This window comes from Pollicipes pollicipes, unplaced genomic scaffold, assembly GCF_011947565.3.
Source record: "Pollicipes pollicipes isolate AB1234 unplaced genomic scaffold, Ppol_2.1 Scaffold_7261;HRSCAF=8764_pilon_pilon_pilon, whole genome shotgun sequence".
In the NCBI taxonomy this organism is placed as follows: domain Eukaryota; kingdom Metazoa; phylum Arthropoda; class Thecostraca; order Pollicipedomorpha; family Pollicipedidae; genus Pollicipes; species Pollicipes pollicipes.
In genome coordinates, this window is record NW_023597054.1 from 33,606,010 (window position 1) to 33,678,098 (window position 72,089).

The 72,089-nt window shown below is 48.8% G+C and overlaps 1 protein-coding gene across 1 annotated transcript; it reads right to left on the reverse strand.

The window, feature by feature from the left end:
* Positions 1-5,075: 5,075 nt before the first annotated feature.
* Positions 5,076-45,042, reverse strand: LOC119113013 (putative ammonium transporter 3). Its single transcript, XM_037237328.1, has 11 exons — positions 45,018-45,042; positions 24,760-24,897; positions 16,493-16,680; positions 15,685-15,773; positions 12,388-12,545; positions 10,770-10,911; positions 9,711-9,886; positions 8,902-9,129; positions 7,790-8,068; positions 7,260-7,382; positions 5,076-5,375 (listed from the first exon to the last, which is right to left on the reverse strand). The coding sequence occupies exons 1-11, from the start codon at positions 45,028-45,030 to the stop codon at positions 5,263-5,265; spliced, it is 1,647 nt and encodes a 548-aa protein (XP_037093223.1). The 5' UTR covers positions 45,031-45,042; the 3' UTR covers positions 5,076-5,262.
* Positions 45,043-72,089: the final 27,047 nt, after the last annotated feature.

Below are 72,089 nucleotides of genomic sequence, written 5' to 3' on the forward strand. Positions count from 1 at the left end.
CAATGTCTGTACCCAGATAAAAATTTGACTAGCATCTGAATTATATAGATTAAGAAAGAGTCAAATAACCATTGTAAATTAAGCGCCGGTGATTTCTTCCACGCAGTCGTTCAACGCCTGATTTCTATAGGTTATTGACCTCAAAATACAGAGTTGAGCTCACGGCAGCTCCTGGTTCTGTTATGGTTACAAGGTAAACATAACAATAAGCCGAAGGAAACCGTGCTACTTGTTAACAAGTAAGCTATATCCTAGGATCTTGGGGGGGTGGGGGGGGGGGGGGGGGGGGGGGATCACCGTAAGATGGGCTTTTGTCAACCTTGTGTTCCCCCTTGGCAAGGTTCTGGCTACGCTCCTGCCTACACAAAAGCAGATCAAGTCGTATATGTTGCATGATGGGCAATGAAGCATCCGTTGGGCCAATTCACATCTAAGACGGATAGCTTCCCGGGGCTATTTTCTGCGATGGTGTGGTGTGAGGGAAGATAATTCTGAAAAAAAATACCGTTGCAGGTGTCCAACACATGTTTCATACCCATGTAGTAGTAACGCTGATCCAAAGTATGCAAATAAGTAGCCATACGATCAGTTCGCAGTCAGTCATGCGGGAGGCACCCGGGCCCGGGCAGTGACCACAGACGGCGGACAGGAGCAGGGCCAGATAGGGAAACATGACAGATGAGCCTTATTATGTGGCTGGATTCTTAAAAGAGAATCCCCAGTTTTATGGCTTTTGTCACATTGTTTCTAGCAGTTTCAAGCAACCGAATTTGTTTCCGCTCTTAAATGCTGCGACAAATCTTATCTCTTGAAAGCAGCCAGCGAAATGAAGGCGCATGAAAAATTTGTCGCACTGTGAACCATCGATCCACTTTCAAAATTCTCACCAGCCTATATCCAGGCCGTTTGGCATCTACGCTGTGGAGGCAGATTTCTCAATGACCCAAAACGCCTACCTGCTCGTGGAATTTCGCCTCCTCAGGCAAGACAATGTTAAAATAGACGAATAATCTAAGGAAGCTGGATAGCCTTATTTGCCAATGACAGATGAGTCGAATAGGCAAGATTGTGCACGAGTGAGAAACAGCTAGCATATCTAGCATAGCAGCCATTACATTTGAAAAAAGCGATAACAACCTCCATCCCTATCCCACCCTCCCCCGGTCATCGGGCTCGCTTTACAGAAAGCGTTTCTGAAGTACACCCTGAGTTTGCCCCCCCCATACTTTTTGAAACGTTCCTACGCCTATAAGTTATCAGCTACACCCAGACCAATCAAATCTAACAAGTTCATTATGTGGCATGGACAACTGAGAGATAATCACGTTTCCCCCAAAACCCCTCAGAGGATTCGTCGTTATCGGAAGCGGCTTGACCCAAGATGGACGATCCTAGGATAGAAATACAGATCCCATTTGCCATTGGATAACACCCGCGCGATGTCACGGTCGCCATGCTCGGAATTGTGCATTTGTGTTGGCTCACCAGCTGGATTCGCTACATTTTTACGCGATCTGTCTTATCTTGGTTGCCTCCGATTCTGTTCAGGAATTGACACATGCATGAATAGCATCTGCTGTTCATGTTCTTGTCCAAATTTAGGCACACATCCACGCCAATCAAGTCGCAGCTGACAAATATAGACACTTAAAAAAGATCAAACTCATACCAAGTTACTTTACGGGACGAATTTCTTTTTTACAAACCTAACGGCCTGTTTGGCCTCACCTCTCTGACCTTTCTGATGTTTTAAAAGCGGCTTTTCGCTCATTTTTGGTTTCTTTTTCCCATCTAAGAACGGTTGCCGCCCCTTAGCATGCTTGGCCCTATACAGAATGCATGCATTCGCCGCGGCCCCGATCTCTGCCTGAGGCGTTTCATAGGACGCTTGTCGGGCGTCAGCTGCCGGCAAATCAAGTTTTCACTGGGGAGAAGGGGGGGGGGGATTTGATGGTCACACTGGTGGGGGTCACTTCACTCTCCCCCAGTGAATCTGTTGAGATTGTCCCTAGCAAGGTACCAGACATTACCATGGTGTGGTTTGCAGCGGCTTCATTAAGTCGCGCCCCAAAAGGGGTCGATGCGCCTCCTAGGGTAACCTGAGGATATCTCGCCGGCTTGTCTCAAATGTTTGGGAGCCTATCAGACACTCATTGTTCACATTTTAATAGGAAAAACACGTCTCTGGCCTTCGTGATTCCGAGCAGTGACGGCTGTTTTAAAAACACTGCAATGCGATTCACGGCCGACCGGAGCGGGCGGCGGGCAGCAACCGACGAATCAGCTGATCACGCACGGTGGGCCGACGTTGTCACATTAACGGACTCCTTTATCATGCATATAGGCTTTAAACACACAAAATTACAAACTGATGTGCTCCAAAACAAACATGAAACACACCTGCGTGAGTTGTATGTCGATGCGTAGCACGGGTATGCAGGTGTGGATATGTGAATCTGAAAAGTGCGAAAAGTTTCGGAAAAGTCGTTTTGTCTGACATAATTGGGCATATCATTGATCTTAAAGTCCGACATATTGTTAAATTTGGAGATTTCGCGAATACCAATCCACTGTTTGTTTTCACGAGGCTTTATCGCTCTTAGTTTGGAAACGGCAGTAAGGCGAGAGGGCATCAACCTCCACCCCAGCCCCATCAGACTACGTAGTGAAAAACGATGAGGCAGGACGAGGGTTAAAAAACAATATTTTTACTACCACGCACTACCATGATTCGTATTTTCAGTGACCAATAACCTGATAACTAACGACGTGTTACACGCTCAGTAAGCCCCTTTCACTACAAAACAGTCAATTGTTCCGAAATGCTGGCCTCGGGCGACATGAGGGCTGGGTGACATCATTAATATGGGGCCATCGGCCGGGCGCTGCTCCGCTTCACAGCATGCCGCCGTACAAAGCCGGGCTGAGCGGCTGTTGACCTCGGTCGCCCCGAGTGGTGCGGCGCGGCGCTGAGAGGCGACCGGCAAGCCTTTCAACCGTCCGCTGACGGACAACGTGGCGCGTTCTTAAACCAACTAAGTCAATACTTTACACCCAGGCGTCACCGGCTCCCGCAGAGCCGACTGGCCGGGGCCACACCGTCGTTAATGTGATGGAACTAGGAACCTGTGGTGCGCGTTTTTCGGCGATCACTGTCAAGGTCCGGCGCTAGTCGGTCGGTTCGCTCGCCACCGCGGCTGCCACGTGGGTCAGTGAGAGCTCAGGCACCATCAACACGCTGCAATAAACAGCCACAAACGCGTAAATAAATGCAAAAAGCAGAAATGCATACCAGTTTCAGATAGCATAAGGAACTTACCTGCATTATATTGTTTCTTAGCTGCTTGGCGGAGCTATGTCGACCTGTGTGATTCTTGGTCGATGAATTTGGTATTTCGAGGCCAGGACGTGAGATAACTTTTCTAAATCGACATTTTTCAACACCGGTATCTCCACGTGTGGCTGGCGTCCAGCTCCCCTTGACTTCAGCCGCATTACGCACGGTGGAGTGGCAGATAAGGCATGGCTTCTCTAGTGATGTTGATGCGGGAATTGGCTCATTGCCTCAGAATAATGGATTTAGACATCATTTCAACTTGGCAGCGAACAGGAAATAAAATCGTGTTCGGCATTTATTTTATCCGTTGCAGAACACAGGTTGCCACGATGACTTAACAGGCTGACGGAAACGCAAAACAATGCCTCATCATCAACGTAAAAGAAGTTGCATGCTACATAATATGTTGTTGCTCTGATCTGAACTCGGAAGCCATTCCAGTCAGATATAAGGGGCTCTTCTGTCCAAGGCCAGCGGTGACTAGGCATACCGCATGCGCCTTCCTGGCGTCTTGGAATGATCATGCCGTAGGACTGTGACGTGATGGATTGTATTGCATCTGTGGCGAAAACATACCTTTAAAAAGAAGAGCACGAACATGCACATTTGCATTCGCTCTTGATAATACATTGCTTGCTAAGCAAAACGAGTCACACCTATTGCTGATATGTACTTCTGGCGACTTGAGCTGCCGCGGGTGTCCGACTAATCAAGATAAAATAAGATCATCTGAAAGCTTGTCAAGACAAGTACAAGTTTTGTACTTCGCGCCAAACGTGTGCAACGTCGAAAACGTACTCTCTAAAACAGGGCAACGGAGAGGGGGCCATCATGGCTCACTCACTTTTCGTGAATGTTTAACATTAATCGTGGGGTACAGAACAATCTACCTCAAACTTCGGGCAGACGCGTTACTTTTTAAAACGTCCTACCCTCACGGTCGTAACAAACGAACACCCATGAACAACAAAACGAGTACCTAATAAACAGCACCTATCGACATGTAAAGTTGTAGCCATTAAAGCGTGACAGCTACCCAACACGAACGCATTTCAGCACGCTACCAAAGGCGTGATTGTCGGCGGACAGAAGGCTTAGAAGACGCCGGCCATTTTATAGATATACATTATCTCGGCATAGTCTTACCATGGGATTCGCTTTGTGAAACCCGCATCAGCGTTACACACTGCAGGCAAAAACAAGAGAATGCGAAATTTACAATACGATAATCTCCAGCACTACAAGTTCAAATGAGCTTGTGCTTAGGACAGATGGAAAACCTGCAAAACGACATCGCGCAATCATGGTTTATAGCAATGCCGAGATCGGATTGGAAAATCGTAGGCACACAGAACAAATAATGCAAGCAAATGACCGAACTGGTGGTGGATGCTGCTCGCAAACGGTCACGTATGCCACAAAAAGCTGCTTGAAAAACATAATGCTAACATATGTGACTACACACTGTTTACGTTGCCAACTGCCGGACACATTTACCTCGAGCAATTATATCGAGACGTACGAGTTTTTCGGACGCAAAAAGTTTATTAAAACTAGACATAACACGCTGAGATCCCTTGAACGATGAACGTGTTATACATGCATGCTTTTTACTATACGCGGCAAGATATCTTAAGGAGTTCAAAAACTACATCCGCGTGGCGAGCTGCGACGCTGGGCAGCCATGGGTCGCTATTTGTGGGGGGTTCAACGCTAGCTTTTTGGTGAATGAGCGCAAACAAGGTTTCAAGGGACTTTGATCAACTAATTTTCGTGGACCCTCCTCACCGCCAGAGTAAAAATCCGATGCTAACCGTCGTTACATGAGCTAAAGCCACCAAGAGATAAGTTCCCCGTAACGGATAAAATTCTGGGACGATGTCGCAAGTCGGACAACATCGGAGGAGGGGTGGGGGAGGGGGGATTTAGGGATGCATGTTATCCAGGTGTTCGTCGAAGTTGATCCATGCTACATGACTGGTGTTTTTCTTCGGGGGCTTCGAAGTTTTGTTGGAATCTTCAGTAACCGTAACTGGGACTGAAAGTGCAATGCAAGGATGTTAGACATGTGTATAAGCTCATGGTACACGGTGCGATATGGTAACTAAAATATACACTTATCTAAGCTTGTTGGTTACCGCTACACCCCTGCCATTCGATCGCTTTGGCTACCTATCTCATATAACCATAGCCACACGGTGGGTGAGAAGCCATTTGGAGCTCAACGCAAATTGGATTCTCGGCGCGCGTTGTTACTTAACAATTGTGTTCAAAATGTTCGCACTTTTGCATTCACCCGCTTTCTCCAAAAGCTAAGGGTAAACAATGAGATTTCCGAAGCCGAAAGCAAAAAGCACATTGATGCACCGACATCGGACAAAACCAGCTATCAAACGATGGATTTGGCACGAAAATGTTGCGAATGGAATGACTGTGTTACGTTTCAGGTCCGAGGAGTCTACTTGAATAATGAAAGCATTTCTTCCGGATACTTTTCCGCACCTGGAACTCTTGACCAAAATGTGTTGTCTGGGAAGAGAGTTACCAGCATATTCAGATCTATTCCAAGACTTTTCGTAGAGATAGGCGTTCGACGATAAAAGCAGGCAGAAGGCTGCCAGGCGCCCCGCCAGCTGGTGTCGCTATTGCAAGGCTCTGCACTCTCACCCGGACCGGTCGATCCGGCTCCAAATGAAGGCCATTTAAGCTAACGGGAGTGTCCACCTTTGAGGAATATCTCAAAAACGTGCTGTGGTGAAACCTCAGAACCAGTTTGTCTGATAATGACGCTGGGTAGTGCTACCGAAGTACCATCAAAATATGATGAAGAGATATATTTCTAATTATTTTTGGGTCCAAGTTATGTTGCCAACATTTGGTAACAGCGCCACGCTTCTCCCTTTCTTGGTTCCCCAGAGTGCACCCGGAGTCCGGAATAACTGCAGCTATTGCGACCGCCGTAGTTATGACGACGGCAAAATCTGTTGAGGGCCGTTGTCACCTGTTACGGTTTAGATATGTCACTTTTGAGTTACTTTAACCAGCACCTTGCGAGTTTGCGGGCTTAAACGTGGCGCCTCTACTGGTTTGAATGAAACCAGTACAAATGGACGCTTGCGATTGGCACAGCGGGCGGCAAGGACCAATTGCGGAGAAGCTCATTGGTTGGAGTCTGAACTAGCTTGCCACTATAGGCCATATAATATCCCGTTTTCCAAAGTTAAAAAGCATTTCGAAAAGAGCAATTGCACCAAACGATATAACAGAGAAATCAAAGCCATGCTATAAAGTTTCGTTGAAGTCGCGGAATAATAGCCCTACATTTGTATCTCTTGTAAAAATGCTTTAATCTTTCCCAGCATTTACCACGCACACATCTTTACAAAGTAGCATGTTGCAAACAGTGTAGAACCCATGCGTTAAAAAGCAAGGTAAGTTAAATGTATTGCTTTCAAATTAGTCAGCAAGAAGTCCAATAAGACTTCTTCCGCGGAGCGACTACTTCAAACCAAAATTCTGACATGTTCAGAAACATTGCGAGAAAACTGGTACAATCAATCCAATTGACGCGTCTCAGGTAGTAAGTGACAAGTACAAAACAGGTTGGATGCTCCGTTTAAGGTGGATGGCAAACCCATTTTCGAAGCATTCGAGTGCACTTCTTGTTGATGCAACTGCACGGGAGCTACTCTCATCGACATCAATACGAAATTTAAGCGTCTCTCAAAGTTCAGTGCCCTGGAACATTTGGTGAAAGGGTTTTGATCGGCAGTCGTCGGTAGACGTTAAGAAGACAAGATTGCCGTTGATCCCACGGCCAATAACGTATCAGCCATTTGCAGTGAATAGCGACCAGTGCTCCTCAACTGTCCGCATCTGTTCAGGGCAGTGACCACCGCTGGCTTCTGCAGAGCTGGCATACCAATGGGCTCGGTGCGTGATCCGAACGCGCTCCGCCGTGCCGATGACACAAAGGACGCCTCCGCCACTGAGCCACGCGGGTGGCTTATCCTCTGCCGCAGTTTTTGTAGGAGCGTCATGTGCCCTGGAAGTTAGACAGACCCGTCAGGCCGATGCTGGTGCTGATTGACAGCGTTGATTTTTGATGGCTCTCAGTCGTAAAGCGGCGTGATAGAGAATAAGACAATTACGCTATAGCGTAGGCCACAGTCCACTCGATGTGCAGAAGCCTAAATGAAGCCATGGTCACTTATTTAACGACTTTGATATCGATTCATTGAAAAATTAAGTGAAGCGGATTCGGAGAAACTGAGAATTATAGCTCTCATTTCTGAACGCTACACGAGGCTCATAAAGCGCAGTGGCTCCAATCACCATCGACCACTGGATAACACCGTAGGAACCCACCATTTACTGGTAACACAGCCAGACAACTGCCGGCGAAAGGTCGGCCCGCTGGGCTGACACCTCGACGGCACCGGGGCCACCTACCGAGGTTGGAGCCGACCTCCGGCGGCAGGTCGAGCTCCTTGAGCCGCTCGTCAACCTCCGAGTGACGCCGGAGCGCCGACACGGTGCGCGAGAGACCCAAGCCCGGGTGTCGGATGCCGTGCTCAACGAGGTCGGCGCCCAGCAGCTCCTCGTGCGTCGTCATTCGGATCGGCTTCAGCTTGTTGATGCAGAAGAGCAAGACGAACGTGACGATGGCTGACCAGGAGATGATGCACGCGCAGGTCAGGGCCTGCACGCCGAGCAAGTGCCAGCCGCCGCCTGTGGACGCCCAGCATGGCTGATGACGGCGTCGCGCGCGCGGCACAGGGGACGGAACGCCGTCTCAGCAGATGACACAGCACCCCGAGAATGTGGCAACGCGGCCACTGTTCTGGCAATGCTACGAGGAAAACATACAGGAGATTCACCCGTCTCCGCGTTTTTTTTTTCAGCGAGACCTCACCAAATTGTTGCGGCTACAACTGAAACTTTGGTTACCTCTTGCCATTCCATCTGACGTACTCCAGCAAAATGTTGGCACCCTGCGTTGCCAAGGGCGTCTGCTAACTGATTTGTCGGAAAATGGTTCGAACAAATACCATTTTAGTACGAGACATGCATTAACAAATTATTTCCAACAGAAAGGGTATATTTGACAAAGCAATTGTTTCATATGACATAGCTAAAAACAAAGCATTTGCCACGTAAGCTGGATCATTTAGATTGCTATTGACGCACGCAGAGGGTATGCAAAAGGGTAATACCATGCTGGATCGATGTTAGTTTCATTGCCGAAATCAATGCACGTTTTCTCAATGCACGTATGTTAGTTCTTAGTCTATTGCCGGCCCAATGCTCGATGATAAATGCGTTATGTATTGCGAAGCGGATGAGGGAGCTAATGCAAAAGTGCCGATACCATCACGGCATACTTAAGCCGTACAGATGGCCGCGTCAAGTAGCAGAGCTGGTGCACTAGATACATGTTTGGTGTTTTAATGAAGAGATTGCCTCTGACGTGGCCGGTCCGCGGTCTGCCGCGTGGTTGCCGTCAGGAGTGGACAGCTGGACCTCGCGCGGCCGCTGCGGCCCGAGCACCGCTGGCTGCCCACCTTTGAAGAGGCCCGCGCGCCCGTTGGTGATCTTCTCCAGGCTGTCGGCGTCGACAAACAGGCCGATGGCCAGCACGCCCCAGAGACCGCTGACGCCGTGCACGGAGACGGCGCCCACCGGGTCGTCGATGTGCAGCCGGTCGACGAGCGGCATGGTGATCACGGCCAGCATGCCGCCGATTATGCCGACCACCACCGCCTCCCAGGAGCGGTAGAGCGCGCAGCCGGCTGCAGCGGCCGCGGCGCGCGGGGTCACGGGCAAGACGCCGCGGCGTTCGGAGGTCACAGGATGGTTGCCGCAACGCGCGGAGGTCGCAGGTTACCGCGACCCCGCAGTACGCGGGGTTGCGGGCCAGACGCCGCGGTGCGCGGGGTCACAGGCCAAACGCCACGACGCGCGGGGTCACAGGGCGGCCGCCGGGCGGGGGCCAAGGGATGACTGAGCGGGCTTCATCCGTTCACCACCGCACAACGTCGGCAGGGCGACACGGTCGCGCAGTGTTTTTGTGACGTGGTCGAGCCAATAGCCAAATTTGCTTTCGGGGTTGTATAAGGACACTGGTTACAGCAAAACGAAGACATTCTTCCAGCTATACACCGACCTATACGTTGGATACAGGGAAATATATTACTAAGTCATGCCGTTGCTTTCGATGCAGGAAGATACCGTGTCTGACCATCTGGCTCACGAAGGATATTATGCATATGAAAACGTCGATTGGGCTATGTTTTACGCTCGTGATAGGAAACAAAAATGATCTCGATGCATTTCAAAAGGTGTTGAATGGGATGTGAGCATTTCAGGGTACCTGTGACGGCCACCAGTCCTCCCAGAATGCTGTTGATGAGGTCCCCGACCATCAGCTTCTTGGTGGTGGCCAGGCTGTACGTCATGCCAAAGAGGCCGCCGCCCAGTGAGGCATTGATGGTGGTGACGGCGGAACGAGCGGCGTACTTCCACTTGTGTCCGCGTACTCCGAAGGAGCTGCCGGGTTCGCCGGTGACTGTCACGTAACCTCACACCACGTACACCAAAGACACTACATGCCATCTCACTGCATTTACAACCTCAGATCGCTTCGAGATGAAGCGGATGCACATGCACACATAACTGTCGTTTGCTGAAGGTGTGGAGAATATAAACGATCTCACAAAAATGCCTCGGCTGTATTCACATGACCCGACAGCCCGCTGGTGTGTCTGGACGTTTCCGCCCTGATGTCGATGGGTCTGCCCCGCTCCCGAGGCCGGTGAGTTTGCCCCGCTCCCGCAGCCGATGGGTCTGCCCCGCTCCCGCAGCCGATGGGTCTGCCCCGCTCCCGCGGATGGTGGGTCTGCCCCACTCCCGAAGCCGGTGGGTCTGCCCCACTCCCGCAGCCGATGGGTCTGCCCCGCTCCCGAGGCCGGTGGGTCTGCCCCGCTCCCGCGGCCAGTGGGTTTGCCCCGCTCCCGAGGCCGGTGGGTCTGCCCCGCTCCCGCGGCCGGTGGGTCTGCCCCGCTCCCGAGGCCGGTGGGTGTGCCCCGCTCCCGAGGCCGGTGGGTGTGCCCCGCTCCCGAGGCCGGTGGGTGTGCCCCGCTTCCGCGGCCGGTGGGTGTGCCCCGCTCCCGCGGCCGGTGGGTGTGCCCCGCTCCCGCGGCCGGTGGGTCTGCCCCGCTCCCGAGGCCGGTGGGTGTGCCCCGCTCCCGAGGCCGGTGGGTCTGCCCCGCTCCCGAGGCCGGTGGGTCTGCCCTGCTCCCGCGGCCGGTGGGTCTGCCCCGCTCCCGCGGCCGATGGGTCTGCCCCGCTCCCGAGGCCGGTGGGTCTGCCCCGCTCCCGCAGCGCTCTCGCCGTCTCTTCAGCCGTCTCGCAGCGCTCCGCAGCTTCTCACCTGCCGCAGTTGAAGCCCAGCCAGCCCCACCAGAGCATGAACATGCCAAGCATGGCGTTGGTAGGGCTGCCCATGGGGAACTGCTCGTGGCCTTGGTCGTAGCGGCCCAGGCGTGGCCCTACCATGATGCACGCCACCAGACCTGCGGCGGTCACAGCTGCTGAACACCGGACACCTCTTCACCGCACTCACTACACACTTTCAAATACGTTTAGCATGGTCGAAGTTGAGGCCTTCGATGTCAATAGCAATGAATCAGACATGAGGCGTTTTTATGCAAGGGGGGAATTTACAGGGATACCCCTTCGGTCTGCATATGTGTGCTGCCTTTGGTCCCAATGTGGAGTCAAGCACATGGCCTTTGCGTTCAGCTACTGGTTTGTCTTTTAATCTGCTTATTTATTTGAAACTATATTTGTATTCGAATGTGTTTGCCATTTTTGGGGTCTACGTGAAATGCAAATGCACAGTAGAGAAAATGCAAAACGCTCCTATCTAATTAAGGCGTGGAAAACAATTTTAACGGATGCCATTCTGGGACCAAGCGTTGTTTGCCTTACGGCCGGAAAACATTTAATCAGTGAAATCGGACCAGAACCGAGAGGCACCATCTGGTGACACTTTGGGTGGCCGTCGCCAACCCAGCACCATGCCTGGACCTCGGAATGTGCTGCTGTGTCGAAAGAAACTCGACCCTCCATCCGAACACGTAAGCACGCGTCCGAGGACGCTGAAGCCGCCGTGTGGGTATGTAGGGGCAGAAGGAGGGGGACGGGTTCATTAACTTAAACGTTTTGTGCGCTTTAAGGGAATGTTTCATGTTTGAAAATATTGAAGCAAGCATCACATATGATGAAATAAGCTCACTTATATCCATAAGTATACGTTTGAGTAGAAAAGGCTGCTCTCGGCAACCCAATTTCGCTATTTAGTCAATATGCTCACCAACACGTCAGTGCTTGATTACGTAAATCACTTTGCACAACATTGATTGAGAGCCAATTGGCGGCCGTTCTATCTGGAAATCGCGCTCACGAACGCCAGATAAGAACAACTCGAGCCATTTTTCTTTGCCTGGATCGCCGCATGGCCAATGGAATTACGTGATTTGAATAAGGTTATTATGTCGCCCTGGATGTCTGGGTGACCTTGAAATAGTCTCCCCGAAATAAGCTGGACGTCTTCGCGGGCGTGTAGCTTAGAAACAAGGCTAATATCTCAAGAATGGCAGGGGCAGGACAGGGCTCAGATGTTAAGAAGGGCAGGGCTTGAACTTCACCGAATTATCTTCAAAATGACCATTTCAGATAAAAAACATGCTAGAAATGTGGAACACTCCCTTTAGGCATCAACCCAACAGCCTTGCATGCAGATGATTACTTTTGAACAGCTGTATGCTTCCGTTTTCGAGAAATTCTCATTCGTTAAATGTCGATTTGAAGCCGAAAGCGTAGCTTGATACATCATGTATAATAACAATTTAACTCTGTAAAATTGCCATCAGTTCCGAGATGACCGCGGATACGAGCGCTGCACTCGCGGGAGGGGTACCGCGATGGAGCACGTGGCAGTGTCTAGTCCCCCTCCCCCTCAACCTCCAACCGAAGCTGAGACTGACCGGAGACGCCGCCGACGAGATGCACTCCTGCAGAGCCGGCTATGTCGATGGCACCCATCTTATACAGGAAGCCGTGCTGTCCCCACAGCCAGCCAGCCGGCACGCAGTACACGATCGTGTTGATAAAGGAGAACATGCAGTAGGCCATGAAGTTGAATCTGCAGCACACACGAGCACAGGTGACCAGTGGTCGGAGTTGGAGATATGGCCTAAACACAGAAGGTGTAAAACATCATCTCATCTAAACAAATTCCAGGGGTCCCGCCAAAAAAAATATGTTTTTCTCTCTTTCTGGAGGCGAGCAAATGCCGCAAAATAGAACAGCGTTATGTCCAGATGAGTAGCTTTAGCGCTTCTGCCTATTAATGCGCAGTGCAGTATAGTTGCAGAACGAAATTTCCGGCGATGCTTCTAAGCCCGAAAGCACCATCGATAAACGTAATTTTGAAAATAGTGCCTGGTTGTATGCTTTCGGGCAGAACCAAAGATCTACCATAGTGAAAAAGTCGGGGAAACGTGCAAAACGAGCCTTTGATAATGTAGAAACAGCAATTTTCCTGCGCAGAACCAACAAACTCTTGCGGCGGTTGCAGCAGGAGCTCGCTTGTACCCAAAGCACGGCCCAGAGATGGGCAAGAACTGATAAGACGACTGCTCCTTTATGAATTAATAGCCGACAGGGCGCGGACCATAGCTGACAAAACCTGCGCGTCACAAACGTTATTTGTTTGACATTAGACAGTGTGTGACTGACGCCGCCCACTCATTTGAGCCGTCTGGTTTCAGGCTCTGAGTTTGAATGCCACTTCTAACACGCACGCTTAGAGGCGTTTTAAAAGTAAAATCGTAACAGGAAGACGGTGGTGGCAGCACGGTTTGAGGCGTGAGAAATGCATTCCCAGTAACTTTCAAAAGGTAGCGAACTACCCCCCCCCCCCCCCCAAAACCTCAGAAACCCGGCATTGTCAAAAGCATGCACCCGTGTAGCTAGAAGGCACAACACATTACACAGAACGTTTCACGTACTTGACATGACTCTTACAATTTTATGGAAATAGCAGACCGAACACACTATACGCGGGTACTCTCGATGGGAAGCTCCACCCACGGCCAACAAGCCAGCGCGCGCTCGTCACGTCCGCTTTTTAATATCTCTCCCGCGCTGCCCCGTTTCTCGGCAGCTGTTCCGCGGGGCAGAACTTTGCGTTTCTTTGCTGGGCTATGAGCCTATGACCCTCAGTGTTGAGTGCCCCCCCCCCCCCCACACACACACCACCCTTCCCCCAGTGGTGGGTTTGGCCTCGGAAACAGGACAATGATGCAATGCTTAACAATACTAAGCCCCCGATCGCTTTCACCTCGCTGAAAAAATAACTAAAAAAACTGCAAAAGCAAAACAAAAAAACTATGTGCGCATGTGCAGGCGCTTACAAGTTTTTGAAACAATGGTCTGCTAAAATAGTTATTTCCAAGGATTGGTGTACTTTGTGGTGACTATGTGTGTAATGCTCTTCGCAAATGCACTCCACGACTTACGTAATTTTGTCACTCATATGCCATCACAGTTTAACTGTGCGCCAAATCAACTTGTCATTGTTGCGTATACCGTGGGTTATCTTTCAGCTGGGGCACCCTCTACCTTATACGTTTCTTACCGAATGGTCTCAGTCCGCCAGTGTTTTCTCTTCATCTCAAAATGCATTAGTGGAATATATTGTTGACTTATGTGACTTGTTCTTCCTTTACTTTTTAAATGTCAGTGACCATAACATTGTTGCCAGTATTAATTAGAAAATTATCTTTCAGATCCAAAAAAGTTAAGATGCGTATAGGCCATGCCATTGAGCGGAGAACCCCGTGGTCAGCGCCATGGAGTGAATGACGCGTCAGATCGATTCTGCACATGTGGCCGTGGAGCGGATGGCACGCCAGATCGACTCTGGACATCTGGCCGTGGAGCGGATGACGCGCCAGATCGACTCCGGACATCTGGCCGTGGAGTGGATGACACGCCAGATCGACTCCGGACATGGCCGCCGTCACCTCCATAGACCTAAGTCGAGCTTTCGACGGCGTTGATCATGGCGTCCTGCTGACCAAGCTGCAATGGCACGGCAACGGTCCTCGATCGTTCAAAAGCTACCTTGACGGACGGCGGCAGGTGGTGAGAAGTGGTTCACTAGGCCTACCCTAGTCGACACGCCCCAGGCCATCAAACAACTCATCATTTTATCTTAATATTAACTCCCTCGCTGTCCGTCAAGATGATGAGAGTGAACATCGGCCATACCCTATCCTGGGATGAGCACATATCCAAATTAGCCAAAAAGCCCAACTTGCTAAGCCCCGCGACCACATCGGCGTCTTCAGGGCCCTAAATGCGCCCCCCCCCCTTTCCTGCCCCGATGGCAGTCCACTCGCTGTTAACGCCTCGGACCGCTGTGAGCGAGCACACCTCTCGGTCGGCGGTGACCGGCGCTTTAGAGCTCTCCCCTTTCCGGCTGCCCATGTCGCGTAGGACGCTTTCATATCGGGCGGCCTCGTCCTGGAACCACACGCCGTCGCCGCCGTTGTGACATCCCGGAGACGTACTGCGCTCATATCTCAGCTTGACCAATGTGAAAAGAGGGCTTTGTTTGAATTTGTAGGTCTTTCTCAAGCCTTTGACATGTTTTCATCATCGCCTCATCTTTGCTTTTATCTTGTAACTCGTAATCCGTCGACTCCAATGAAACATTAAGCCATACATATGGAACGATTCGTGGTAAATGCATGACATGACTTGCCAATTATTTTCCGCTAAGAAATCAACATGTCCGAAAACAACGAAAAACCCTTTAGCTCCTGGCACTTAGCAAGCGGAGATGCGGTAAGGGCCGGAGGCCGAAAACATGTCAGCATTTGGCTTGGCAGTTTTAGTCAAGAAATATAATCACGGGGTTGTTAGACACCACTCTTTGACATAAATCCCAGTTGCCTATCATTCAAACTATGTTGATGGGAGATGAAGTACTTTCCTTACTCAGGTAACCACTGAACTCGGTATCTGAACAGTCAGCAAGCGGTCTTTTTAGTTTTAGTGATCCTTAATCCTTACGATCCGTTTGGGCTGAAAAACTGTAAAATCCCTTTGCAGTGGTTTTTGTCCTTGCAAACCATGTGGGCTGAGAAATTCCGACATCCTATCCAGTCCTAATCCGTGTTTTTGACGTTCATTCACAATCCGTTCCAATCCAGCGCATGGGTAAGCCCGCAGTTCGCGGACGCACTCGATTCGTGAGGTGCCGTGGTACCCACCTCTCGGCGATGGCCCCCGACACGATGGTTGTCGCTGTAGTCGCGAAGGACAGCTGGAATATATACGTGGCGAACAACGGTCCCATGTCCTGTGGACAACCAACAGTCACCAAACGTCAAAACGTGCGCGGGATGCGGTGGTTCATCTCGGTGCTATTTCACCCACTCGCCTTCTGGTTATGTAACATATCATTATGTAGGAGACGCGATATCTCATGCAGCACAAACCACAACAAGGTAACGCATTTCCATTGGCGTGGCATTAAGCCATCCCACACGCTGAGGGTTGGAACAGATTCCAGGTCCCCAGCGGCTACCACATGGATTGTACATCGCTTCTAATGTTTGGCATTCAGGTCCCAGTGTGTTCCATCTCTTTTCAATGAGCCTTGTCGTTCCCGTGAGCTGTGTGATGCTTTCTAGTGCGCTGCACTCAGGCCCGACGGTCTACGTCCCGTGTTCCGGTGACCTATGCGTTGTGTCCCAGCGAGTTTTAGCTACAGTTCGGCGAGCTTTTTCACTGTCGTGTCCCAGTGGCTGTATGCTGTGTCCAAGTGGCTGGATTCTGTGTCACAGTGTATTGTGTCCCTGATTCCATGATGAGCTATGTCCCAGGTTACAGTGGCTGCATGTCAATGCCCACGGTGGACTTGCTTCAATGATATGTGTTCCAATTCCTGGTGCTGTGTTCCGGATCCCAGTGGCAGTGAGCTAAATCCTGGGTCCTGATGACCCATAGCCTGGGGGTCCGTGCGCTCATTCTCCTTGATCTACCAGTGACTAGCTGCAGGACGAAGAGATGCAATACCTGCTCTGGTGCGGAGACGGCAAAGTCTCCTGCCGCGAACAGTATGTTGGAGTAGGCGGTGCCGAAGCTGAGGCCGTAGCCGAACACCCAGTAGGATAGACCCCCGAGGATGACGTCCACCGCGTTCTTCACCATGATGTTGACCTCGTTCTTCAGTGATACGCACCCCGACTCTAGGAGACCAAAACCTGCGACACCCGAGCTTCGGTTCTATAGGCGCTCGTAGCTCCATCCAGATCACGCGGGACGACAGAACGAAAACTTAGTGACATAGCCAACAAACGTAGCAACTGGGGCAAGGTATAAAGACTGGGACGATTAATGAGCTTTAGCTAAGAGAGCAAAGTTATCAAAGATTGTGTCGTTATTATAGTTATGTACATTTCTGCTCCCAACAGATATGGTTTTGCAGGGGCTGATTGCGGATTCATGGCAGCGAAGATATTATGTCACCTCATCAGCCAAGGTAAACACCTACGAGGTTAAAATTAGAGGACTGCTTCAATCAGCTGTAACTGAAAAGTTCATTATCTTAATGCTGAGTCCGGTTAAAGCACGAGCATGCTCATCTCCGTGCTATCAAGCTAATGATTGCAGAGTCCTGATGCGTCATATATACATATATATATATATATATATATATATATATATATATATATATATATATGTGCTTAAAGATTTTGCGCGAAAACCTATGCTCATTTCGTCACAGTATGTGAGTATTGGACGACCCCTGAAGACGAAGAGCTGGAATATTGTCCAACAAGGCGCCTCTATGTCCGAAAAGACCAGAATGAGTCAGGCACTGCCGCCAGAAGCATAGCTGAGAGATAATTGTATTACGTCACTCGACCCCTCGACATGCCTTAAAGCATTTGTTACCAGCTATCAACTACCAGTTCTGTACTGGGACGTATGACGCTATTTAGCTGAACGGAGCACCCATCAAAACACTGATAATAAGTAGTAGTTGAACTAGTAGTGAAGCTACATGGTAAAACATTTCCTGTTACCAATAACACCAGCCCTTCCATCGCGAAGCAGTGGAAGCCCTTCCAGCCCTTCAAGCTCCTTGGATGCAGCACATTTCGAAGGAAAGAGTGCGCAATGCAAACAAAAAAGCGCTGTCTTTAAATCCCGTTGGTGACCTGCCAGCACCCATTGTACTTGTCATCTCTTTCGCTGGTAATGGTTGTGTTGCAATATTCAACTCCTCAGTGCAGAGTGCCAGTAGCCACAAAGTGTACGCATAAAAACCCCCAGCGATTGTCAAGTCATTTTCATTTTCATTTGCTATCCTCACAAGTTTCATCCCATGTTCTAACATCATGCCCAGTAAGAAATCCAGAGCTCAGTGATCACATGACTATACCATATTTTGGCTCTGACTGGATTCCTTCATGACACGAACCGCTACAAAATATCATCAGAATGGATTGCTACCTACCGAATTGCATGTGCTCTTCTCGCACATTCAAAAAGACGTACCCAAGCATGAAATCACGATGGTGTTTGCACGGGCGAAAAATCGCTAACTTTAGATGCCCCTAAATACCGTCAGCAATGGTCTCAAAACTTTTGTTACGTTTATTACCATGCGTTGGCCAAGCGTTCGAAATTAATTTGACCGGATATGCCAAAAAAGGCAGGTATAGGTGTCTAGTTAGGCATACATATGAATGCAACGCATTTAACTCACATACAATGCATATGTAGATAAGTATACAACGATGTATGCGGCATTTCTTTTAATAATGTGATCGTGTGAGCTTCAAATAATTTGATGTGTTATAAATCTGACATTTAGCTCCCAAACAGGAGAACATAGGTCAAACAGAAAATAAGGAAACCATCAGAACGACTTATCGGTCAAAGCCCGCTGAGAATACAATTATCTGATATTTGCTTACGCGCTAAATGGGATATTTCTGGCAAGTGGCACAAACATGAGTCATGAGTGGCTCCACACGACACGCCTGCTGTCACGCGTATCGAGATTGCCTCCTCTCGGGCCGGATATTGAACGCACTGTCAGGAACTACAGGGAAATCGACCGGGGCGAGCATGACATGCGGCGCAGTCTCCTGATAGGTCCGGTAATTTCCTTTCATCTTCAGCGTAAGCGGATGCACGATAACCATCTCAAATATTACACTGAAAATTGGAGCGCGCATAAGTGTGGGATGGTAAGAGTATCACCCAATATGTGAATACATTATTGGGCGGAAATGAGATCAATATGGCGACTCAAATTTTTTGGACGTCTGACAGCTCAGATTTTCTTGCGGCTAAGAGCATGGGACGCAATTAATTCTGAAAAACCTTCTGTCATGCTTTGGATGCGTTAAACATTTCGATGATTAAATCGTATTTTTATTTCCCTGTGCTTTCCCACCATCTCAGCCGTGAAACTACTAGTGATTTGATGGAAATACCATTTCCTAAAACAACATATCGGCAAATATGGTGTTTGATACAGACAAACTTAACGCCCAAATGCCTTAAGGCTTCTAAATCAATACATTGGGCTGAAAAATGATTGCGGTGGTTTAATATTCGGCACCTCGCATTACATGCTTCAAAAACCACAAACGATTTCATCGAGACGGGAACTGTCCAAGCTCCATTTACAACGACGTTACATATTCGGGTAACATTCGGAAGTATCTGGTTCTCGATCCGGTTTGGTACATGTCGTTTTATGCAACGAAATGGAAGGCTTGGGACAGGTGTTTCAGGCGTATGCCTCTACAATTACTTCCCAAGTTGAATGTAAGTTCAATATCTTGGTCCTGGGCTCGTTTCACGCCCGTGAAAACTGTGACAAAATCTATTGGATGGGAGCAAAGCTGGCCGATGAACCATAATTCGTCACGCACGTATGTATGTATTTATGTACATTTTTATGGCATACCTTACGTTCTGTTGGTACACCAGGACTATTATACGGCTAGATACGACTACTGGCTGGTCTGGGCTGTTACTGGCCAGCTGGTAGGACAATATGCATTATTCCGCTGCACATAATGCATATTTTAAAATCTGCAGGCTCACCGTTCTCATATTTCCTTTTCTCCATGTCAGGCTAGTTCGGAGACTCCTTTCCAAACACTGGTCCGTAATCAACATCTCCGTCGTGTTCCGTGAGTCCTTTTTAGATAATGGTAACTTCCTCGTAGCACCGGATCATACGTTTTCCGCCCCCCCCCCCCCGGCTCTTTTTGCTCAAGGAAGCCTCTTTGGGGACTCGGAGCCCCATTTTTCTCGGAATCTTTTAAGAGGTCATGGTTTTTCGCAAGGTCGTCAGCTCCACTACGAGCGGAAATGAGAGGTCCCGCAGTATCGTCAGCACGATCAGCCGTGGAACGGTCTGTGGATCAGTCCGGATAAGGGCCGCAGGATAACGGGCCGCAGCGTCCATCGTCATCGGCAGTCGTCAATAGCCGTAGTTGTAGACAATTTGGATATTCTGCAGACTGATGGAGCTATGGGGCTGATGAAGCAGTTATGTTGGCAGAATCTGGCACGTAGGTTTTTGATTCAAGATTTACCTTCGCTTTCTTTGCATCATTAAGCGCGTTTGTTTTGGCCTGTAGGATATGACCGTAGATGGACTGTGTTGCACATTGTCACATAATTATTTCAGAAAAATTATTCGCAAAAAATTCACACTTTTGTTTGACGGACAAAAATACAAGGCAGTGACTACCTCTCGAAGATTTTGCAACTAAACTGGAACTGAACAACGTTTTATCTGAATATGCACGATTACTGCCCAGCCCAGTGACGTTAATTGAACTCTTAGTACGCAACAATGTGATATTTTTCAGAGGCGATTGTCCTTCCTTATTATATGGCATCTATGCTTATTAGCATTAAATATTACTTAAAGTTTCTCTGGGCCAGGCATAAAGATGAAGTCAGCTTCTGCTTCGTCTTCAGCTTTGCGGAATCGCAGTTTGTTTCAGTTAGCTCTTGGTTTGCTTTCGGCTTTGAACCATTTTCTATCGCTGGCATTGGCTTTGGTCTCGTCTTAACTTTATTACAACGATTGGCTTCAGCTTCGGCCTCGGGTCTGTGTCTTGTCGGACGGCCGGCTTTGGCGTCGGTTTCGGTCTCAAACATTTCATAATTGTGGCTCCGTCTCCGGCTGCGCGCGAACTTAAACTGCTGACTTCAACTTCCTCATTGTGTTTTTTCATTGGATTCAACGCTGTAAGTGGCGAAAACAGCTTTCCTCGCCCTATCCTTAACAAACCACACGAGTTTTCGATGTTTTTTTAGAGCACTTCGCGGATTGGATGCATCGACGGATTGAGGATCAATCTAAGGAGCGAACCTGGCTTTCAAACTTATCAACTCACATGGTTTAAACGGACTGAGAGCGAATCAAACGGAAATTTTCACCAAACAGTTCCCCAAATGTTCAATAAAGATACTAACCAAGAAAAAATTATTTAAACCAATAAAATGTATCGTTTTCAATAACAGGCAATGCACGCGCCGGCAATATAGAACACGACTCACAGTCCACAAGCAAGTCATTTGATGAAAGGATTATTTTGACAACTTGATATGCATGAGTTACACTTAGATATGCTGCTATGGAAGACAAGCGCCCCCGTTCCTTAAAAGGTAATTAAATTATCCAATTATCTAACACCCTATCATATCATAACATAGATAATATTCCTCCTGATCTTGTCATCAATCATATTTAACCCTTGTGGATGACACCGCATCTTTGAGTTCAAAAGCAGGACAGGATAATGTTTTGTTGGTTGAAAGCCCACTATGGAGTTTTGAAATACAAGGTTCGGTCTGAAAAGGTCAGAAAAGCGAGCTTCCTGGTAACATTATAATTTCTGTTCACCTAGTCAGTCAGCAAAATTAATGAGCTTAACATCAGCTTAAAATTAAGCGTGCTGCCTCAACTGATCCATTTTCAGGCCCCTGCTAGAACAAAGATTGTTGCATTCTCATAATTATTTATCTACCCACACCACTCCCCAGTTCTTATATATATATATATATATATATATATATATATATATATATATATATATATACATATATATATATATATATATATATATATATATATATCAAAGAAGCATTTTGGAGCATGCATGTCCTGTACAACCATGGACCACATGTAACTTTCTCACCAAAAGTGAGTTAGGTACTCTTTACATCCAGCAAAAAACTTTGGTATTTGGTAGATACTTTTTTATTTGTGTCACGTCTATTCTACTCCCAATCGCATAAATGTGCCCAATTGGACGGTTGCAATGCATTTTCATACCTGTGGTTCTTCTGCAATGGTTTAGGAGGTCCAACACACTTTACACGAAGTCAGGAAATTAACATAAATAAACATACCACCCATTCCTTTATTCCGCAGGTGAGTACCATCCAATAATACTACAAATAAAGATTTCGTAATGTTTGGAAGAGCTTGTGGGACCATCCGAGCTCATGGAAAGTAGCTGGCGTGTATATGAGATACTAAAGCACCAGCGGTCATGATAGATGTTGGATGATGGGCGACAAGTATGTGCCAAACTCTCTTAGCACGATTTGTTTATAAATATGGGAGGATTCTATATTCGTATCTAAAGCACTCACGGCGGACAAGATACGTTACATACTTTGATTGAAACGCTGCCCATTCGGTTCAAAATTACATAAGCTGTGTAGTGCGTTTGCGAAGAACATTATTTACCTAGATAAGAGAGAAGTAATAGCCTTATTCCTCGGAAAAAGACCAGAACAATGGATATATATGTATACCCATATATATATATATATATATATATATATATATATATATATATATATATATATATGAGTTTATATTTCGGCAGCATGCCTTTATCGAAACAATAGCAGAAGTCATTGCACCACTTCTGTACATTCAATTTAATCTTAAGTGACCCATTCCACTTACATCCAATTCGCATCACTTCTGCTATTGTTTCGATAAAGGCACGTTGCCGAAACATCAATCCATCTGTATCTTCATTCTTCTGGTTTTTCTCCGAGGAATAAGGCTATTACTACTGTCTTATCTGTGAATAGCTGCTCCTTTTCCTAAAACGTTCATAGCCGCTCTATTAGCGCGTTGAAAACAAAATAATGCATGCAAAGCTGAGTACTTTTGTCCAAATACACGGACCAAATTTATTTTTGACTGCGTAAATGGCACTTCATCTAACTGCGTAATGTATGATTACAAGTACAAATAGCTTTGGCATTTTACCAGTATGAGCAGAAAAGGGTGATTTGGTAGACTCTTACATTTTTGCGACATAGTTCAAAAATGACGCAACTGTTTCATTCCTCTGAATAAAAGAGCAGTTACCGCGGGCAGTGGACAGTCGCACAAGTGAATTATGACGTTAACGCAGCTGCTAATCTAACAGGAAATAATGGTTGCAATGATGCACACATGAAATAATGTATATGCAATGAGATATGCGTTCTTGTGGTTCACAAGGCACACTAGATGAGCGTCGTCCTGCGCTTGTAAACTTGGCGCTGCTGAAACTGTGAAGTAGCATTTGTAGGTATTCTGTACCTAACCTCGAGTCTGGAAATGTTAGATAATGCTCTCGTGCCTTTGGCGTATTGAAACCAGGAGTGACTTTGGGTCCTTGGATGTGGTGGTAGTTTTAAGCTGTTACCAAATATGTGTGACATGATAAATAATACGGTGAGCCTTGGTTGTTCTGATCTCCAAGCAAAAGTGCATTCCCAACAGGCGGCAAGGTGGGTTAAGTATCTCAGCACCCACTGGCTTACGACAACTTAGCGTGCATTTTTTCCAATGAAAATCCACAAATTTCTTGAACATAAGGTAATGGGGAAACAGGAATCGTCATCTAATTTTAACAATGCTTAAGGTGGAAGCGGATTAGCACGGATCTATCTCATACATTTGTCTGGTAAGGCGAACTGGAACGGATTGGAATGAGAAATCTTGAGAAAAGCAGATTGACAGGGGGATTGGATCTGGACTAACCAGACTGGACTGGACCGGACCCTGAAAATTCAATCCATCAAGTGCTCGAACGGGTAGGGCACAGTTTTTCCATGGCGTAACAAGAAGCAAGTCATTCTCTCATGACCAATTAACACCTGATGTCAGCCAAAGACCTAATTTCCCCAAAGTTCCGTACATGCTAACGCGCACGGAGAGGACGATTCTCCGAGATATCTTCCATCCGTGGCGCCATGACCTCCTCACATTCTCTCGGAAACCCAACGCGATGTTTTCTTATTCTACAGTTTTGGCAGATGCATAAATAATTTCGATGCCGCAAAAGAACATTGCACGAAGATTAAGCCCTGGCTTGCCTTCGCCGTCGGGGTTCGGGTTCGTGACTGACGGGCTCATCCCTGGTTTTGTGTTTTCTAGGTTCCAAACCCCTGACTTCGGCAACCGCTCTGCGTGTACAAAGTTCAGGGCCACTCGCATTCGTCTTGAAATACGTAGCAAATGGTTTCGGACTTGGCTTCCCAGATGTAAACTTCAAAGCCACCAGGTTCGGCTTCGACTTTGGTTTCATGTTAGTGTCTTAACTTGTTAGTGCTTGTTGTAAGTGTCTTAGCTTGTCATGCTAGCTTACATGCCGCCTTGAAATCAGAAACTTGGATTCTCCCCCTGTCTGCTATCAGTGCTTCATGGTCTCTTTCAAGTTTTGACCTCATTGTCAAGAGCAATATATTACTGTGAAGTAATGCGATCCCTGCTACAAGCCAATGACACCATTTGCAACCACGCAGCCAAAGATTGGATTATACTGTCATGCTCCAAGGGCCGCTATGAGATTCTGGTTGCCATTTCTAAGCGGCATAGAGCAGTGTTACCGAAACTTCCCAAGAGATGGAGGCGAGGACACTCCCACTTTCCAGGTAAATTTTGTCCATGTATCACAATAATGCTAATGTTTGGTTCTGAGAACCGGGACCAGCGCCTCCAAGCCCCCCCCCCCCCCCCCCCCCCTGCTATTTGCACTCCCATGGCTCCGGTGGCATCGGCATTTACACGGGATCCCTTTTCACACCCAAGAAGCGAGTGTTTCAGCTCAAAATTCTTTGTTTTTGACCAGCGTGTCTGTCTTACACAAAGCGAGGCGTTGTAAAGTTTATGGTTGCAAGGGCTGGCGACCTCCAGGGCAGGTTGACCCCTTGAGGCTCATCTGGACTGTCCCTGCGAGCGTCACACGGGTCGGAGTGCGTGGTAACTGCTGCTTGATGCTGACCGGACTGCATGGTGAAGACGATGAATGAGGCTGTCATGACCCAGGTGGCGTCATCCCAGCTCATGTTCTGGTCTTCCTCGCTGCGCGGCATGTAGGTCGTGTTGGTCATGTTCGCCATGTCCATCTCCGTCACCACTTCTGTCGGCAAATAGGACAGCATGCCATTAGACTAACTGATTAGAGAGGTCAGAAGTGGCAGGGGGATGTCGTTTAGCTCTGGTGAAATTTCACACTGGCGCTACGATGCTGCTTGCAGAAAGAACTTAAACGGGAACAGCGATTGCCCTGCCGTCCCAATGAGATGGCTCGCATGAGCCTTGCCGCTTGCCTTACCATGAAGCCGAGCTTTCACAAGCTTCGTACAGAATGGTGACGTCACGGGTGCCGAGACGTCAATGCAACGCGGTCGCTAGCCGTGGGGCGTCAGGCCGCAGGGCAGCCAAAACATCGGAAATCCTCGTACAGATAATGAGCAAACTGTTGGCCTGTTGGGAGATGGATATGACTAGCAACCTGATCACGTAGAATTTAATGGCGCATACCATGATACGCTTTGCAGGCCTACACCCCTAGCCATTAGGCAAAATGCAAAGGCATGAAAAGTGTAAACAGAGACACGGTAATTAGACAAGATGGGACGGCCGGAGCATCGGACTTTCTTCACATCGATCATGAACGAGATGTTAGCGGCAAGCGCATATGACCAGCGAGCCAATCGAATAAACTCTAACGCCGAACATTATGATGTGTTTTGCAAACTTATGCGGCCAACTATTACTATCAAATCGGCGTGAAAATTGAAAACTCTTACGCGAGAACTGCTGCGGAGATGAATGGCTGGGATATCGGGATGCCTTCGTACCAAAAATAAACAAGCTGTTAAGGGAAGGTGCACATATCCAGTGGACTGAATGCGCGGAAGTCAATAGGGAATATGATGCGTCAACTTTAAGTGCACACGCCGCGCTATAAAACGGAATCAGCGTTTAAAGCGAAAACGTGCGCGTGCGGGCTATTGGAGATATGCGGCCAGGAATTCGGTCTGTCCTCTTACCTTAAGTAAACTATCACTGGTGTGTGCGTGTATCCGCAAACTGCTCAGGTGAAATTAAATGGCAAGCAAGATCATATGCTTTGCGAGCTTACATTCAGCAAAGCCTTAGGATTCAACTGGCGTGGGAAGTGAATACGCCTAGGCAGGGACGCTGGTATTAGGGTTGAGTTTAAGTCCCCAAGTTTCTTAAAATTTAGCATTTACCCCATGGTACTCGACTCGGAAAAAACAACCAAAACGGCTATCTCCCCAAATTAGGAGAGCTTCCGCCTGCCCCTACACGGGGCCGGCTGACATCCTCGCTGAACGCTGATGGGAAATTTTGAGGTTAAGTAGCGCGTTGTCACGGGAAGCTGTATTAAACAGGAAAAGTCCGTCTTGTGTTACGAAGCACAAATGCTCCCGCGAAAGGCCGAGCAGGCATCGGCCGGCGTTAAGAGACGGCAAGCCATGAACCATGTTCACACAAACACGCGCGCTGCCCATTGTTTGGACCTGCTGCCCAATTGTTTTACCCATTTTACCCCTTTACTCTTGCTTGTTGTCCAAACAAACTATAATCACGAGTTGAGTAAATACACTTATTGGAGTCCACTGCTACTTACATTAAACATACAAATATCCATCATTTGTGCCATTTATACTCTTCTGCCTGATAAGAAAGTTACCACAGATGCATATCCTGCTCTGCACCTCCGGTCTGGCTATCCATAATTCTACTCGCGTACCACTTTCACACACATACACACACACACACACACACTCATACGTATATATATATATATATATATATATATATATACACATGTATGTATATATGTGTATATATATATATATATATATATATATACACATGTGTATATATATATATATATATATACATATATACATAATATAAGCAGGCACATAGGGACCGAGCACTGTCGGCCCCGCACACAGATGCCGACCGAGCACGTCGGAATGTAGGTAGGCATGGACCTAGCACGACCAGCCCCGTAGGCAGGAACAGGCCAAGCACAGCGGAATGTAAATAGGTACGGACCGAGCAAGACGCATCTGGTACATCCAAGCAAAAATTAGCTGTAGCGGACAACAGACTCGCCACGCTCATCACTCGTTTGCATCACCAGAGACGGCAAGACCACGAGTGCAAAGCTGTGTAAGATCGAAGTGCATTGTTATGGCTTGCGCTGAATGCCGTTGTCCCATATTTGCGACGTGTACCAAAAACTTACTCTGCTGAAAGCTCAGGACCAGCCACGGCTAACAACAAAACTGGGTAGTACCACTGCAGCGCCACCAAGCTATAGCAGTTATGTACATTTTATTTATTTTCGAGTCAGATTCAGCCGTCGTCATGACGACGGCAGATTCTGATGGGTGGCCGCTGTCAGCTGTTACCATATGACCAGGGCTACTGTGTGTGACCACAGTACAAACGAACATTTGTGATGACCACAACGGGCGGCAAGGACCAGCTAGCAAGAAGAGCATTGGTTGAAGTTCGAAACAGTGCGTCACTATAGAATATATAGAACGTGATGCTTCGTTTCACAAAGCCAAAGGCGCTTCGAAAAGAGCCACCGTAGTAAACGCTATAGGGAAGATATTATAGCTATAGCATAACGTTCGTCAAATGCCCGGGGATAAAAACTTCCCATTCGCATATATTCTTTTCTTAACAGACTGCTTCAAGCTTTCGCAGCATTTATTACACAGACTTTGTGACAAATTAGTGCATTACAAACATTACAGAATACACGCGTTTAAACAAGCAAAACAAATGAAATCTATTACGTTCATGGTAGTGAGCAAGGTGCCCGATGAGACATTTCCCGCAGGAATGGCTACTTCAAAAAAAAATTTTAGGCTATCCAGAAGGATTTTGAGAAAACTGGCATTCCTGACCAAATCTGCGCGTCTGATCTAACAATAAGCGAAATGTACAAAAGGGTGGCACACTCCCGTTAAGGTTGCTACGTACATCATACTCCGTTCTAAGTTTTACGCAATTCGCCCGCTGGTTATAGGCATCTGCCACAAACAATTTGTTCGGTATCGGCACAAAGACAGACCGATGTTCCTTCTACCGTATGGCAAATAAGTACAGTGCATACGTCTTCACTTCAGCTGATTGCATTTAAATGGTTTGCCGCGTAGGCTTGCAAACCAAAACATCATTTTCTTTCATACAATTCTACGTAAGCGGCTCGCTGGTCTTATGCATCTCCTGCTAACGTTTACGCCCGACGCCTAGAAGCCCGCCGCACTCTGAAGTCTCGACACTAGTGACATCACGTTAACGTTAAGTGAAGATGAAGCGAAAATTACCGGATGGTTTTATTCCTCTTATTCGGTTTTGCTACTGCCCCGTTTGTCACTGCACTCAATGTGGAAGCTTTGGATTTCATTAAGCGCGGCGTAAGCCGTACACGGTCCGCACAGTTATCGTTTGCCCCATTCACCCGACGAAGGTGTGCTCTTCGCATTTGACGTACAGGATGAACGCGCGGTTCCTTTCAGAAGAAAGGTAGCAAGATCAATTTTTACAGAACATTCTGATGTTTCCTGGTTTTGCCCGTTCATTTTTCATCCACTCGTTTGACAAGCTGAAATCTAACAGATCGTGCTGCACTTGTTAGAAAGTGGTCGTTGATAATCATGAATTCATCTATCTGTTATCAGCCTGCAAAAAAGGCATTACTTTGGTCAGCTGCTTGTGTACTTTGACGTGAAAATGCTTAACTTCTTTACCTCGAACTGAATAATGAATAGATAATCCTAAACCCTTTCTTTTGTCATATTAGTGAAAAATGTAACACTTGTACCCAATAATTTAAAGCCACCAATTTCAGCAGAATTCGTATGTTTCATTCGGAATCAGCTCCGTGTTATATCTGCACCGGGAATTCACGCTGTCAACACCTTTCCATCGTGACACGATAGATGGAAGATAAAAGGTAGGACAAAATCCTGCATCTATTTTGAATTAAAGCTGAATGTTTCCAATGACTTCAAAGCTAATTCTTTCAAGAGTTAGACGAATAAACGTGCAACGTCAGAAATGGACGTCGTCCCATCTAAATCGGAGTGGCAGAACAATTTCTTATTCGACCCAGGTCAAGATCCAACTTTGGGAGTGTCTTTTCACAACAGCTCGTGCTGGTGTCTCTCCACACATATTCGGCGCGGCGATGATACCCGATGTCACGCAGTAATCATACCGTAGTCATGCCGACAGACATACCTCTCAGTTTCCGAAGGTACAATATTATTCGTGTGTGCTATTTTTTTTTTGCCGTGGGCGAAAACAAAAATAGGGAAGGCCCAGTAAACGCTGAGGGGCTAGCGCGTCGGCCTCCCACGCGGGGCCTGGGTTCCAATCCCGGTTACGCCATGGCCTCGTGCGTTGATATCCTCACTCAAGTCGCTAGTGCTGCATAAAAGGGACGCGGCAACGTACGTCGCGTTCTTTTTTTAAAGAAATTCGGTTAGCGAGTCGCGCTGACGCATCATCTCCTGACGAGTGTAGACAATGTGGCCGCACAACCAAACAAAGCTGCACGACTGGGCGCCAGGCTAATGCAAAATTACGAAGCAGCAATCTACAAGAATCGCCACCTGAAAATACCTGCATGTGCCAAGCGCTGTCGTAGAGTGAACAGAAAGTACAGGACTTGGATTTCGCACATCATTAGGAACACACTCCGCAAGTAGTTATGAAATGCAACAAAAGGAATCGACTTTGCAATGATGGAGATACATACGGCAGATAATCTGAACATTTCGCGCATGCATACACATTGCACCACAGCTATGGTTCAGGTATATCTCATTATTTTGTAGTATGTTATCACTATTTATTATTTTTCATTATATTATCATATGTTTATGACTATTTATTATTTCATAACTACTTATTTTTTCATAACTCACCTATTGTATTTGATTAAGATGTCTTATTTTATCATTATATTATTATATTTCACTATTATTTATTATTTCATTGTCACATATACAGTTCTGCATTGTCAGCTGCTGGATGACGGGGAGTGCAGCACCTACCATGACCAAATGACAAATATAGTTTGATCTCAGCCCCCCTCACATCAAAGAAAATAATTCTCAAAGGATCGGACTCTTGACGGATGATAGAAGCACACTCTCGTCAACGAAATCGATCTCCATTCATACACGCAGAGACAAGAGCTTTCCGGTGAGGACGATCCACCAAGCGGAGAGTCCGCCGCCTACCTTCTCCGGCGCTGGGCCGGAAGAAGCGCGGCATGACTGCTGTTGGTGCGGCGGTGGCGGCGGCGACGGCGGCCCCTGACCCGGTCCACCCCGCAACTGCGCGCCGCTGGCCGCTCCGGCCTGTCGTGCTTCGGCAGCGCGCGGCCGCCGGCGCGGTCGGCTCCTAACCGGCGCGAGCACGACACGCAGCGCGGGAATAACCACCGCGGCCGGCACGCGCCGCGACCAACTGGCCATGGCGCGGCTGCAAGCGGCTCGCTGTGTGGCCCAGGCCTCTGTCTCTCTCCAGCCGTTCGTAACGGTGTGCAGCTGCAATCGATGCGTTTGCCGCCTGCACCAAGCAGCCGTTCGTCTTCAGGTGGCCGATATCTGTAAAGGCATGCTTGCTGGCGGGAAATTAATCGACCAGAATATCGCCCCTGTCAGTACTTTAAGTCCGCATTCGGCGCCTACATAGTCCGGATCGCCTGCTGCGCAATCAAGTGCGTGTGAACGCCGACGATACGTGATGGCGTGATGTGCGTGGTGCACTGACGGCCTCCCCACAGCCGGCGCGGCCGACCGAGCGCGACCGGCTGATTACGGCAGCCGTGTCTGTCCCGAAGCCGACCAGCATCGTTACCCGATAATGGTCACTGCCATGCACCTGCAACACGGAACCTCACTCGGACAGATCATCTCTCGGTCGCGGCGACACGCAAGACCATTTTCGGAGCAACAAGGGGTCCGAAATATACTGGAACATGGCGCAGTGGCAGAGGCGTGGCACAAACCTAGAAGTGATACGTTGAATCGGGATGAGCCCCAGATTCTAGGGCACTGCAGGTGCGGCGAATAAGTTTCAGTCAATGGCTTCAGAAATTGACATACATGGCAAAAATCGATGATACACAAGTGGAGCATTCCCTTTGAATGTAAAATGTTCATAAGAAAGCACACACACGACACGTGACGATTGTCATAGCGCATGGATTCACGTTTGCACTGTAAGTCAAACCCGTTAAAATTTTTGACGTACAATAGTTAGGTTGGTTTATAAGGGTCACTCAATTAATCGTGCACCGATGTCATAATTGTGATGGAGTTTTACATAATAAAACAATAGGCTCTCTAGCGAAACCACACTGATAAATTTTTTGATACAAACAAAACGGCTACAAAAATGATTTTGGCAATATTTTATTTGTGGTATGAAATCACACCATGCAAAACATTGCTTCAATGTCTCGCTTGGTTGTCCAGTAAATGACATTTTGGAAACTGCGTGTGCCGATCCCGTGCTCTCGTAACTCCCGTAAAACCGTGTCTAACGAAGCCCGCTGTTTGAATGCGTCCAACTTCGCGCATCGAGCCCGGTAGCAAATAAATGTTTGGCTTTACAAAGGAGCCATAAGTCTGAAAACGAACCTATGACAGTAAGAAAGTTGAGAGTTCATGCTCGATAACAATCATTTTACCTCAGGCGGTTTGCACATAAGAAGTAGCAAACGCTATATGAACTGTTGATATCTTTATTACTGTAATTCTAGGTTTGTTGTTTTGGTGTAAACGTCCGACCCCATCGGGCTGCCGCAAATGATCAATGCAGTTGATGGGTACATAAACTCAATACCTAGCTTACCCCATCGGGCCATTTTTCCACCTTCGTCGTCAGGGACGGGACCTCATAAGCGCCGGCGCCATCGCAGAAACTAAGCATGATTCAACAACGCATGCTTTGCGGGGAGCGAAAATGGAATCATGCTTAGTATCATTGAACAAGTGCAACAAGTTAATAGACAAAACCAGATAAATGCGAAAACTGAAAGATTTTGCTGTTTTCTATGCACAAGATTGTGCGCGGTGTTATACAATAGTGAGAATACCTTTGCATAACGCTTTCCTTACTGAATGATACACCGATAGTAACCGTCTGTGCGGATAACCTGCGGTTTGTCAAGTCGACCCAGCAGGTGCATAGGCCCATCAGGACTGGGCGTCTATGCGTATATGCATTACTTTCATAGGGCCATCGACAATTTGAGAGCAGCTATTGCAGCTTTGGGCGAAAAGTACAAGAGATAAGGACATGGAAGTGCAAAACGTAAAAAAAATAGATAGACACTCATTCACCGGCTGCCAATAGCAATATCGCTGAGCTGTTCTCATCGCCTGCACTAGACGCTGCTGTGCCAGTTACGTGGTGTCGGTTGGCAGTGCATTATACAACACTGACGTGTGATACCCGAAATGTCTTCCGTTAGCCTCGGTTTTCGGTCTAGAGAGGTGCAGTAGCCTATCCTGTCGAGTGGGTCGCACACGTACGTCGTGGTTAACACCAACAGGTCTCTCAGCACATCAGGCTCGCCGTGCAGCGTCACCTTACGAGCCAGGGTGACCGCTTGAAATTCTGCTACGCGTCGAGGCAGAATCCTTCGAAGTTCCTCAGGCAGGTCGGACACATGGCCAGGTCTACGTCGGAAATCAGGTGTAAAATTACCACAAACCGTTGGACAGTATCTGACCTTCGTGAGCGCCAACTCTGCTACTAGAATTTGGATGACGTTATCGGGAAGGTAGGGCCGCAAGGTTCTAGGACAAAAAGTGGAAAATCCCACTTAGCAAATGCTTTTTGTCGAACTCTGAATGATGAATGCGGAATGACGACATGTAAAAAAGTCGACGCGGCGAAAATTCGAAACGGCTGAATGGCAAAACGCGAAAAGGCGCCATCGAAAAACGTCGACATGCCAAGTTGGCGAACGGCCGAATGACGAACTTCAATACAGCAGCCTAGCAAAACATTAGTTTGTCATATTGGCGAGGGGCAGAATGGCGAAATACGAAAGGTATTTGAATTTGATCCTGGTAAATGGTGCCTTAAAAATCGTGGACATGTCAAAATGCTGGGTGGCTGGCCGGGCGCCGTTCGCTGTGTAGGGAATCTGTAAAAACGTCCAAGATCGCAGCGTCCAGTGGCCTATGTCGAGGAGTGGGCCCGAAGCTCCACGACTTGATAGGAAACTGCACGCCCGTATGTATAAATTTTTCATTCCATCTCACCACCGACATGTTGCAGTTTTCGCGCCTACCGCATAAGCTAGGGGGCAGATTTCTCAAAATGCCTGTCGTTTTTACATGATGCTATCTCAGTGTTTGTCATTTTGACATGTAGTCACTTTCCCATGTGGCCATTTCTTCAAACAAGATGCTTAACGGTAAGTTGTTCAGTGCATTAGCGAGGAGTATTATTCAGATAGATAATACAGCAATAATAGCCTTATTTCTCGGAAAAAAACCAGGAGAATGGAGATATAGTTGGGTTGATCCTTCGGCAACATGCCTTATCATTTGTATGGGGAATAGCAATGAGGAACCCATGCGCTCCTCCACTGGCCATATCATTTTTATGCCCATTTGAAACAAAGGCCCTGGCCGCCAGCCCATTAAAACCAATTTTCTTAGCTAGATGCATTGATGATTATGCTGGGGTATGGACGCACGGATAGCAAGCCCTTGAAGAGCTTTACAGTTCATGAACAACCAGCATCCAAATCAAGCTTTTACGATGGAGCATACAGGTGGTCGAAAGGAGGTCTCCTATTTGAATACGCTAGTGACCGTGGAAAGGAAGAACAACCGCACAACATTAGAAACGGAGCTCTTTATCAAGGCCATCAGCTCTGGTATAATTCTGCACTACGAGGCTGCGCATACAACTTCCACTAAGCACAATATCATTCGTAACATGTTCCATAGGGCTCTAAACCGCTCATCAAGAAGTGAAAAGGAAAGGCAAGAGCATAAACAAAATATGGGCTTTGCTGTTGAGCAATGGATATTCTCCGCGACTTCGAGGTAGAATGTTGGAAGAAGTAAAAAAGTATAGAGCGCCTGAGGAGATGGGTGGTAAGAGGCGGGAACACGTCCTATCGGAAGACGGGCTCTTAACGCTATCTTATATAGATGGGCACTTGCTTTGAAAAATCAAACACATTGCTCAAAAATCCAAACAGGGCGTATGCGTAGCTTTGAAGAGCAACAATAAGCCAAAGAACCCTCTGGTGAGATCTTCTATCTCGAAGCCCAAGTGCCCGGGTGGCAAAATATGCCATTTTTGCAATTCTAGGTGTCTAGGGGTGTGCACACAAAAAAACGTGTTTTACGAAATCAAGTGAAGGCTGTGTGAAAAACATGGGGGGGGGGACATAGTCTATATTGGGAGTCCACGCGCTCTATTTGTTTGAGACACTCAGGCTGAAAGCGAGGGAGTAATGGACTCTATGCCCCTTTTGGAGCTCAAAGTTATCTACAGAGCACAAGACTACCCCAACAGGAAAATAAGTGAATCTATTCTTATAAAAGTCGTAGACCAAATCTACACACGCACCCAAGTCGCCGGTTAGATACCTTTCGCTCGGGTGGGAGAGGGGGGGGGGGGGGGTTATCAGTTTGACCCCCTTCCCCTGAGATCTCAGGAACAAAGAGAGCTAGAGACACCCTTTCAGACAATTTACGGGGCGTATTGGCCTCTACCTGAACTCACTTAGGTCAAAGTTTGAGGTTCCTCTGTCGCGACCTTGGCGTGAAATAAGGTAGCCCTGTTCTAAGCAAAAGGCTACATGATCATTTAAGGTCAGTGGCATTGCTTGACCTTTCGAAGGTCATGGTGACCAAAAGCATGCAAGACTGCTCTGAGTTTTGCATGTGAATAAACGACAAAGATTACGCTAGGCCGTATGTTCCTTAAACAAAATGTTGAGCTAGATCATTTTAGGTCAGTGACCTATTCTGACATTTGGGAAGTGCACGGAAGATGTATAATGCGGTTCCTGTTATCAATGAATTCGAAATAAGCACCAGAAACTACCCCCTACAGCAAACCCTTGGGAAATAAAACAACTTGGCTTTGACCTTGGTCTGACCTTCGACACTGACCTCACACCAATGTGATTTGTTCATTCAATTGTTGTGTTGCCTAATATATTTTAAAGATGTGTGGTCTCGTCTAGCACTCCGTTGTTGCATCGGATTGAGCGATTTCCTAGAAATTGACTTCGCGAAATTCATGGCCTGACTTTGCCTGCCGTAGGTCAGCGACCTGACAGGGCACATCTAAATTCTTACAGCAAACAATCTGCTATCTAATTGTCTACGACCAAGCAAAATTTGGCACGGCTGCGCCGCGCCGTTCGGAAACCATGCTGGTAAAACCTTTGGAGGGTCAGTTTGATCCCCACCCGAGCGCGCGTTAACGTACAGGGCTCATCATGGCCAACTATGCGAATGTGATATCTGCCTTAATGTGTGATGCGTGCTAGCTTAGAATCGCTTACTTGCTTAAGTGATGCCTGACGCGTGATGCGCGATGCCTATTCAGTTGAAATCGCCTGCATGTATAACTGATGCGCGATGTGGGATGCCTGTTTACTTTAAATCGCTTCCATGTTTGAATGAAGCGTGATGCGTGATGCATATTTGCTTGAATTGGTTTGCATGTACACGTATGTTCGCGCATTCTAATTCTTAGATAGGTACTGTGTAGGGGTAATAGCTGCCAATCGCTCTTTGTTTAATCCCCTGAATGTTGGTTTCCTGTAAAAATTGTAGTTTCCTGTTTTAAAAAACCTGAAAAATCGAGTAGGATCATCGGCAGACAATTTTGAATTCACTTCTGCTACTGTTTCGATAAAAGCATGTTGCCGAAACATCAACCCTGCCATATTCCCATTCTCCTGGTTTTCCCCGAGGAACAAGATGCTTAACGGGACTGCTCCACATTTTATGGCGTTTTCAACTGCGAATAAGCTTCTTTACGATCATGGCGTGCAGTTCACACTAATGCCCTTCTTAAAAATTGAAACCCTTTCGTTTCCGAGCTAGGAGTAGCGAACCCCTGTAAACCATTTCGCGCCGCCCATTTCGAAATAATCTAGACATGAAACTCCACTTAAGCCTCGTGATAGAAACTCCTCACAAACTTTGCCTCCTCAGAGGTCATATGATTTTCAAGGTCGCGAAAAACGTGACCATTGGCTTTTTCGTGTCTGAAGCACATCAGCGTGGATCGTTGTAGTAACGAACAAAGGTTAGCTTTCAACCAGTTCGAACCGTGTAATGCAAGTTTTGAACAACATTTAGGTATTTGGCAGTTCTACTAGTTGCGAAGAAAATATGCCTGTTATTTAATAGCTTGAGGATGGCGGATTACCCGCGAGAATATGCGCAAGTACACAAATTTGCCATCATGGAGAAATATAAGAGAAAATCAGGATGAGAAAGGGCCAAAGCATGCTCAAATAACGGTAGCCGGTTCATTTCACACAAGCTCTTGCCAAACCACTTCTCGGCGAGCCGAAATGCTACTAGTAAGTCAGCCCGTAAAATACAGAGGTTATTGTGACACAGTCGGTCTGGCAGCGACTCTGACGCCACAAAATCGTTAAATGACATGATGGAACGTTGACGAATTCAGGAGCGTGTTTACTAAATAGCCATTTAGAGGGTGGTAAAAGTGTACTTGTTGTCGCCAACCGAATTTCTGGAGGCAAAATGGTGGCTAGTGGCGTAATGCGATACCGTATGACATAAGATGGTCATGAAGTTAATGCTCAGTAGCGTCATCAGGAATCGGGCTATCGCCGAGAGCCTATTTCTTCATCGCAATTTTGAATATCATGCACACAACCGAAACACCCAAGTATAGAATTCCTTCGTCGGGACAAATGCTGCTATCAGGAAAGCAGGTGCACCTGCCTTAGACTATGGGGTGGCCCAATCACAACAGCAGCTTTCTCCATCCTCAGGACTTGGCGGGGCATCACTTTGAAACTCGACCCACGGCTGGATTTGCAGGGACCTCGATAGCCAGGGCAGCAAAATACATGACAGAATTCGAGCCGGTGGCAGGCAACACTGAGGATGACGTCCAATATGCAGGCCTCCTCGAGACAATACACCCTTATGAAAATCACGTGTGCACTTCGAGCCCCATCTCAAACATCATCAAACAATCCACCATACCCTACGCATGCTCCCCGCCTGGCGGGACACGTGTTGCATGGTGGAGGCCTTTCGCCATGCCCCAACAAGTAGATTGTATCTAAATTTGTTAATACCTTGGCATCAGTCGGCTAGTTCCTTCTGAACTACATACTCGTCCTGACAGGTGGGAGAAGGGAGCGGGGGCTATGCAATTTTGGTTTGTCGACTTTGTGGTATGTGGCTCTTTTGTAGTTAGCCACGTCACCCATCGGATTTTTGACATGCCGCCATTTTTTATGCCACCGTTTTGCAATTGGTCATTTGGCAGATTTTAATTTTGTTGCGCTTACTTATTTACATGTCACCAATATGGAAGTCGTCATATGATAGCCGACAGTAAGCATTCAGCAGGCTGTAAGTCGACTATTTGTCCGGACACCGCAAATACCGACGTCGTGATTTATTATTTGTTTTTTCTTGAGATGTCGCTCCATGTCGCTATTTTGTACTTAAGCCATTTTGCCGATTCGCCTTTTTCGGCGTGTCGACATTTTACATGTCGCCAATATGAAGTCGTCTTAAAACAGTCGACAAAAAGGCAATCGGCAAACTGCAATTCAACTTTGTGTCGGACACCGTGCCGCGCATGGGACAGGCCATCAGCTCGCCCCTGCACCGGCGGCTGAGCTCGGACGCACGGGAATCCAAGGACAGGACGCTGTCAAAGATGACAACTAGGTCTCTCACCTCCGCACACGGTTCCAGCTCAGGGTCACCACAAGTTACGTTGAAGTCTGGAAGGGTGTGTAAATTTTGACCACTGCCGAAAGTGATGCGTTGTTTTTTGGCCGCGTTCGCCTTAAGGGCCTGCGAGCGGGACTGGCAGCTCAAGGACGCAATCGATGCTTGCATGCGAAAGCTTTGTCCCTTGAGGTTGTCCTTCGGACCGCGTGCTAAAATTGAAAAAAAAACGTGTGCGTTTTCTTGGTACATAGTCGGGTCGTTCGAGAAAACTGTGAAAAGAAGCAGGCCTAATGCTGAACTTCGGAAGACACCTATGTTTTTGCCGAGCAGCCGTGATATAACCTTGTGCACGGACCCATCATTCAGGCATACGCTCCGTGTGTGCCCCTGAAGGTAGGCGGCAAACCAGGACGTCTCAATATCGTGCATTTGCAGCCTCTGAACAAAAAATTGGTGATCGATGGCGTCAAAACATTTGCTCGAATCAATAGCACACAATATTCAAACCTCTCCTTATCGGTACCGCCAATAATATGGTCTTGGCGAAAACAAACTTATTCAGCTGCTCAGCCGTCGCGACTGGTCGGATCGACTGTCTGCCGCTCTTAGCAGCTATCACCCTCTTCATGCGTCGTCACAGGCTGGCCGGACTCCGCTCTCTGATCTCTCCCTGTATTCTGTTACGCCGATTGCTGGGGGCGGCTGATCGGACAGCACGATTCAGCCCGTGGTATTCGAACGAGCATCTCCAGTCTCATCGTCACCGTCAATCTTTCTTCATCCTTAGCAGGGCATAGGCGTCAACAAAACGTAAAGACGAGTCCGAAATGCGGTCCACTGATCACTAACGGTCAGTGCAGAAAAAAGCTTCCTCCAATCAACATAACGAAGGCTTCGGTTTAACACGAGAGCTTCTGGTTTAACACAACGAAGATCCGAGTAAAAATAAGCGATTTCAATGCGCTTCAGGCAGCGAGGCAAGATAACAGAAGGCTGAAATGGAAGCTTCGGGCATTCAATAGCGCACTTCTGAACTTATACGGTCTAAAATGGTGGGCGTTAGCACTGCATTTATGAACGATGTCACGGTCAAGGTTTTGAACAAAATGTTCACCTCAAACAGAGAACCGATGGAGAAAGCCTGTACGGTCGCAAGTTGGTCAGGAGGAGGTCAATGCAAAGCATGCTGTCATATACTTTCGCACACAAAATAAAAACGGGTATCTGTTAGAGAAAATAACATAATGATGTTTTGTGTTTTATGCCATTGCATAGAAATGATTAAAAACGATATGCTTCATATTTGTCCAATTCACTACAGTTTCTGTTTATCGAACGTACCAGATTCGTGAATATTAACGAAAGGTGTGTTCGAAGATTTCTTGGAGGCATTGTTTGAACTTAAGTAAATTCAATGGCGGAGGTGGTTGGAGCGCATGTCATTCTAGATGTGGGGTCTTTGGTTCAAGCCTGACTTGCCACAGGTTTTCCTCAACCGGCTCCTGCCTGCAGCTGATTGTAGTTGTGGCGTGATTGCCCTGTCACGAGATCAACGCACCGCCAAACAGCATTCGTGGCGGTAGGTCATGGTCTGTCTTTAACTAGACACTCCTATCTGGTGACCCAGCCCGAGGGCGCGTCCTCGCTATGAGCCACTGGAACAGTCATCTGACCACCGGGCCCGACAGCACGGCAAAGGCCTGATGCATACAGACCGACTCCGGCCGGCATCTTGACAGTAAGTACGTGGTCAAGACCAGTGCTACGGAGTCACCTGGCTCTTACCGGCTTCAACTCCGACACCCATGCGAACTTCGGTGGGACTAGAACTGACTCCGACTCCGACGCAAAACCAGTTGCCATCAGGTAGCAATGTGGGACCTAACCTTTTACCCGTCCTTTTCAATCACCCAAAGTGAACTGCACTAAGACCACCTCTGTGGCTGAAGAATAAAGGAGCTGTTGTTGCCATGTGCTTACTCTGAACAGATATGTCCAGGCGCCAACAACAGCTTGCTAAGTCAACTGGCCGCAGACACGTTCGCACATGCCCAAACACGAGCGCGGACGTGATCTACCAAGCTGGATAAATCGAGTGGGTAGGCTGGGCAGGTGCACAGGTCCACCGCTACCAGAAAAGCTCCGAGCACAGCCATCCCCAGCTGGCGCCCAGCAAGAAGATCGCATCAACAAGGTTGGGTTTCATCGATGAGCGCGCATCGCCGGGGATGAACGCAGCGCCGAGAACAGCCTCTGCACACTGATTTGGGTCACGGGAAGTGCAGTGCGCGTTCTGAAGGCACCCAGAAGGTGCTCGTTCGTCAACAGCTCCCGGAAGGCGGAGATAATGGCTTCGAGCGTCGAGTTGGTCTTGGCACACGGTAACTGGCGTACAGTCTCAAGACTTGCCTCCAGCGACGATCGGCACCGTCTCCTGTTGAGTTAGCGACGGTACGGCGGGTTTTCCACGGCTGGTTCTACGTCATGCCCTTCGTGCTGTTGTCAACACTACTGGCGTTCTGTTCCTGAGGCTCACCTGCCGCCTCAACTCCTGGGACTCGCGCGACAGCTCAGCTCCTGAGGCTCACCTGCCGCCTCAACTCCTGAGACTCGCGCGACAGCTCAGCTCCTGATGCTCACCTGCCGCCTCAACTCCCGAGACTCGCGCGACAGCTCAGATCCTGAGGCTCGCACGGCGGCTCAGCCCGCCGCCGCAACTTGCCCGCTCACGGCACTTTCCCGGAGACTCTCTCGCCGTCTCCGGTACCATAGGTACATGTAAATGGCCCACAGGAAAACCTCGCACTTGCAAATCTTGGCCTAACGACGGTACACGACGTCAGCGATGCTGACATCGATGCTGGTCTGGCCTCTGAGCAGTCTCCCCTTTAGCAGCATGCGTTTCGTCGTGCACATGTACGGAGAAAGGTTTGTTGGCCGAATGCACGTCACTGTGGCCGTTGTCACCCCAGAACACCCTAGGCCTGCAGCAAATGCGGCAATATTTGGGCCGACAGTTGCGGCCGTGATTTGGCCGACTCCAGACCCCCAATATAGCACACAATAGCACGCAGATCTTGCGATTCAGACAGCATCTTATCGGTGCTACCTCATTGCGCCTCTGCGCTGATGATCAATAATCTAAGTCGAGGATCGGTCGTACTCTGGGTAGCGGTTGAGGCGGATGCGGCCGCTAGCGTTCATGCACGGAAGTGGACCACGGAGTTCTGTCTTTATCTCGTCCCACTTGACTACTGCGGCCTCTATTATCAGGTTTCCCACTGCATTTCGTTCGAGACTAGCCATAAGCGTAAGGGACAGTGTTCGAGTGTGCTCTTCATTCCTTCTCCCGACGGTGTCGCCTGTGACAGGTCGCCGCACACGATGAGGTAGACCAGGTTCGTCCGCTGTCATGTTGATGACAATTTTTGATAATGAGGAACAGTTGGAGGCCTCCTCTTAGCGAGGGACACGAACGGCGGACTGAACTAGAGCTTACACAGACACTTTCTCAATCTCGACAGCACGTTCATCTCCTAAACATTTATGGATGTCACTGTGGGTTTGTTCCATGATTTGAAAATATGACCTTGCTGACATGCCTAGCATTCTGACCGCACTTACGGGGAACTACGCAGGAAATTCGAATGAAGCCGCGTCTAAAACTGCATGTTTTAAGAAAACCTTGCGTGCCGTAGTCGTGCGCAGGCTCCACGCAAGCGCAGTGCAGTGTATCATGTTTTCAATTAATCTATGACGCCGGTATTTAGTCACGTCCATTTTAATGCGTAAATGAAAGGGAGCATGTGCCGCCTGGTGCTTTAAACCGTTGGTCATTGCATACGCCGCTGCTGCCGACCTAACAAACGTACCCACCAACCGTGGTTTGGAGATATTTACACGCTTTACGTTTCTTGGACACACGACGACGCGAACGGAGATCCGGACTCGGAGTTAGCTGAATTCTAGCGACTCCGACTCCACTTTGACTTCGGCCTCCGTATCGACTGCATAGAGGCTCCGTCTCCCCTCTGACTATAACTCCGACTCTGACTCTGACTCCGCAGTACTGCTCAGTATTTCCGCAAGGGTGTCGAAGCGAACTGAAATGTCGGCCGCGAAGTATACAGCGCATGCGTGCGTGCGCGTCTATGCCATCAGCCCCCAAAGTCCCCGGAATAGGGCTCCAAAAATAATGTTTATCTCTTAAATTGAAGCATGTCCAGCTGACAACCACAAATATTGTTATGTCCTAGAAGAATGCGTTCTTGAACCCACGCTCATTGTGCCCTGCAAACAAAATGATTTGAACTGCCTATCCCAAAGAACGCACACAAATCACTTTCGATTTCGATACCTTCCTTTCTTTGTCTCGGTTGAACAGTTTTAGTTCGAATTCACCAGCATTGTGACCATCTTTGAGCATTTTGAGCCCATGTCGTTCTCCACCTTAAAAACCACGCACGGTCTGCAAGCGGTGGATGCTACGCCGCTGCAGGGAGCCAGAATCGCTTTTGAACTAGGGTGTGAGTGAAAAATTCCATCGCAAAAAGACCACGCGGGAGTGAAAAAATCAATTCGCAAAAGATGAAGCTTATGAGCTGGTGACTTTTGCTTCAGCAAACAAAGACATCCATTTTAAGTTGGCATGGACGTAACAACAGAAACCTGACCAAACTGTTTTGCTTTTAACATCTTAGGCCATTTAAGTGAAACACAATACCTTAAAGCATAGTAATTTCTTGCCAGTGTAGTGAGCATAAAAATTATCAGTACCAATAATTTGATGCTGCACTTTGCACTCCCCTTCCACAGCACTTTTAACACAAAACAAAGCAAAGGAATTCAATATCAGCCCATCACAAAGTCAAACACGATAGGCATACCTCTGGCTTCTGTCAAGATGGGGTCAGGGAAAACAAACATTGTGTCACTGTTTTTTTTATTATAAAATACCAATGCTTATTTCCATGAAAGTAGCCTAGCTATGCCGAACCCTAAGAAGCCTTACTTCATATCATCCTGTCTAACCTGTTTGTATCACAGCAGCAGTTGTGAGTTACTGATTCTTGCACAATTCCTATTGCCACTTTCCGTACACTTAACCAGCTTAACCTAACTTAGAGTAGCCCATATGTTGAACATCCTGTCAACTCACGCATCTGTGGACAGCAGCGCTTGTGATAAAACATGATAAGGCTAATTTTTGATTGGTTTCAACCTGCATTTTTATTCAGTTCATTTGTGTATGCTTGTTGACATCAGACAAAGTTGACAGCACACAAATCAAAACACTTCAAATCACTTTGAACAACATACTTTGATTGCCGTGGTTAACCTATGCCAAGGGCAATAATGGGTATGATCCACAAAACAATCTTCTCCAAAAGTAACATTACTTTTAGATGACCATGCCAGTATTGCTGCTTGCCTTTTCAGCTGCAGCAAAGGCGTCTATTAGGCTTGTTAATTCATATTTAACGACAAAATTTGAGATGTTGGCTTCACATTTTAAATGGGATGGTCTGACTATTTGTCACATACTAATATTTAACTCAAATTATTATTGATATGCAGCTTAGAGTACCCCTGTGTTAAAAATATAGCGCATGTATACAGTACAGACATTTGCCAGTCAGCAAGCCATGACAACTATAGAAAACATCTGGTTCAAGCAGCCATGAGGGGCCGCTTCAAGAAATTTAGGGCAAATAATCAAGAATATAGAACAGAATAAGCCCATTGCATTCCTTGTGGCATCGTAATTTGTCTTACGACAAAACTCGATGGATTAAAACAGAAAATGGTTAACTCTGGTTACCAATCATGTGTTGAAAGCAGGTAAGGTAAGCGAGTACTTGGTCCACAGGAGACTTACTGGCTTATTCCTGCTCCCCCAAAACAAAAAGTCAGTACCTTTTGCATGGTCTGCTGGCAGACCATGCAAAGAGTCATCCGACCCACACCCCAAAAATAAATATCGGCCATGCCCACCAACCTACGAGATTAAAATGCGAAACAAGTAAGAGGTGTGCACGATAAACATCTCCAAAGGGCAGAGCTCGCCATCAAACACTTCTGTATTAGCTGCGTCAGGTCTGTCCCAGAGCTCTGTATCGCAGTATTAGGATAGCCATGTCAGGTAGCCTGGTGAGTTAGACACCCGAAAGGCTTAGATTTATCATTATTGAGCACCGCCATGAACCAAGAAAACGGTTAACCGAGGGTTTAACAGGGCAAAAATGGTGGTAAAAATAAGTTCCATATTTCAAATTGTCTCCTTCATTCCCAGTGAATTGTTCATTCTCGGGTGCATATCAAACATATTTGGGCGGCTGGCGAATTAATCCAATGCATGTATCAAATACGTGTAAGTTGGCAGCTGGAGCATCTTGCAGAGAAATTGGTCGACATTTTAATCAGCAGATGGTACCTTAAAGACAATCGAAAAGGAAGGAAGAATACAAGTGGCGTCGCACCCGTATGATACCAAGAAAATCAAAAGTAGTTAAATAAATATACTGATACTTTTCAGGGAGAATTTTGTAACCGGCTGATTTGACTTAAAATCTGTAAACACGAGTGCTCAAATGGTGAAATTCATCTTGTAAATTTAATTCAGAAGACATTTCTTGAACTCTTCACTCCTGCATTTCGGGAGTGATGCAATTTAGTGGTCACGTTTCCTCGGGAAAAAGAAACAAGTGGGGTAAAATTATCTACCAAGCCGTTATTGTTCTAAATAAATCGTGGTTCCGATCAAACGATCCAAAAATGCCTTTCCGTTTCTAAGCAGCCTTACGTATGCCCGTCCATACCTCTAATATAAGTCCAATTTCCACTCAAGTTTTAAAGGCCATCAAGCAGCATGCACTGTCAATGTAAAGTGTAAACAGCGCGAGCGCGTTAGCCCCGAACGCCCATCTTTGGTGTGCATCACACCGGCAGGAGTACGGAGTGCTGTTTCAGGCGCCCCTGGCCACCCACCTGTGGTGCACATGGCACCGGCAGGGGTATGGAGCGCTGTCTCAGGTGCCCCTGGCCACCCACCTGTGGTGTACATGGCGCCGGCAGGGGTATGGAGCGCTGTCTCAGGTGCCCCTGGCCGCCCACCTGTGGTGTACATGGCGCCGGCAGGGTGGTGTACGGAGCGCTGCCTCAGGTGCCTCTAGGCACCCACCTGTGGTGCACATGGCACCGGCAGGGGTATGGCGCGCTGTCTCAGGTGCCCCTGGACACCCACCTGTGGTGTACATGGCGCCAGCACGGGGAGCAGAGCGTCGTCTCAGTTGAGCGGCGGCTGCGCTCGTGCACATCGCGTGCGGCCGGTAACCGTCACGCCCCGGGCCATGGCGTCGCGGTGCGCCCGGCGTGCCCCGCTCGGCAGCGCCGCCCCGCGGTGACTGCGGCTGAGACGTCCCACGGGGCCGTCGGCCCGCCTGGCGCACCCAGTCGAACCCGGTCGGAAGCGGGCAGCCCCGCAGCGCGACACGAGGGCGCGCGCCGAGCACGCCGCGGCGGAGGTCGTCGGATCAGGGCATCGGAGGAGGGAGATGTGTGGTTCGAGTGAACAGACAGTGCGGGAAGTGACTAACCGAAGCCGAACTCAAATGTATGCGCGTGAGATAGCGCTATGATTGGGCTGGTGTCAGCGAAATATTGACGCTTTGGAGTTCTGTAAACGACGCTGAACGAGTTCTGTGGTCCTGTGACCAGTCCCGGATGCGTTGTAAGTTTCCGAACCATGCGTATGTTCGGTGCATAATGCAGGTTTACATCTGCTGACGAAAACGTCTGCCCTGGTTTTCTCGGGACATCAACGAACAGAAGACAGACAAGATCGACATCGATTCACAAAGCACCCTTCGTTCTCCGCACTTCGCGTAGAGACACCTTCTCTAAGCTTTGGGGCACTCATAACCTCATCAATACCCATCTGCCAAACTCGCGCGCCATTCCCGAATTCTGTTAACGTCATCAGTGTGCCTAGACACCCACGATTACTCACGTGCAAGACAAATGTGACACACATTATTACACATGCGAAGACGTCAGGCGCTTAGTAGAGGACTGCGCGGATTCGATGTATCCACTAGCGGCTGCTGGATGAGCCGGGCGGATTAGACCAGACCAAAAATTTTAGGTAATATGCAAGTTAAGAACTGACCGAATTGCGTAATTTTTCAAACAAAACGGACTGAATGGATTGAAAAGCAATCGTCTTTCAAACAAACAAACCTGATTTATAACACCCGTTACATAAGTACTATGAAACAATATTGAATCCTGAAATATGTTGAATGCAATCATCAGCAATGAAAGGGAATCCTACATTATTGAGGCAAGCATGTCTCTGACTGGGGCCTTCAACAGAAATTACTACTTGCAAATAATGGCAGTCGTTGAGAAGTGGGTACCAAATGAGGTGCCATGGTAAATAATGGTTGATTGCTAGAAATGTACCTAAAATGCACAAGGCAAGTATCATATATATTCACACAATTAACAAGCCGATCAATAACAATTAAGTAGCTTGTGTTAATTATGTCAACCGTTTTCATGACTGAATGCCGCAGGGACAAGTTTTTAAAAGGTTTTTGCGGTATCTCTATGAAGGTTTAGTATACACTGAATGCTCCGTCAAGGAATGTTGTTCTCAGGCATTTGCTTTAACACGCGCTCGGGTGGGGGTCAAATTGACCCCTCCAAAGTTTTTCCAGAATGGTTTCCGAACGGGGCGGCGTAGCCACGCCAACTTTTGCATAGCTATAGACAAATTAATAGCGGATCGTTTGGCACCAAAAATGTAGGTGTACGTTGTAAGGTCACTGACCCATGGCAGGTCAAAGTCAGGCCATGGTTTCAGCGAAGGCAATTTTTGGGGAATCCTTCAACCTGATCCAACAACAGAGTGTTAGACGAAGCCATACATCTCTGAGATGCTTTCTTAGGTACCACAACAGTTGTATGAACAAATTAAACTGCCCTAAGGTCAGGTATGAAGGTCACACCAAGGTCAAAACCGACATGTTTTGTTACCCTAGGGTTTGCTGTATGGGATAGTTTCTGGTGTTCATTTCGAGTTTATTGATAGCAGGAACGGCGTTATGTATCTTCCACGGACTTCTTAGAGGTCAGAATAGGTCATTGACTTAAAATGACCCAGGTCATCTTTTGTTTGAGAAACATACTGCCCAGCGTAGTCTTTGTCGTTTAAGCAAATCCAAAACTCAAAGCAATCTTGCATGATTTTGGTCACTTTGACCTTAAAAAGGTAAAAAAAGATCACTGAACTTGAAAAAGAATGTGAAATTTTGCTCACAAACGGTTACCTAGGTTCTGGGGTACTTCGAAGACCAGCCTGGAACTTGACCTTGTTTGATCTTCTTTGACCCAAAGGTCATGACCTAGAAATCTGGAACTTTTGACCTAAGTGAGTTCACGTACAGGTCAACACACCCTGTAAATTTGGTGTATCTAGCTTTCTTAGTTCCCGAGATCTCGGGGGTGGGTCAAATTACCCCCTCCCCCCACCCGAGCGAGGGGTATCTAGCCGGCCACCCGGGCGCGTGTTAACATGCAAAATGTAAGCCACGCGCATCTAGTAAAAAATAAGCCTGCTATATAAAACGGGACCCCTTCAAGACATTTCTTCAGCCCATGCCTTTAATTTATCCAAATTTTAGGAAAATACTAGGCAGGCAGCCATCAATGTGAATGGCTGGCAACGGTCGAGGGCGTTGGATGCTGACTGCGTCATACATCGTTTACATCGATGCTGCGGAGAAAGGCAGGTTTAGAGGATCGTTCCATTCGATGATTAAACATTTTTTGGATTGAGGATGTAGAAATTCATCTTGGATCATGTTAAGGTATGTACGCCTTGCAAGCTCTGTAAGTACTGCAAGCAAAGAGGCACAGCACGCAAATAGGCGAAAGTTACGCTAAGGACAGCCAAACGGGCCAGGATCTTGGCAGATGAGACTTTTACAGTGCTGATCGAGAGGTCTGCAATGGAGAGAACACCAGAATAATGGGCAAGGCTACTCAAATTGCCGCACATCGCGTGTGCTATACCTCCAAAAACAGTGCTTGTCTTGATGGTGGCGTCTTCGTTGACCTCCAGGATCAGGGGGTCAGATATCCCTGCATGAGTAATTCGTTGCACCAGACCATACACCGACGTCATGTGAGACTTCCTGGGCAACCCTTCGCGATCCAAAACGGCACAAGCCACGAACATCTGAGAAAAAGCATCTCAAATTTATCAGACGGCAATGTCCGAGGCGCCATGCGTCTTCTAGCCTCAAGCGACGAGATCGTCCAGCATTCTGATGAAGTGATAGAGAGCCCTAAGTACAAGCACCCTATCACTCCACCAGATCTAAGTCTCCCGCCCGGTCCGGACGAAAGTACCCAGCCACATTTGGCCAGGGAAGCTGATGTCGCACCTTTCGCCTCCCTCAACACTGGTTCCAGGGCAGGGCTAGATGGCTTGAGACCGGTCTATCTCAAAGATCTGACTGGCCGATCTGCGGGAGAGGCTGCATCACGGCTCACCACTGCGCTAGCGGGACTGGTTAACCTCCCACTCAATGGAGACATTCCACCTTCGGCTCGAGCAGCTTTCTGTGGAGTCTCTTTGAAGAGCTTACGGAAGTCTGCTGGCGGCCTTAGACCGACCACGGTAGGCTCCGTCTACCGTGGGCTTACGGCTAAGGCAGTCCTCAAGCCGTAAGTGCTCAGCTGGACCACAAACTGAGTCCCGTCCAGAAGGCTGTGCAACTACGGTCCACGCTTTACGACAGCTCTTAAAAACCGGGGGGAAGGCAGCGTTGTCGTAAAAATCGATGTGCGCAATGCTTTTAACACCGTGCGCCGTAGCCATTCTCTTCGTGCCGTGCAAGAGGGCGCACTTTCTCTGTGTCCATTTCCCTGGCAGGCTCATTCCCAGTCCGCTCCTCTCTTCCGCGGCACCGTCAAGATTATGCCAGCTACTGGGATGTAGCGGGGTGATCCATGCTGGTCCGTCGTGCTCTCACTGGCAGCTTATTCAAGTGCCAGTGCCGTCACCTCAAATTATAATTGGTAGTCCCTGGACGACGGGACCATAAGTGGTGATGCTGAAAAAGTTTGCGACGACTTGAAGAGACTGATTCCTGCCATAACCAACACCGGCTTCGATCTTAACCCAGCTCAGTGCGAGTCATCCTGCCGTTTACGACCTCCGGGCAGGTAAGGCGCTCCACCATAAACAAATCTCATCAGCTTATCCCAGGAGCCGTCGTACTGGGGAAGACGAGTTCACAGCAATCGGGGCTCTCATTACACTCGGACTACAGTTGGGGTCGTGATGGCTAAGAAGAAGGAAGATCCCGAACAAATGGCGGAGCGCCTCGAACATCTGTGCGGCTACGCATCCTTCTTCCTTCTGGAAAACAGCCTACTGCTACCTAAGCTACCTAAGCTGCCTAAGCTGCCTGCCCGCCTACCTAAGTTACCTAGGCTGCAGTACCCCCAGACGGTTTCCCCGGTACGTCGAATGCCAGACCTTCTACAGCCACTAGATGGCACACTCAAGTCGGCTCTCATCAGCATCATCTCGACGCACAGCGCTGAGTGATGTCGTCAGGCTGCCCTGCAGTCTGCGGACATGCCCGCAGTTCTGGAACAACCGGCTTGGACCGTCGCGACAGTAAACGACCAGACTGGCTGACCAGAAAACGTGCATTTTGATGACAACTGTTGGAGTCAAGCCGTCCTGCCAACAAGATACGGTTGAGTTGGGTTCCGTCGGACTTGATCTCCGTCAGGATGACCTCGCTCTTCCAAGTTACGTGACATCAGTGCACTGGAGGGACCACCTCACGAACTCCACGCTGCCAGCAAGCCTTAGCACAGGCGTGGTGCGGGAATCCAAGTTGGCAGCGGGGGACTGGCAAGCCGAGGCTGACGACTTACATGCTCCACAAGGTGACGCTAAGCGCCAGCAGCGCGCATGGGACTCCGGCCTCACAGAGCGCCATCCCAACTCTTTGCTTTCGTGCTTCCGGAAGCTAACCAGTTCTTCTGCGCCCGACAACTAAACACCGGTATTTCTGAGAGCGGTGTCTGACTACACGTCTTGCCATCCGCTTGTGCCGGTACACTGACTGACAACGAGAAGTTGCGCATCTCAATAGCACTGAGAGTTGGAGCCGATGTGTGTAACCACGCCAACGCAGATGCGGTGCTCTCACTAAAAGTATGGGTTATCATCCCTTGACATGCCATCTCATCGCTAGAAGGGATCCCCGACACAGAGCGCTGAACGATGTCGTCAGGCTGCCCTGCAGTCTGTGGACATACCCGCGATTCCGGAACAACCGGCTTGGACCGTCGCAACAGCAAACGACCAGATCGGCTGACAATTTATCCATACTCCCGGGGAAAAGGTTAGCTCAGGACGCTACCTGTGTCAACACGGTTGCCGCATTCCACGCACTATTTACCGTGATAGTCATTGGAGATGCCGCCGCTGAGAAAGACTAGTTAGACTTGCGCTTTAAAAAGGCGCAAGTACGCAGATCTTGCAGAATGATTTCATTTCGAACCCGCGTCTTTTGAAACTGGGGGCACTCGCGGTCCGTCTGCCAAGGCCTTCATCAGAGAGCTGGGGTCGCGGCTTGCCTACATATCTGGAGATCAACTTGAGGCTGGCTGCCCCTGGCAGAGGCAATCAGTCGGCTATGTAGTCACTTGGGGCAATGCTGCCTCCGTTCTTGTCACAACTAGTTCATTTAACGCGCCTGCCAACGCAATCACTTGCCTGCGTCCGAAGGCAAGCAGACTGGTGAACTGGGCATCACATCCGGAGGCAGCAAACAATATTATTAGCACAGTTGATGGAACGCTCAACTCGTCGCCGCCTGAGTGTGAGCCTCCTACATACTATCTGGCAGCTCGTCATCTCCTTCCAGATCTGCATGACCACCCGGTGAAGTCAGGCTCAGTGTCGCCTTCTGGAGCCGCAGGACGAGCCAAACAATTCCACGGAGCGACTGGTGAGCTCCAAAAAGAGGTGGAAGGGGATGCAACAAGTCGAGTCGGCACGTACTGAGCACTGGAACTGGGAGCAGCTCTGTTCGGTCGGATGCCCGGGCCCAGCAGCCTCCCCGTCGAGCTGCCCGGGGATCATTAGCTCAAACAAAGAGGGCGGCAGGGCGCGGCCCACGACACGGCCTCTCGGCCTTACGGAACTCCGGAACATCGGCGATATGCGCTTCATGAACGTGATACTGCAATGTCTGAGCAACACCTGCATCCTGAAGGCCTACATTCTACGAGACGAGTACTCTAGAAGCATCATCATCGGACCACCTCTGCCATGAAGGGTGCTCTCATCAGAGGATTTGCCACGCTAAAGCAAGAAATGTGAAGGGACCCAGATGAGGCTGAGCGGGAGCTAACCACCTCCCCACTGAAGGTACAGTTCCAGCGGTTGGCGGCACGATTCACAAGCTATCAGCAGCAGGACGCACAAGAAATCCTCAGGACACACAAGAAATCCTCAGGACACACCAGAAATCCCAAGCCTGCCGGAGGGCTTGTGCAATGACGTGAACCGTGTCAACAACCAACCCGAGCCCAAACCCACCCACATCGATGACAGTCTCAGTGCTAGCCAGAAACCGCTGGAGACCTGGAAGCGTTTCCTGGCTCCGAGGAACTCGAAGTTCGTTGACCTATTTGTCAAACAGCGAAGTCCACGATGCGACGCGCGGTGTGCCCATGCGTCCGTGACGTTGGACCCTTTCTTGGACCTGAGCCTGCCGATCCTATCCATGATAGGCCAGGTGCGCTTACAGAACTGCTTTGGCCCTTTCACCAAGGAAGAGGTGCGTGACGAAAACGAAACGCCGATAGACAGTGCCGAACATCAGAAGTGCCAGAAGTGTCAAACGCCGATAGACAGTGCCGAACGTCAGAAGTGCCAGAAGTGCCAAACGCCGATAGACAGTGCCGAACGTCAGAAGTGCCAGAAGTGTCAAACGCTGATAGACAGTGCCGAACGTCAGAAGTGCCAGAAGTGTCAAACGCCGATAGACAGTGCCGAACGTCAGAAGTGCCAGAAGTGTCAAACGCCGATAGACAGTGCCGAACGTCAGAAGTGCCGGAAGTGTCAAACGCCGATAGACAGTGCCGAACGTCAGAAGTGCCAGAAGTGTCAAACGCCGATAGACAGTGCCGAACGTCAGAAGTGCCAGAAGTGTCAAACGTGCTCCAAAAGCTGCATGATGCACGGGTTTCCACGCATCATTGTAATGCACCTCGAACGGTTCTGGCTGCAGCTGGATCAGCTGCAGAACGGGCACGGCCTCAATACCATTGTGAACTTCTCCGCCAGTAGTCTGGATCTGTCGCCACACTTTACCGTGCCGGGAAACTGGACTTCCAAGCTGTACGGCGTAGCACACCATTCTGGCGTGGTGCAAGCGGACCAATACACGGCCTACCGCAAAAACACTTACTTGAGAGTCTGGTACAAATGCAATAGCTCCATACTCCAGCCCACCCGCATACACCGCGCCGCATGCACAGTTGAGAAGCATACATGCTGTTTTTTAGTTGGCCAGGCACTGACCTGGTGCCAACCTGCACGCCAGCACTCCAAGGAATCGGAGAGGGCTATGGCACGTCTAGTTCCGCCGGCTGAACACTGTGATTGCATATATTCTAGAAACATATTGAAGTAAAATAAAAAAGTAACCATAGGAATTTTTGTGTTCTCCGTACTACGTCCCTAAGATAGCGATGTTCTTATTCTGATGTTCCTAAGATTGTGATGCACAATTTTCGCCCTTAAAACCTGAAAGTTTGTTACTTGTGGCATGTATATTTCTCGTACGATGAGATATATAGATGAGATATCTTGAAACCTTGGAATACACAGAAATCGCCGAAAAGTATTTAAGACCAGGCATTTTTCCGGAGTCCAAACACACGACGGTGTTTGAGTGTGTGAACAATGAGGATTGAAGAGATCAGGGTGATCACTGTCATTTGTTACAGCTAGGTAGGGTTGTGTAGACTAAGTCACTTTTCGACCACTCGATGGATGAATGATTCAATGCCATATGCGCTCGTACATTTGTAACTATCAAGCGGGAGGAGGAGCCATGTCGCCGGAGGGAATCGGTGCATGGAAGATCAGACCCTACAAGGGCTCGAGGGCATGCTGCCCCGAGTTCAGAGTGCCATTGGCATTTGCACGACTCAAAAGCAAACATATCATGGTTAACGAAAAGGCGAGAGCTCGGTCCCTACCATTAGAGCTGTGGACGGTCCGGAGGACACCCAAGCAGCACTGCCACGCTGAGCCCAGCGCTGCTTGGCCGTGCCACAGTACATTGTGGCGGTGCATTGCGACCGTGTGATCACAGGAACGTTTAAGAGGTGAAAACGACGATGACAACGTTGAGTCCTTTATAAAACTCGGGCAGATGCTGAAATAAATGTTTCCAAATGTTGCTTTTTGTGCTTCTGTCAGTTATAATAAGCTCAATTCCTACTACTCTCGCAATGATTAGCGGGGAAGAGTCAGCTGGGTGTACAGTTTCCTGAAGGTATACATTTTTTTTGGTGATTTACGCGCTGGAAAATGCAAACAGGCGGGCAGAAGGTACGTACAACTGATTAGGAACGGGCGGTTGGTGGGTATGGATGCAGCCCAATGGGTAATGGGAGGGACGGGCGACTGGGATCTTACCCATGAGGGTCTCTAGCGCACAGACGACGAACGGGACCATGATGTTGCAGAATATTCAGAACGCTGGAAGAAAACTGCCACTTCCTGCCACATCACCAGTGATGTCCACCAAAAGGCATTGGCTTCTAAAATGATCTTGCCAGGACATTTCAAACCCCAAACACATCCTGCTAAACTAAAAGTGGTCTTACGGAGAGCAAGGCGTGTGCAGGGCGGTGGGATGGTGTAGCATGGGCGGTGGAATGATGTGGCATGGGCGGTGGGATGGTGCGGCATGTGCGGCAAAGCGAACCAAAGGGACACAGGTAACCTGCCTCAGCCTGCAACCTCTATGTGTTCCTACGAAAAAGGAGCAGATGGATGCGGCAGCGATTAAAATGAAAACAACCCAGACAAATTTAAATGTAGGCTGTGGTTCTACCTTGGACACAAAAAGATTCAACCGGCTGTTTTCCTTCTAAGAAATATTGCTATATTTGCACTATTTGATATCCAGCATACACGGTATGGAAGCGTTAGAAAGGCTACCAGCACACCCGAGGATATGTACGATATCCATTTCAATACGTAGATACATTCATAACTATTTCAGTCAGGCTTTGCGCCAGTGAATGTAACCGACGTATATGCTTAAAACTATTCAACGGTGTTTTACATTGTGTTCATCGCCATGCCCGCTGATGGGACTAAAACGCGATTGCACACATTTTTTAATTCATCAGCTATTAGGCATGCCAGTTGACCACTTGCTGCAAGAATTCCATTCAACACCGCATTGACATGAGCATATGCGCTAAGAGACGGATGGTCATGACCTTACCTTCCACCAGGGTTAAGAGCGTGGTCGCGTCGGCGGCCATGGCTTCGGGCCTCGGTCGACCAGAGCCGGTGCCGCACTCTGCCGGCGGTGGACGGCCGGCGTCTGCGTCAGCGGGTCCACCCCAACTGACCGGGGCACGCTCTAGGTCGGAGTGGACCGCGGGTCGCAGGTGAGCGTGACTCCCGACATCAGCGGCTGGCCGCCGGCTCAATCATTCAGGTGTTGATCCATCCCCCGAGAGCCGGCTGCCGTCGCGCCCCGTGCATAACACAGTCGGGCCGATCGGCCGATGCATGACATATGGATCGGAGCGGCGGTATTCGCGAACGTGCCGCGCCTCCGAACGACCGTCGACGGCTAGGGGCCGACGGAACGCCGACCGGCACGACTCAGGGCCGACAGAACGCCGGCCGGCACGACTCGGGGCCGACAGAACGCGGACCGGCACGACTCAGGGCCGGCAGAACGCCGACCGGCACGACTCAGGGCCGACAGGGCGCCGACCGGCCCGACTCAGGGCCGACAGAGCGCCGACCGGCACGACTCAGGGCCGACAGGGCGCCGTTCGACACGACTCAGGGCCGACAGAACGCCGACCGGCCCGACTCAGGGCGGGCAGAACGTCGACCGGCACAACTCAGGGCCGACGGAACGCCGTTCGATACGACTCAGGGCCGACAGCGGCCGTCCAAATCCTCTCAGAACCGACAGGGCATCATCCGGCACGGCCTCAGGTAGTCCGCCCGCAAGGGCAGCCCCAGGCGACGCGGCCATTGCAAAAAAATAAAAAAAGACATTGAAAAAGTTGCGGCGGTCTGTGCGATGTTCGCACTTACGACCTGAAACGTCACCATTTTCGTAGAACAGTGGGCCGTTCAGCGTGGAGCCGTTTTGCACAGGTTGAGAACAAGAACGAGGCCGTCACCATACGGCCTCTGGCGGCAGGCGCCCCGGTCAGCGCGGGGTTCTCCCGGCCACCAGCCACCGGCTGCATGCAATCTTGTTTGCCCGAGCGGTCGGCCAATGCCGGTGGCCATTAAAGCCGCATGATGGCCGTCACGAAGCGGCGAACAGTGCTTCGGTCACGGCCGAGGGGTCGATCGAATCTTAGAATAGGGTTCGGGAACGAAGGACAGGGACCCGGCTCCAAGGCCAAGCAAAGCTATGGCTACCTCCACTCCGTAACAGTAACACCAGACGCTGCACATCAGTGAAGGCAGAAGAACCAGCCGCCATCCACAGCTGCTGTACGCGAATATTGGGTATCAATGATAACCCGAATGTTGTCGTCACTCATAGCTTTGGGTAAATTCGACAAAAACGCCAGGCACTTTTTTGAGCCGTGGAATACATACTTAATCACTGTTAAAACTTTCCGTGATAACCGCGTTCAGCTGTACTTCGATACAATGAATCATAGCACACACAACGGTATGTTTAGTTGACTAGGTGCACTGCGCGTGGCCTGTTCTACAAAGCAGCATGCGCGCCCACACCTGCGTATCGACATCCTTAAAGTGGGTCACCGGCACTCTAATATGGGTGGCAACAGTTTATGGCTCATGAATCGGATCCAATTATAAGGCGAAAGCGTAGGAAATTTACTGCTGCTGCCATCAAAGTCCTGGCGACGTTCCATTTTCACATGACGTAAACGATGGCTGGCTGTTCCTGCCGCAGTCAGCTGTCTCCACCTGGGTGGTTTTCTTTTAAAAGGGGCGCATTGGTATGTTGCGTGCATTTCGATGTCCGGAATCGGCCAGGTAACTTCTAAAATGTCCCCAATATGTCACATTTGGTTTGGTGTCTATTGATACGACAATAGTGATGTCCAGTGTTGACTTATCACGCCCTGGTAATGTACCATGCCTTTCAACAAGTGCTTCTTCTAATAGGTGTGCCTCAAAGCATATTCGAAGTGACATTTATGTCGATACAATCAGCTATTTTTATTGAATGCGGTTTTTGTTAGAAGTGGCTTACAATTATTTTGCTATCATCAATCAACTATTTTTATTGGATGCGGTTTTTGTTAGAAGTGCCTGACAATTATCGTGCGTCAGTTGACTAGCATTTCAATGACGTAGCATCATGCTTTGCCGTTGTTCATTTCTCGCTCCGTCATGATCTATAGACTTATGATGCTCTAGATGATGCTACATGACGTAGCATCATGCCTTTGCCCCTGTTCATTTTTCACTCCGTCGTGCTCCATACACTAATGACAATGCTTCGCGGGATCTTGTTGGTTGGCCGCAGGAAACATGCTGATTTTTGTTCCATACTTATTGATGGATATGTACCACTCTCCCTTTCGTACTTAATGTCTTCATATTTTGTTGTCAGCTGGAAGCTTTTGCTTTTAGAAACTTGAGCTTCAAATTGTAGAATCACACGGATGCACTACAAAAAAAGAACTTTTGCTCATGTATTCAGAATTAGAGAAGACAGATGATCCGATGACTCACGTTTCATCTTAATACGTTTATCTGTCCCGTGTATCCCCACACTATACAGTCACAGGCCGAAAGCCAAATCACTTCAGATTGGTTTTCGGACGACCAAATATTGGGGCTGTGATTGGCATCAGTACTTCTGAGTAGCGATCTGCATTCGCATGTTTCCGACTTCATTTCAGGGATCGGGAAAAATAGCTGCCTGGTTGTGCTGTACCCGCGAAGCTGCATGTTCATTAGGTTTGCCTGTTTGGTTTGGTTTCTAGTAGAGGTCTTTCAAGCAACGATGAACATTTCAAGGCTATGAAACGAGGGAGAGAGGAAAGAAGTGGTGTGATACTGCGGCCATCGTGAGAGACCGCCGTCACCGAGCCTTAGGGATCCTCCCTTTGGCTACATCCGGGTGATCGGGTGGGACGCCCTCCAGATCCACTATAATGTCGGCTCATGGCTGGTGCCCACAGTATGCCATTAAGACAATTGTCAGGACACAGGATAAAACGATGAAGGAGGAAACAGGGCGGATAAAGCCAGGGGCTCAGCCAGGGTCTTGGTAGGGAGGGTCACATGGTTGCCAAATAGCTGATGAAAAGTCTCTTGTCAAAAAATGACCGGGAGCTGCTATGGGGTCGTTAGTGATATTTAGGACCCTTGAACGTACATTGCAAATCGAAATGGAGATATCATTTGGTATTGACATGGCGGAAGCTGTTCGTCGGAGGATATGCAACCGTTAGTAAGAATTGAGACGCGAAAGTACCGAACAGCTTTCCTTTAAGCATGGGCGTTCGCGAGTCTCCGAAAAGAAGACGCGATGCCGGCACTGCGGCCTCCGCTAACACTGGGCGATGACCGCGGGCGGACAAAAACGATGACGTATCTGAAAGAAGCAGTAAAAGCCGGTTCACACCGACTCCGAGCGACTCTGCAACGCCTCCGGAAAGGCGCCCGTCTGCCCGTCCGTAATGGTGAGAGGAGCCCTAAGGCTGCATGCGTGGAAGCGTTGATAACCGCTTACGCGCGCGCGTATCCATTCTGGTAAATACAAAAACCAACGATGCTGAGGAACGCGCGCGGCGGGAAGGCATTGTTACCTTGACGAAACCATGCATCATAAAGATTTGGTCAAAACACTTGAAAATATACAGCAGTGTTCTCATAACTGAGCAAGGAACACGCTTGTTTAGACTTCGTGCGGCCACGAAGCATGGTCTGGAATGTATGATACCGTAAGGCTGTAAAGGTGCGGGTTTCTGGGAAATAGTACCTTTGATCTGGGAAAATAGGATAAATTATTGAACTAGCAACATACCAATTATTACCAATCGCGAGGTGTCTTTGTACAAACCACGCTAACCTTTATCTTGTTTAGTTTAGAAACGGTGGAATGTCATATACCCCCCACCCCCGCTATCAGTCTTCGGTATGAAAACGGCCTATAGGAAACTTTCGGCTGCTGTTTCAAGTAAATCAAGTAAAAATAAATATAGCCCGTAAGTAATCAATCCCAACCAAACTCCAGGACACATTCGTTGATTTGTTAGGAGATAGCCCTTCCACCATCAAAGGGAGGGGTGCTTGAACGACGCTGTGTCTCCGCCACGTCTTATGACTCCCCCTCCTGCCTTGTGCGTGCTAGCAGTCAGGAGCGTACTTGCGCTGAGTAGACATACTGCTAAGTGGACAACTTGTATTGGCACGACCAGCATATTTGAGTGCTCAGCCGCCAAGCACGACGTCCGTCAGTGCTTCAAAGGCTTATCTACGCTCTTGTAGAAAATTGGAGACATCCGTTTTGATTCTTTTCATCTTAAACGGGGAAACAGAGGGGGAGTGGGGTCATGGGCTCATATGTTTCGTGGCCTAAAGATTTTGAAGTTCACATTCACCACCATCCCCTCCATGGCGTAGCCAAGGAGGGGAATATGCCTCTCCCTCCCACCAGGTTCGGCAAAGCTTTTTAACAAGACGCTTCTGAATATGTCGGTATCTGATGACCAAACCGAAACCACTTTTAGTTTTAAGCCTGATGGATATGCCATGGGCAACTACAGAACAGTCGTAAGTTAGTAATAGGCCTGGCGGATGGCCGACTGCATATGTAGATTGCACAGCTGAAACAGTTGCTCTACCCCCGCCCTGATTCGCCGTTTGACATAACGAGGACTGGTGGGGAGGGGGGGGAGGGGGGGGGGGGCTCGATACGATCCCCTGCCGTTTTCAAGCAGGGGATCGTATCGAGCAAAAATATCTCGCGATTGGCAACAGTCTGTATGTTGCCACATCAATAATTGATCTATGATGCCAAATGGGAGGCCCTACTTCTCAGATAGTTGTACCTTTTCAGCTTTACTTCGTACATACGAGGCCATGCGTCACGGTCACACAAAATCTAAACAGGCGTGTTCCTTGTTGAATTAAGAGGCCTTTGGTGCGTATGTTTACGGGTTTTGACTGTATATTTATGCTGTGACTTTGTTCATGTAGAAGTGTCGCCCCGCTGCGCGCGTTCCACGGCATCGCTGGTTGCCGCCACACCTCCCCCCTGTCTCCCAGCCGGCCAGCTGTAGATTGTCGTACAGTGTTTCTAAAAAAGCCACAAACGCCATGGAGGCGTTTTTGAATTAAAACACGCGCAATAGATGCCCCACAACCTTCCGAAAGTTTGGGTGCGATTGCAAAACATCTCGGTATTGTATCCTCGAGAAACCTGGGGGTGGGGGGGGGGGGGGGCATCGACCCTCCTATTAGAGCGAGGGGTAAGGCAAACAAACATTTAGACACGCCCCTGTCTCAGTCCACTCTTTAAGAGACGTCCTTGTGCCTATGCTTACCTTACTAGTATGATTCATGATTCAAGCTCAAATTAATGTGTGAGATCAGGACTTAGTCACATCCCATTCGCAAATCAGGATCAGTGGGACCCAAACCAGAAACTCCTACTTCAACGGACTTACACAGAGACTAAATACAACTTGCTCACCGTTCTCAGCATTGTTGCGACTTTTTAACTAAGTACTGCGAGGTTGAAACTTGAAAGACGACACCACGCTGGCCGCACGTACGCATCACCATTTGCCGATGTGTATGAGTGTTCTGATGCATACGTTGATGCGTAGGATGCGCGCGTCTGATGCCCTTCACGCCTGCTCCCTGCTGCAAGTGTGTGTGTGTGTGTGTGTGTGTGTGTGTGTGTGTGTGTGTGTGTGTGTGTGTGTGTGTGTGTGTGTGTGTGTGTGTGTGTGTGTGTGTGTGTGTGTGTGTGTGTGTGTGTGTGTGTGGTGTGTGTGTGTGTGTGTGTGTGTGTGTGTGTTGTGTGTGTGTGTGTGTGTGTGTGTGTGTGTGTGTGTGTGTGTGTGTGTGTGTGTGTGTGTGTGTGTGTGTGTGTGTGTGTGTGTGTTGTGTGTGTGTGCCCGATTTGTCTCCGGCAACCAGCACATTTCTTGACTCCTGACGTTCATTTCGTGACGCCCATCACGGACCTGGGCTTTCACCGCCACGTGAGCGTGTGATGTGCCCACCCGCACGCAGCATGCATAGAGACCTGGCCCATTTCCTGACTTTACTGGCCGTCGTCCGTGAACTGGTGCTTGTCTGCACCCCTCACCCAGAAAGCTGCACCCTTCATCGCGTGCAAGGCCGGCCTGCAAAAACCTGATCAGTGCCTGCTGCATGACGTTAACACCGACGAGCAGCCTGACCTCGAGACTCGACCGCGCCGCCGGGTCGCGCTCCGTCTGCCTTGACCCGTGACGTCGGAGCGCCTAGGGCGCTGCATGGCGCGGCTGCCGGTTCAGCGAGCCAGCCGACACAGCCGCTCCCGGCCAGCGGGCGCGCCGGGCCAGGGCGTCAGCGCGACGCACGCTGGAGCCCCAGCGCCGTGGACGGAGGGGGCGCAGTGGTGGAAGGTGGAAGGAAGGCGACCGACATATAGGAGCTTTAAACATCAAAAGGTTAAAGCTTAAGCTTCTGGAGCTTACCATCAGCTCAAATGTCACGACTACGACGTCGTTCTGCTATTTGATACGTGGCCGCAACCCGCCGCGCCTAGCCGACTCGTGTTGATCCCCGGGTACTCCATCAGCCGGATTGACCGCCTCGACGGGCGAGGCTACGGCGGCGTCGCTGTCATCACTAAAACCAGCATCAAATCAACGGTACTGCGTCTGCCAGCATCCCAGATCCAGGGCACTCAGCTGGAGTCACAACGGGCGGTGTTGAAACTCGAGTGTGGACGACAGCTAGTCATTTGATCGCTGCGCTGCCCGCCCCGGCACACAGTCGCTGCTCTTCAAAGACTGCAAGGACCTGGAGACCCAGCTGCAGAGCGTGCTGATTGGCCACTCCGGTGTTCCACCAGTTATGTGTGGTGACTTCTTTTCACAAATTTGTAGAATCACCTGTCTTTGCACGCAGAAATGGTACATGGTTTTCAATGTGCAGATGACACCCAGGTTTTGCTGAGCGGTCCGAGGGACGACCATAGAAACAAAGCTCTAGTATGGAGGCATCGTTTAAGTCCCTCAGCTGGTGGTTCCGTTCGCATGCCCTCAAGGTGAATGCAATTGAAACGCAGCTCATCACGTTCGGCAGTCGTCAAACTTTGCGCACTCTTCCGGACTTGGGCGTGGCCTTTCGTAACGCCGTGCTGCGGTCGTGTGCGGATGGCGCCATCAAAACGCTGGTGACGGTGTATGTGCTCACGCAGGGCAGATGTTGTCTCACGCTTCATGACAAAAACGCTGGTGACGGTGTATGTCCTCACGCAGGGCAGATGTTGTCTCACGCTTCATGACAAAGGCACATCACAGAAAAGCTTTGAAAGAATCAAGCAAATCCCTGAGTTTGCTGCCAGAGTGGATTTTGGCCGGCGCAGACTTGACCATGTGTCTGACCTGTGTGAAGCGCTTGGCTGGATGTCACATCAACACATGGCTGACTTTTAATGACTTAAAAAGCTGACCTTGAAAGGCCAACTTAAGAGGTGAGGACTTTTTGGCGGACGCCAGTTCCTTCTGTGGTAAGCATTCTGGTACTTGCAAATTTCAAATCGGCCCGTATTTAAGGGGGGGGGGGGGCGATTTAATAGTAATGATACATATCTCGTATAAAAATGCTGCACGGCGAGCCTGATATGTCATGGCTATGCTTATATTAAACGGCGACGCACGTGCCCGACCCACTCGGCAGGACAGCCCTGACACCTTCCTAGGCTGAGAACCGAGGCCGGCAGGAGACGTTTTGGGTACCAGCCACCAGCGCTGTGCACTGTACTGTGAGCCGACGTCACGTAACTAATATATCAGCAGGACGGGGAACTCCATTCGCAAACAAGTTAATGGCCGCGTTCACATTTTAAAGCACTAGAATATTCATAACAGGAGTAGCTAGTGTCAAAAGCTCCTGACCTTTTGAGGTCACATTCACGCTCAAAGCACGCGGAATTTCGTGTAAAAAAACTAACAGCCAATTTCAACCTTTCAAGTATCAGAATATTTACTATAGTATGAACTATCGTCCATTCAAAAGTTCTGATATCTAGGTCATCTTGGACTTTAGAGTCAAAGGAAGGTTCAAATGACGGGGAACTCCATACCACCAAAAATACCAGCCGATTTCGACTTACAAGCACCAGAGCATTACCAAACGCAGGAACTAGCGTCCGTCAGAAAGCCCTGACCCATCAAGGTCGCCTTTGAACTTGAAATCCGGGTTCAAATGTGGGGGATATACATGCCCCCAAAATGCGGGCCGAATTGAAGCTTGCAAGCGCTGGAATATTCGCCACAGAAAAAGCTGGCGTACGTCAAGAAGTCCTTACCACTCGAGGCTACCCTTCAAGGTTAAACTAAGGCGGAAGTGACTGGGAACTCCATATACCCGAACATCACCGGCGGATTTCAACTTTTTAAGCATCAGAATACTTACCGACGCATGAGTTAGCGTTCTTCAAACTGTTCTGACCTCTCAAGGTCCTTGAGGTCAAGTCCTTGAGGAAATGACATTGAGAGGTCAAGGCTTTTTGACAGAAGCTAGTTCCTTCTTTGGAGGATGTTTAAGAGCTATTAAATCTAAAATCCGCTATAAATGTTCTGGCGATATAGGGTTCCCTGTGCTTGGCACTCGAGTTTCATCTTGAAAGTTAACTTTGAGAGGCATGGACATGGACGGACGCTAGTTCTCCCTGTGGAAAATATTCTGATGCTTGAAAGTTTGAAATCGGCCAGTATTTTTTTGTGATATAGAGTTATCGGCGTTTAACCTTACTTTTGACTGTGAGGTCATATAATATTACAAAATAAGTGTCATTTTTCCATTTTCTCGCACCACAACCCAACATATGCCGCGTTTTCGTAGAAATCGGAACTTGTCGCTGAACAAAACCTCTGAATACATCACCGGAAATACAGAACATGTTACGGAACAGGTGTGAGCCGGGCTTAAATCTGAACGTCTTTTGGCACCAATTAGCAAGCTTATAAGGTAGCCCGGACATATGCTACCTGTGTGACTTCTTTGTTTTGCTCAAAAGAACGAATGAGTATGTACAGTACCGCGAACCGGTATTGAAATCTGTTGGTGGGGCTGGAAGATGAAAGTAAAGGCTCTGTTTTTCGTGTTGCTGTATCAAATTGGTAATCCGTTCAGAGGACAGCCTCAAAGCCATGCCGGAAAAGTAAACACCACGTCAATAAGCCCCATCCAATACTAGTTAATGAGACTCCATTTCGGCTTAACGGAGCCCTTGCTGAAATGGGGTAGGGGGCCCCTTCGTTACTGGAGATTCTGACTTACACCATGCCCGTTCATTGGGTCATTGTGACTTCTCATCGTCAGTTAGCTTATCTCCTTTTATTGTTAGAGAGCCCCGACCAACGCGAGAGGCTCTCCGGCATTCGGGGTTCCGTCTGTGTTCTTGCTCAGCAAATGTCTCCCTGGCTAACTCGGGGTTCCCTGCCGACGCAAGACACTCTGTTGGGCACTGCGGGGATATAGGGGCTACCAGCTGTTTCAGGAGCCCCGACTAATGCAAAGTTAGGGCACCGGCCTTCTCCCTCCTTGGGAAATAAACCCCCAGGGCTCCAACCGAAACTGAGCCGACTGCTTCGCGCTAGTGATGCCTGATCTACATACCTGCTCTCATCAACTCAGGGGCATCCAATTAGTGCGAAGGGCCCTCTGACTGGCATTTGAGGGTCCGGCCCTGCGGTCCTGGACCGCAGGGCCGCAGACCTTCGGCTAGCCCCTCGGGGCATTGATCATCAGCTCAGACAGACCTTTCGGCCACCCGGATCTCAGATAGGGGAGGGGGGGAGGGGACACGTGCCCCCCTGCCCCCGCCCCTGTCTGCGCCACCGGATAAGGCATTGAGCCTGCTTTTATTTAGTTTGGCTTGAGCTCTTTTGGCAGGAAATAAAGCCGTTTAGGCCTTTGGACGGGAAACGGCCATACAAGGGCTATGAGATGAAATAGAGATGAGTCGCGATCATGGTGGACGCACTGGTGGAGGCCACACTAACAAGCACAGTCCCGCATAGCGGCTCTCCTTTCGTGTTTGTGTGCGTACTCTGGGTGGTAATGTGCTGTCAGCACAACCATGGAGCTGGCTCATGGCTGACCGCTGTTGGGATGCCCCCCCCCCCCCCTGTGCGACTGATGGTGCAGGAATGTCGGACGAAGCGAAAAATGAGGAAAACAGGTGAGATAAAACGTTGAAAATGCTTCACACCGATCATATTGCAGGAGATATATCAAAACACCCCCTTGTCAGCTGCGACACCTACCAGCCGTGAAACAACCGCAGTTTCGTTTATGGTTTTAATAATAGAAAAACATACGATGACGACTGACTACATTTTGTCCTCATTGTCGCATGTTCCAATGGTCGTTGTCGTTGCCTCTATTCATGTCATGCACACCACTTACTCGTGGAAAGACATGCGCCCAGCCTGCCTTAGACATCTACCGTTACGGTGATGTACTAAAGCTTTACTGATTTAACGCTACAAGGGTCCTGGCACCTACCATCTCGAACGGTGCATCAAGTAGCTTGTTTTTACGGGAATCAGTGGTCATTTTAATCGATATAGGCATATATACATACATATATACATAAAGGCAATATATGAGCAACTACCTATATGAGCAACTCGAGAGAAGGTTATTCCTTGCGCATCATTCATTGCATACCCCAGCAAATTCAGCGTGTATGACCTTCTGGGCTGTTTTTATGGCCCCGCATGATGCGTTTGCCGTTCCCGTGTGTCGACATAAAATATTACCACCGTCCATCTATTGCTGGACGCTGAGATCAGTTCCGTGGTCGTTTTCATGACAATTATTGTATCTTATTCATGCAGTCACACACACATCAATAATAAAAGTCCAAGGCAACCGCAGGCAAAGCACATGCTGAAGGCGTTTGCAAAAACAGGATTTGTATGCTGCATGCTCTACCTCCAGGCACACTTCTGAAAGGCAGGAGGGTTTTTTTAGACTTGTACCGTATCGAGTCAACATGCTACTGTTAAGGTGTGTTTGTTTAACAGAGGGGAAGCGCATCTCCTACCCGTTTCATGCTGTACAGTCGTACGTGTGCCGAGTTATGCTCTCCTCTCTCTCTCTCTCTCTCTCTTCCTCTCCTCCTCCTCCTCTCCTCTCCTCTCTCTCTCTCTCTCTCCTCTCTCCCTCTCTCTCTCTCCTCCCTCTCTCTCTCTTCTCCTCTCTCTCTCTCTCCTCTCTCTCTCTCTCCCTCTCTTCTCCTCTCATCCTCTCTCTCTCTCTCTCTCCTCTCTCTCTCTCTTCTCTCTCCTCTCCTCTCTTCTTCTCTCTGCGCCTGCTTTGCGTCCAAACGCCGACGCATTTCGCAGAAAGGACGCCAGAAACAAATACAACAAAAAAAGGAGTCTGCTCTTTGCGCCAAAGACCTTCCGGAGAACAAAATTTTACTGTTCAGCGCATATGTTCCTCAATACGTCATCTTCTACGTCATGGAAAGCTTGCATGGCGTTAAAATCGCTGTCAGCCTGTTTTTTTAGCATTGCCACTGAGGTGGACTAACTTGCAGTAAGCACTTCAGCTTGCCGATAAGTGACTTAGTCACTAGTGCGTGCTTGCTGAACCCGAATATTTTTTATAAGCGCGCGTTTTGAACCTTTCCCTTGGTTTTCTTGAATACTTGTCCATGATTTGTTTATATTTTTACTGGCATTCACATGCTCGGTCATGGATGGTAAAATCTTCCAGCTTGGTGGATAAAGTACGCGATAAAATATGCGCATTTACAAGAAACTTGGTGGCAAAATGCTTTCATAGAGCATTTTAGTGACAGCCACGAAGAAGTAATACAGTATCCATATGTGACATAGAATAGGCACTTTAACATACATACACATGTATGCGTACGCCAATACACATGCAGAATGGGTATTGCCATTTGTCACGGGTGTCCGCCATCTGTCAACCACTGTACGTGGTTGACAAAGGGCCTCCTGATAATGAAAGCCTCTCGCAAAAGATATACATTGCCGGATATGACCCATTCGCTAATAAGGGCATGGCCCCTTTGACATCTTTTGTTTGTGTGTTCTATGATTGGAATGGAAGCTAGAAGGCACCGCGAGATCAATTCTGGGTCAATTATATAGTCGATTAACTGAAGAGTTTATGCGTTAAGCTACTGCATAACGTAGCTTGTCGGCCCTCTTCATTTTACGGCGGTCCATGGGGCTCTTTGTTAGCCAATACAACTCAAATGCTTTGTCAGAATTTATATCTGGGTTCTAAAGAGACATTAAGCGCTCCAGAAATATAGACTACTGATAAAAATGGGTCAACGATCTTAGTTATAGGGCCAAGTCATGTTTGTCTGGAAATGTTCAACGATCAGCCAAAATTGGCTAGTGGTAGCAATTATTTTACGAAGTTTTTTAACATGCGCGCTCACAAATCTTAGGAACAAAAACCTCGACGTTAATTGTTGCCACCTCTGTTGGCCACACAGCATCGGCCCCGCGGCTAACAATAAGCATTGGCCAGCGGGTGAAAAATGTGAAACAAATACTTCTGGATTCTTTATAACATCAAAGCGCACATTTGGAAAGTAGTCCGGTCGCCTATTTCACTCGGTTTCTCCGCTGTATAAACTCGCGCCGCGTGTCGGGGTTGTGATCACGCTTCCAGGCTTGGCATGCCTGATCGCGCTCCTCCCTGGCCGCGGCGGTCTGGTAGTCACCGCGTAGCCACGGGCAGCTCTCGACCGACGTGGCGTCACGGTGACGGGTAGGCGGTGTGTGTCGACGGCTGCGTTCCAGATTTGCATGAGCGCGACGAGTTTCTCGTCGACCGTGCCGGCGGTATGCAACGGCTAGTCCGCGAAGAAAGGGGTCAAGCAGAGCGCGTCCCTATCGACGCGTCCCCATGGGCGCACCGTGGTCGCGGAGGGACGCCAGCGCTGTCGGGGGTGGGGTGGTCGGCGACGGGGTCAGGTAGGGTCTTGATAGAGTCGTGTAGACCGGTGTCGTTGATCACGGCCAGATCCAGAAGAGTGGACGTTGGACGTAGATGGTGGGTTGGCTTACCAGCTGGTGCAGACTGAGGTCGTCAAGCATGGTGCAGAAGCGTCGCACACCCGGTGGCGACTGCTCCCCGCAGTTCCGCTAGCAGGTGGTGGACGCCTCCAAATATTGGTTCTCCAGACGTCCGGTAGATAGCGCTACTATGCGGCGGCCGGAGTCGCTCAGCGGGAGTCGCAGTGACTCCAATGTGGGGCTGGCCTCTCACAAGTCGAGTCTCGCTGCGCGGAGGTTGTCGGCAGTGATGACAGCGGCGCCGACGAGCCGACTCCGGCTCGCGCGCCAGACCGACCCGGGTGACTGGCGTCCGGGCAATATTGCGACCGCCACGGAACATGCTGCGTCCCGGGAATACCAGGACCCGTCCAGGACGTCGGGCGTCAGCCACGTCTCATAAACACGGGATGTGGAGCTGGTGTCTGGTCATGGCCGCAGAGTGTTCCACATTTAGGGGAACGCAGGGGTGTTATATGTGGAGCGATGACGACGACACTCACCAGCGCTGGGTGGAAAAAAATGGGGCAGGGGTGATACAAGAGGCGAGATACATATTGTAATTTTGCTAAGGATAAAGAAAACATCCCTTCTCGATTTATTTTGCTGAATTTCCGTTTGTCCATGCTCACTGTGTGCTGTGATGCACTGTGCTGCTCTGTTGTTTTCTGTCCTGTCATGTCACGTCATGTCATCACCATTCCTGTCCTGACTTATCTTGTCTGCTGTTCTTCTCTCCGGATGCCGGTAATGTAATGGTTAAGGCGTCTGCGTTAACCACCACACTGTTTTACGTTATGTGTGCTGCAGACCCGCGCGCGTCATCCCCAATGTTGCTTGTAGAACGCTAGTTTTTCCAAATTCTGCAACTAAGAATGTCATTTTCAGCTCAGGATTTCATTCTCACCCTTCCAATCTGGATTGTCCACGTGATAGCCAAAATTTTTCCACTGCACGCTATTTGAGACATATGTCTCAATGCCTGTTACCTTTGTTTTTATTTGGCAGCTCCCTGACTCGTTCTTGTCATGTTCCGTTTTGTGACATGCCGATAGCACCTACTTCTTCACATATGCCACTTCTGTGTTTACTTTGCATTTAGCATGCTTGCCAATTTTGTGTTTGCAGCGGTAGTTGCCTGGGACGACAGTAAGAAAGCGTCTCTAATTTGGTAGGTGTGCAGCACCTCATTTCCGCCAGAAGTGTACGTTTTTTATCTCCCGGAATGAATACGCAGTTCTGTCATGGATATAAAGGACTGTTTACCTATGGTTCAAACGATGAACACACCATCTCACCAGTGAGTTAACGTATGGTGTGCTACCTGACGCCCAGCATACCATAAACAGGTCCGTAACCTCGCACCACACCGCCGCTGCGGGCTGTGAATGCTGAGAATGACTGGCGCCGGATATCTGTGGCAGCAGCCATCTCTTTGGTACGGATGGTTGCACTTTTTTAGTTTGGACGTTGCTTGGTGCGACTGCCAACACACCTGACACGCCGCCTCTCCGCCCATTGTACCACGTGCAACCATAACCACTGCGAGTGTCAAATTTCCAAACGTTTTCTAAAGCTCTGGGAACACTGAATTACATGCATAATGATTATTTATTCTTGGAAAACTTCCATGCGGCGTCCGAACCATTATGTCGAGCGGTTCGGGGAAGCAGCTACTGAGGCTTCCTATAGCTGTTGACATAGGGCCCAGTTGGCTCTCGCTGCGGAGTAATCCGAGTAAAGTGTCCGCCGTGTTGCATTGATTATTACGGGTATTTCGATTTCCGATGAAGAGCTGCTAAGCAATTTCCTTAAACCGACCTTCGCCATTGTTAGCTTTATCTAGAATCATGCAGACTGAAAGCCTTGTTGCCAGCTTCGGATGAATTCCCTCTGTAGCCGCTGCTCTTCCGAGCGTCGGGCGTGTGTCGACGCTAAGGCCTGTCTAGCTCATTGCGAAGCACGCGCTGAATTAATGGGCTTCGTCCGGTCTGCGTCCTGCCTGTTTTCTATTCCATTGAGTTATCTATTAATATTGATTACACACATCCACACCCAACCCACCCGCACCCACACGCACACGTACACGCATACTTACACACACACGCATACGCACATGCACACACAACACACACACACACACCCACACACACACACAACACACACACACACACACACACACACACACACACACACACACACACACACACACACAGTTACTATAGTAGTGTATATACATACATATATAATATATTATATATATATATATATATATATATATATATAGATATATATAGATAAGATATATAGAATGATAGATATATGATATATGATATATAGATATAGATATAGATATATATAGATAGATATATATATAGATATATATCTATATATATCTATATATTATATATATATTAATATAGATAGATAGATATATAGATATATATATATATATATATATATATATCTATATATATAATATAATATATATATATATATAGATATATATCTATATATATATATATATCTAATATAGATCTATATATATATATATATCTATATATACATAATATATATATAGAATATATATATTATATATATATTATATATATATATATATATAATATAGATATATATTAAGCAATCATGGTGGAGACGGGACGAGTGGCTGGTGCCAATGACTGCTGCCGATAGCTGGTGCCGCTGTTGTCAAGTGCTGGATTTGACAACAGACTGACGTCTTTAGCCGATGTCTTGCGGGAATGTCTGGCACTGACTGCTCGTGCTCGTGCCTGGTGCGTTGTGCTGACCTCTGATGTTAACGCCCTCGGCTGATGTGCAGACCTGACGTCTGGTGCTGCTGTCTTGTGCTGGGGACTGGTGGTGGCAGTGGGCGCTGATGCTTTGAGCCGTCGTCTCGAGTGCTGATGCTTTGAGCCGACGTCTCGAGTGCTGATGCCTTGAGCCGTCGTCTCGAGTGCTGATGCCTTGAGCCGACGTCTCCAGTGCTGATGCCTTGAGCCGACGTCTCGAGTGCTGATGCTTTGAGCCGACGTCTCGAGTGCTGATGCCTTGAACCGGCGTCTCGAGTGCTGATGCTTTGAGCCGACGTCTCGAAGTTTAACGCCAATATCTGGTGTTTTTGCTTGTAACTGACGTCTACTGCTGATATCCAGTGCCGATCTCTGCTGATGACGTCTGGTGCTGATGTCCAGTTTTGTCATCTGGTACTGACGTATGGTATTGGTACTGGCTGGCGCTGACGCCTGGTGCCGATATTTGGCGCCGCTGTATAGTGCTGACGCCCCGGTGTTGATGTCTGGAACTGATTTCCGAGATGGTGTCTGGCGCTGATCGTAGATGTCTGGATGGAGCTATTGCCTGTTGTTAAAGGCTGATGATGGTGTCTGATGTCTAAGGGGAGCGAATGGTGCCGGTGCCTGAAACTCATGTCACAGCAGGGAGAGGGGGAGGGGGAGCTCGCAGAGCAGAGGAGGGGGAGGGGGCCATGCAGCCGAGCTCGACCCGGGAAACCCGGGAACCAGGCCTGGCCGAGCTGCCCCCATCATGTCTGCATAACTGGAAGCCACCCAGCCGAAGGCAATTAAGTCTATACCAAGATTTATAGCGCGCTCTAAGAGATTCAATTCAAAATAGTACATCTGCAGCACGTGGGAAATTAACGCCGCTTTACTGACTTCATCCATGTGCTGTAATTATTTAGTACGCTGTTACTTTGAAGCTTGATGCACCCGACACTTTCATATTGAGTCAAAGGCATTTGAGCTTAGGCTAAAGCGACCAGGAGGCGTGCATGACCAGTCTATTGCGCGTCAACTGTGATGAATAACGAAACTCAACAGACGGGTTATCGGCACTTCAGCATCTCCAGCGCAGGGTCAGTGCAATATTCCATGGGATCCAGCTCTAATTTACTTAAGCGTGCTCTTGCAGCGTTTGAGTCCCAAAGAGCCTGGAGGGCCCGCCGGATCCGACAATCAAGGGCCCGATTGGAGGGTATAAGGGCACGAAGGACTGGACGGAGTCCTATTCAGGGGGCCCGGTCTGCAAGGAGAAGCCCTCAAATGGCAGTCAGAGGGCTCTTTGCGCTGATCTGGGGCCCCTGAGTCAATATGTGTCTATATGTAGGTCAGGTGCCACCAGCACCGCATAGTCGGCTCCGTGTCGGTATGGACCTGAGGCCCATTTCCCAATCAGCTGCAAGGCCAGGCAGGCAATTTATAATGTTCGGGCCCTTGTATCTGTCAGGGGCCCACAATGCCTGACAGGGGGTCCTGTGCTCGCAAAAGACCGCAAGCCGACCAAGGGCAGTATTCGATGAGGCCCGAATTCGGCCCAGGCGGTCCAATGGATCATCGACCCGGTTGGAGGACATCTTTGCCCGAAGGACTGGCTGTAGGTCACATAAAGAATTGTGGCCCGTAGGGTTGTGACATGCGATGTGAGTTAGAGGTCCTCTTGCGCCGTTTGGAGACCACTGGCACAGGTGTCTAACAGTGCAGGTGTCTAAGTCGACCAGAGTTTGGTCTAAGCCTAAGCCAGACCTAAATCTGGGTCACTTAAACAATGGATGGGACCCCTGTGCCGGTCTGGGGTCCACAGTGCCTAACAGGGAGCTATGTGCTGGTTAGTGGCCCCCAGTCGGTCACGGGCCTTGTTTGAGGAGGTCCGAAGAAGGACCGGAGGGCCCCTCGACACTAGA

Excerpts from the sequence above, each read along its gene's own strand:
- LOC119113013 (XM_037237328.1), bottom strand. Across the intron at positions 15,774-16,492 it reads CCGTCTCCGCACCAGAGCAG|GACATGGGACCGTTGTTCGC; the intron begins GTATTGCATCTC and ends GGTTGTCCACAG. Across the intron at positions 10,912-12,387 it reads TCTCGTCGGCGGCGTCTCCG|GTCTGGTGGCGTGCATCATG; the intron begins GTCAGTCTCAGC and ends TGACCGCCGCAG.